The sequence below is a fragment of the Kogia breviceps genome, chromosome 8 (assembly GCF_026419965.1).
Source record: "Kogia breviceps isolate mKogBre1 chromosome 8, mKogBre1 haplotype 1, whole genome shotgun sequence".
Classification (NCBI taxonomy): domain Eukaryota; kingdom Metazoa; phylum Chordata; class Mammalia; order Artiodactyla; family Physeteridae; genus Kogia; species Kogia breviceps.
Window position 1 is genome coordinate 51947620 of NC_081317.1, and position 72089 is coordinate 52019708.

Here is a 72089-nt window from a genome sequence, read left to right on the forward strand (position 1 = left end):
TATGTAAATAAAGGGTACTGCTAAGTAAATAAATTATCTAGTGCTAATAATGAATCTGAAGACCACAGCCATTAAGTGACCTAAGAAGGGTCACACACTCATCAGTACAGTGCCAGGACAAAGTATTTTAATACTGTAGTTAAAAACAGTCTCTGGGGCTTCCCTGGTGGCGCAGTGGTTGAGAGTCCGCCTGCCGATGCAGGGGACACGGGTTCGTGCCCCGGTCCGGGAGGATCCCACATGCCGCGGAGCGGCTGGGCCCGTGAGCCATGGCCGCTGAGCCTGTGCGTCCGGAGCCTGTGCCCCGCAATGGGAGAGGCCACAACAGTGAGAGGCCCGCGTACCACAAAAAAAAAAAAAAAAAAAAAAAAAACAGTCTCTGGAGCCAGCCCAAGTTCAAGTCCCAGTTTTCCTACCTGCTACCTGCATCACCTTGGGCAGGTCACTTTTCTGTGTTTCAATATTCTTATCCATTAATTAATATTCTTATCTTAATATTAAGATAATAATAGTACTTTTCTCACAGGGTTGTTGTGACAGCTTAAAAAGAATACATGTAGCAGTGCCTGGCACATATTAACTAATCAACAAATACTACCACCCCCAAATTGGGAAGTTCTGGTTCTTCCAAAAAAATTTTAAGTAAAATAAATGTCAACAATGACATTTAAAAACTAGATCCAGAAAAGCAACCCAAACTTTAAAAAAACAAAATTAAACATTTATTTGGTAGACTTTACAAGGTGATCAGAATATTTGCAGATGTCTTTTCAGGTCAAGCTACCTGTCTTCTTCAACCATGTTGATGAGTCATATTTCCCTTTTCCTATAGAGGAAGGATACAAAACAAACAAAACTATTTCAAACAACAACCCCAATTGCTGAAGAGTCACTTTAATTGGAGTTTGAAAAGAATGCCAACATCCAGCTGCCCTTGACATTTGTGGAAGAAGTTTTGTGCAATGGGAAGAGCACCAGATTCCCCTTTCCAGTCCAGGCTCTGCCACCTGACCAGCTACAGTAAGTTTCTCAACCTCTGAGTTGCCATCTGTAAAATGGGGGTAATAAACAGAGACCACCTTATTATAAATATTATAGATTCTCTTGATGCAAATTAGCAACATCCCCACCCCACACAGTAGGTGCTTAAGACATATTTGTTTAAATAATAAATAAGATACAAATTAAAGATTTTAGGATTTATTGTGTCCAGTCCCTAACTGACACCACTGTATCCCTACTCCCACCCAATTAGTACCTAATCTGAAAATCACAGATCTAGGCCCAGCCATTGATGGCCTCCAAGAGTCAAATGCCTGTAATTGCTGGCTCCTTAATAAATAGATTAAAATGATGACAGTAGTATAGATAAAGAACGTCTCCCCAGTTCATCATTTGTTTTTCAAGTAATAGAGTACCTTTGCACTGTCTGGAAGTTCTGCAAGTGATTTCAACCCCTAATTGAAACCAAGTGGTCAAAGGACCTTAGAAATCATACTTCCTACACTCAATAGACATCATTTCCAAAAATGAGAGAGGAAAAATCCACATGGCCTTGGTATTCATTCCATGTGTCTCTTGAAGCACCGTAAGAAACGAATGGGAATGTTTTGTGATTTGGGAATTGGATGGGGGTTTGGACAGGTGTGGCCCCTCACAGCTACTCACACCTTTCAGGAGAAAACTTGCTGAACAGAACTCTGCTTAGAAACTTTAAGGAACACCACAATTCAGACTACTTTCTCTGATCACGTCACAGCCAAAGATCAGATGGAGACTGTTCTTCAGGGTTGCACATGTTTGCTGGCACAGCACTCCCGCTGCATCAGAACCTCACCTGACACTGACTCATTATTGTATGAAATGTCAAGGCCTAATAGTGTTGGTCATATTTAACTTGCAACTTGCAGCCAAGTATTCCAAGCCCTTTCAGAAATGGTGCACCAACTTACTTCCCCACTATACCCTGAAATATGTGTATGATCTTAGCCACCACAGACTCCTGAATTCTCTTGCCACCATGAATTTACTCCTGTCTCTTCTGATGGCTCTCCTCCCCCATTACAACCAGCATTTGTATCAAACCTAATGCAGACGCTGGGAGGCTCTTCTTTTTGGTCTCTCAATAAATATTTATTCAACTCAGTTTAGTCACACTTAGAGATAACAGGCAGCAACAATTACCACATTTACTAAAAGCATCTGAAGACTCATTGCCTAGGGTCAGGGTGATAGGGGGTTGTTTCCTTACAGATAATTTTCTCAAATGTACTGCATGCAGCTTCAATACAGGTACAGTGTCTTATTCAAGCTTTATAAAAAATTCAACAATCTGTCATAGCAGCTTAAGGCTACAAGGCAGAAAATCTGAATCAGTAACAAAATCCTCCTGAAGTAATAGGTGGTTCACAGACATCAAAGAAAGAGTCAAACCTGTCATGAAGTATGTATTGGACAAAAATAGCATAGAACCAGCTCTTGATTCTTGATATTTCAAACGGTATGTCCTCTCATCTTCCATGTGGATTCCCTGTCTTATTAGTTTGTGTACACTCTGTGCCTGCAAAGTGCTAGAAACATAAATACATAGTTTGGGTTTTTTTGGTTACAGAAACAAAAATGAATTAATACAGGGTTTCAAGAGAGCAAGAAAGAAACTGAAAAAGGAAGCAAAAAAAAAAAAAAGACAAAACCTGTGGCTAATCAACATTCATTCCATAAATATAAGCACTTTGGTATCATTTTTGTGTGTATTAACATCTTAAATCTAAAAACGAGCCTACGAAGCTCAATTCTGTGTCCAACCTGGACAAAGCTAAACTCTTATCTGTCCTCTGCACCTGTAACTGCTTGACTTATAAATAGTTTGCCCTTTTACTTTGCTTCACGGTCAGCTGCACAGCAGAAGGAATGTCTGAGATCACATTGCTGTTGTGACTAATCTCTACAAAGAATAGTGCAGGAGATGAAAGGGAAACCACCTCCAAAGCCCTCAAAACCAGAAGCAGGGAGCCCACCAGCCAAAAGTGGAGAGTCACAATGCAGGGATGTCATGATGTGACTTGCTGAAAAAAAGAAAGAAAACAAAACAAAGAAAAACACGGAAAAGGATTTGGCCAATATGGAACAGAGATAGTACAAGAAAATAAAATAATTGGCCAGTTTCTGAGAATTTTTGCACTTTGAAGACAGATAGTACAATATCTTAGTATAAAGTTTAAAATACACTGCCCCAATCAGTCAACTCATTAATACGTTACACAGCCTCAAAAATTATCATTATGAATTTTATATGGTAACATAAAAATTCATCTATTTGTTCTTCTGATGAATATTTATTGACCTTCTTCTATGTGCTGGCTCTGCTTCAGATACTGGGTGTACATGAAAAGGCAAAACAGCTAAACATCTCTTCCATACTGGACCTAACATTCTAGTATAATGCACATAATATAATGCTACGTCAAAATCCAGGGCAGCAAAAAGGAAAGACTATGAACTTCGTGGCCTGGCAGCTACAGTTTTAAATCTCAGTTCTGCCACTGACTTGCTGTATTAATGTAGCAGTTTAGCCTCTCTCGCTGATTCTCTTTTCTACATTTATAACGAAGGGGAACATAAGAGCTATCTCATAGTATTATTGTAAAGATTAATAAAAAGCCAGTCAGAACCAGATCTGACAATACAGTGTTCTAGGTGTCCAAAGAAATCCTCTCAGTAGAGAATATCTCACACACACATACACACATGCACACACACACACGTGTGCACACAGCCTTATAAAGTAATTTTTAAAAAACTAATGCATTGCTGAGTATGGGAAAAAGTCAAGGAAATCCTCAGAGGCCAGAAACAATGAGAAAACACATATGCAGAGAGGGAAGCAGGTGCTTGAGACAGCATTTGTCTTGTGGGCATCTGCCAACCCACAGTGGACCCCCAATCAGAGAACCAGTAAGGTGGGGAAAAAAACCTAAATCCAGGATTCTCAGAAGATCACACCTTCAAAAGGGCATTAGCTATTTCCTGTCTTACCCTTAAATCTGGGTGAAAAAATTTATATCTACCCAGAAAGTTACTAGCCAGAATCCTGCGCTCACACAGATTTAGGACCTTCTGGTCAAAATACCGTTTGGACCTTAAAAACAAAAGTAAAGCTGATGATTTAATTTACAAGATTCCTGGGTTGGTGCTACCCCTCCTCAGTCCTCCCCCTCTACCCACACGTGACAGAAGTAAATATAAATTCTTTCTAGAGGAAAGCACATTAAACTCAGTCCTCAAAGAATTCCCACAAATAAGATGTCAAGGCACATGGTGATTACACACAATAAAACCAGCCACTATAAATGAAGTTCAGTAGAAATAATAAATTTTAACAAGTAGTCAAAATATTAAATGTGTGATAAACATTTTAAAGAAATAAAATACAAAAATATATAAAAGGAAATGAGACTTAAATTACCAGGCAGATTTTTAAAAAATAAAATTCCTAGAAATGAAAAATATAATCATTGAAATTAGAAACGCACTGGGGGAAGTGGCCAGGCAACACATGGGGGCATGTTTATTTCTGTAGGGTTGTATCATTGATCCATGCTTTTTTAATTGTGATTTTTTTAACAGCTTTAGTAAGGTGTAATTGATATACAAAGAACTGCACATGTTTAATGTTATACAATTTGATGAGTTTGGAGATATGCAACACCCATGACATCATCACCACAATCAAGGGAACAGACATATCCAACACCTCCTAAAATTTTCTTCTGTGCTTCTATACTCTTCTTTTTTCTTCTGTGGTGAGAACTCTTTTTTTTTTTTTTTTTTAACATCTTCATTGGAGTATAATTCCTTTACAATGGTGTGTTAGTTTCTGCTTTATAACAAAGTGAATCAGTTATACATATACATATGTTCCCATATCTCTTCCCTCTTGCGTCTCCCTCCCTCCTACCTTCCCTATCCCACCCCTCTAGATGGTCACAGACCACCTAGCTGATCTCCCTGTGCCATGCGGCTGCTTCCCACTAGCTATCCACCCTACGTTTGGTAGTGTATATATGTCCATGCCACTCTTAATATGAGATCTACCCTCTTAACAAATTTTGAAGGGCACAATACTGTGCTGTTAACTATAGGTGCTATTTTGTACCACAGGTCTTTAGAACTTATACATCTTTCATAACTGAAACTTGCTACACATTGAACAGTAACTGCCCATTTTCCCCGCCCCCAGCCCCTGGAAACCACTATTGTATTTTCTGCTTCTATGAGCTTGACTATTAGATTCCTCATATAAGTGGAATCATGTAATATTTGTCCTTCTGTGACTAGCTGACTTCAGTCAGCATAATGTCCTCCAGATTCATCCATGTTGTCACAGATGGCAAGCTTTCTCCTTTTTTTAAGACTGAATAATATCTATTGTATGTATTTACCATATTTTCTTTATTCATTTATCTGTTGATAGACACGTTGGTTGTTTCCATATCTTGGCTATTCTGAATAATGCTGAAGTGATCATAGAACTGTGATCCATACTTTTTCCATTGAGATATAAAATATAATGATTCCTTAGAGCAGGGATTCTTCAGTGGGGTCCATAACTCATAGAATTCAGGGAGTTTGTGAACTTGAATAGGAAAAATTTACATATTATTTTCATTAACTAGGATCTAGCATTGCTTTCAGTTTTGAGTGTAAACAACAAATCATGGTAGTGATAATAATAACTGACTTTTTACCAATATAAATCTCAGATATTTTTATGTCACACAATAATTATTGCAGATATCACAAAATATTGTTTGTATTCATCTCATCAGAATCATATTACTCATTGTAATAGACCTATATACTTCCCTGTTACTTAATGCATTAATTTTAAAGAGTGTATCTATTACTATATCACAATATTTATATTTTTGATAACTGTATTTTAATATAATTGACTTCTTTTGTAGTCTTTTGTGTTTTATCCTATCTGTTTAAAAAATTCATTATTTAGAGAAGTCCCTAGGCTTCATCTGACAGCCAAAGGTGCCAGTGGCACAAGCAAGGTTAGAAAAATACGGCAAAAACAAACTCAGGGAAAAAATGTTATGACCATCTGCAAATTTAAATTAAAATGAGCTCCCTTTTTTTTTTTTTTTTTTTTTTTTTTTTGCGGTACGCGGGCCTCTCACTGTTGTGGCCTCTCCCTTTACGGAGCACAGGCTCCAGACGTGCAGGCCCAGCGGCCATGGCTCACGAGCCCAACCGCTCCACGGCATGTGGGTTCTTCCTGGACCGGGGCACGAACCCGCGTCCCCTGCATCGGCAGGCGGACTCGCAACCACTGCGCCACCAGGGAAGCCCCCTTTGTATTTTTTAACTCTAAAATTGGCCCTTAAATTTAGCCCTTTGACAAATTTTACTAAGTATATTTTTGTTTTGGCTTTCAAGTTTTTTTCTTTTAATTAATTTATTTATTATTTTTGGCTGCATTGGGTCCTTTTTGCTGCATGCAGGCTTTCTCTAGTTGCGTTGAGCGGGGGCTACTCTTCCTTGCGGTGCACAGGCTTCTCATTGAGGTGGCTTCTTTTGTTGTGGAGCATGGGCTCTAGGTGTGCAGGCTTCAGTAGCTGTGGCTCGTGGGCTTAGCTGCCCTGCGGCATGTGGGATCTTCCCAGACCAGGGCTCGAAACCGTGTCCTCTGCATTGGCAGGCAGATTCTCAACCACTGCGCCGCCACCAGGGAAGTCCCCTGACTTCCAAGTTTTAATGTAAATGTTTGTCACAATTTTAATAGTGAAAGAGGAAAGGAGTGAAGAAAGAAGAAGTGAAAGATTTGTTTTGCAATTTATCAAGCTATACGCTCTTACCTCCTATCTTACTGAAAAAGAAAAAAGAATATTTGAATGTCTCTACTTTCTCTTAGTCATTTTCAAATCACTCAACTGAGAATTTATACTGGAAATTAAACATATATATTTTCAACCTCTTAAGGAAGTAAATTATTTGTATTTACTACCTGACATTTAAAATATAATTTAGTTTTCAGATGGTTCTACACAGGAGTCTGAGTTTGGTTATTCTATAATTTTACAAGGCTGCTTTATCTCATTCCATCTTAGATCCTTCATAAAATACAGAAATAAAATTCAAATATTTCCTCTTCACACTGATACTTTACTCACTTCAACTCCCTCTCTGGACCTTTTCTGTGGCATTCTATCTTAGTTCTTGGAGTTCTCTCTGTGTCTCAGGTTCATTAAACTCAACTGACCCACCACGCCCCAACCAGAACTTCAAAAGAAGCTATGAACAGCAGCACTTGTTCTAGCTGGAAGATCATCCTGAGTCCCTCCCTGTTTACTCTTGAAATGTTTGGGCCTCCTTTCATCTCCAGTTCTCAGATTCTGGCACAACAACCCAGCTCTGACGTCAGCATCTAACCCTCTGGATCCCAGGCTGTCACTGACATTTTTATGTCATGCCATTCTGACTCTGTAACTCTGCTCACACATCTAATCCTGTCTAGGATGAGCCTTCACATTCCCAGAGGACAGGAATTTGAACATCCACTGCCTCTTTTCATGTAGCCCAACCAGATCTAGAAGGATCTATACCATTAGCCACAGTTGAAACAGGACTTTTAAATGACTCCCTGTATAATATCATTGGTCCTCTCCTGAAACTCAAATAAAATCAACCCTCTTGTTACACTTTCAAACCTATTTCGGCAAAATGACATATCCAGTACAACAGAAAAGTGGCCTCTTCTGAAAGTTTTCTTAGGGGATAGAGAAATACAGTGCCACCTCACAACCCAGAGAAAAACTTCTAAAAGTGTTTTTTACACATCTCTCTCCCCCAGATCCCCACATCATACAGCAGTAGCCCCCTCTCTCTCTCTCTAAATCTCTGTCTCATTGCTGCTCTCTAAATTCCATGAAACCATAAAAAAGAATAAGAAAGATCTCTATGAATTCATGTGAAGCAATTTCCTAAAGATATTGTGAAGTGACTAACAATACAATGCGTAAGAGCATATATAGTATGCTACATTTTGTATAACGAAAGACAAGGAAGTAAGAAATCATACACTTACCTGCATATCTTTACAAAAAGAAACAAGAAAGGAGAAACCTGAAAATAAATGAAGTTGGTTACCTACAAGGGGTGAGGGGAACAGAGTGGAAGGGACATGCAAGGCAGTGACATTTCCCTGTGAATTTCTATTTTTTTAGTTTTGACTTGAAATTATGTTAATGTTTTACATACTCAAAGAATGAACATACATATTTTAAAAAGGATAATTAGAAAAAAATTAAAACTGAAAGTAAACTGGAACAAATGAACTCAATCTTATTTCAAAAGAAAAACATAACATAGGGATGGGATGGCAAGGAAAGAACTACTCCAAGTAAGTTATGATCACAGTGTTTGACTCTCAGTCTTAGACAAGGCATAAAGCAAAGGATGGAGAACAGTAAACACATTTTTGAAATCTTTTTTAAAAAAAATTTTTGGAGTTTAGTTGATTTACAATGTTGTGTTAGTTTCAGGTGTACAGCAAAGTGAACTCTTTTTAATAGGTTTGTTTTTAATGGTATGGGCAAAGAAATTCTGAAATTATATATGTTATAGGACTTATGGCAAGTAAAGAAATGTATCAAGATTGTTAGGAGCCATGGTTTTCTCACTGTTGAAGAAGGGACAAACTAACATAGAATAGAGAAGGCAAAACCCTGTGAGAATGGATCTGAATTGGTAGTATCAGCATGGACTTAAGATTTCTAATATATATATTTGTATATGCATGTATATGTGTCTGTATACATATTTATATATGTGTATATACATATAGCATGGGCATATATGCCTATATATTTGCATATATGTCTTAGTCATATTCACAGAAAGGCTTAAAGGCAAAGTTATCATAGTATCAATGAACACCTCCAGGGCCCAGATGTTAGTCTCTAACACCATTCCCCACTAAAGAGAACCAGGAATTCTAGTTTCCTTGACACCAGACTTCACTCAGCTGCGCAAACTAAAACTTTTTAATTAACTTTAAAAAAATGAACAGTTATTATTAATTATTAAAAATCTCCAAATGCTACATTCTTTTGAAAGGTATATAAGGACCCTCAACCTTAAATATTTTTAAATCAAATAAAATTCCTAGAGCACTTTGGCAAATAACTTGTTAAAATCTTTAAAGAACCCTATTTCATAATTCAAAACAGAAATGAGCTTTTGATATGAATTTACTGGGATTGGGGATAACAGAAATTTCAATATGCTTAGAGACATACTACCCTGTCTATATCTATGTCACCAAGAAATTATCTAGGAAATTAACTTGTAAATTGAGTAGTCTTAATGTAGAAAACACATCTATCTTTTGCTTCGACAGACTTTTCCTAGATTAGGTAGAAGTTATTCAGGAAGATCTCAGATCTGTTGGTTAAATCAGAGTTTTGTCATTAATGCTTTTCCTGACCTCCTTGAGAAAACTAAGTGAACATTTTTTTTAATCCAAGAAAGTTGACCCTATAAGGAGGTTCCAGTTGTATACCCTTTGTTCACCCCAGGCAACCTCCTGTTTTGCATCCTATCTCACTTAAGTTTTTGGCACCAGACTTACAGTTTTCTTTGTCAAAAATAATTAGCAGCCTTAGTAGACCAGTACATTTTGATGAGTGGCTTCTTGTAAAGGAAACAAGAACATGGTCTTAGCCTGATCTTCTTGTAATGAGCTATGGCCATGGGTTCCTTCCTGGGACCTAGGTTCAGATGGTATCAGCAAGGAGCCCTGTGAACCTCCACTAACCCATCAGCAAATGACTCAACCTGCTTCCTATTGATAAGGTCAATGAAGAAACGAGTGGCCAAAGCTGCAAGAGGGAAAAACAAAACCCTCCATTTGGGAGCCAAGGCACCATCCTAGGCAGTTAAACCTATATTCAGCCTAGGATCTGACTATAATCAGCTTGCCAACAGTTCAACAAGCATGGGTGTCCTGAGAACTCAAAACAGGAAAGAGACCTGGATATCATTCAGGTCCTAGTTCATTCTTCAGAGATCAAAAGTGAGGTTGCTCAAATGAATTGCTCAAGAGAAAACAGTGGCACACCTAGGCCTAAAACCCTAATCTTTGGTCTAGATTCTAGAATTTTCTCTGAAATGGAATTTGTGTGGTGATGATTTTTTACGTAAGCTGCTTTAATCAGCTAATGGAAATAATGCACACAAGTTTTGAAATGTATATAAAGAAATTGTTGAAGTAAATTTCCCAATTGATGAAAATCATTACAGATGAAAAAATTATGTGTTGTAAAGAAAACGAAAAAAATTCAAAGCATAGCATGTTAGCGTTGAAAGAACAGTGGAGGGTTATCTGCCTCAGAGATTTTACAAGGGGTTTTTTGTTGTTGGGTTTTTTGAGGTTAGTTTTTGAGGGGAGGGTGGAGGATAGAAGTGTTCTCTTGTTATATTTTGGTTTTGTTTGTTTAGATTGTTTTTCAACAGCGGCCCCTGAGGTACCTTTTCATTCCTAGGAACTCAATCACAGTTTGAAAACCCCCATCTATTTTGGTCCCCTTGTTTTACTTAAAGGGAACTGAAGGCCAGACACAGGGTCGCTCAGTAAGAAGCAAAGACGTTTACTTAATGAAGTAAAGAAATAAAAAGACGTTCTCAATCCATTATTACTATGCTGCAAAGGGAGGCCAGGGAAGGACGAGAAAGGGGAGGAAGTCGGGGAAGGGGGTCCATCCCCGCGCTCCGCGCCCGGGGCCCAGCCCTTGGCGGGGCGTCCGACCGGAGCTTGGCGTAGACACGCAGCCACCGAGCAGCAGAGACCGGCGACGCCGAGGAGCTCCGCGGCCTCCAGGAGATGCAGAGGTGGCCTCTAGGCCCGATATCCGCTCCGTGGTTCGGATGGGAGGAGCGCAGCTCATTCGTGTAGCAAGCATCTGTAGAGTGAATGCAATACTGCAGGACATTGCAAAAGCAATGGAAGATCTGGTCCCTGAGGGGGTGGAGTTTATAGTGGAGTCAGGGTGTGTGTGTGTGTGTGTGTGTGTGTGTGTGTGTGTGTGTGTCCTCAGAAGCAAATGCTTGGGAGAATGTGGGGGTGGAGTTTATAGTGGAGTCAGGGTGTGTGTGTGTGTGTGTGTGTGTGTGTGTGTGTGTGTGTGTGTGTGTGTGTGTGTGTGTGTGTCCTCAGAAGCAAATGCTTGGGAGAATGTTGCTGAGATGTCCCAGAACTGGCTGGTGTATATAGAAATCCTTCTGGATTGACAAGATGCAGTACAATCTTCAAAGGTGTTTTGTAAGAAGTGTCTGTACATTACTAGGGTTTGAGAAATAACAGCTCAGCTGCCTCACAGTTGTTTCGGAAGAATGATTTCAAATCCCTTGGATCCGAATGTTAATCCTAATCCTAGGGACCATGAGCTAATGGGATGTTCTAACTTGGGAAGTGACTATGTCTGCATTAGTTAAGTTACATGAAAGAATTTTCAACTGGAGGGGTCAGTTAAAGAAACTGTCAGGCCCAGTGCTCTTTTTTCCAAAAGTTAAATATTTAAACCAGTCAAAGCAAACATTCGTTTATCTTAGAGTTAATACTTTCCCAGGTATATTAATGACTCATTAATCGTTTATTTCATACAACAAATTTTTATTGACTAACGTGTTCAAAACAATGTAAGAGATACAAAATAAGACTACAAAAGGGTCTTCTAACAGTTTGCTAGGGAAGGATAGTACTAAACAGCCCATTCACTTGTAAATCAATGCACCATTATGTGCCAAAGTGGACATAAAAGTTAGTATGTGATAAAGTTACTATCAGAAAATCAGTAAGGAAAGGAAAAGTTATTTTTTATATGCTATAGAGATGAAACAAGTCCTGTCAGTGCCTCCCGTTACACCATACTCCTAAAATTAATTCAGAAGGAATAAGGAATTAAACGTTTTTAAAAATCATAAATCAAAACAAAGCAAATTTAAGTATATATTTATTATTTTAAAATGGGAAGGACTTTCTAAGTAAAATCTTTGAAAGAAACAACAATGAAAAATATTGATAAGCTTGACTGTAAAAGTGTAAAACTTCGCTGCAAAAAACAGATGAAATTAGGGCTTCCCTGGTAGCGCAGTGGTCGAGAGTCTGCCTGCCGATGCAGGGGACACAGGCTCGTGCCCTGGTCCGGGAAGATCCCACATGCCGCGGAGCAGCTAGGCCCCTGAGCCATGGCCGCTGAGCCTGCATGTCCAGAGCCTGTGCTCTGCAACGGGAGAGGCCACAACAGAGAGAGGCCCGCGTACTACCCCCGCAAAAAAGATGAAATTGGAAGAAAAAAACAGAAAAATATTTAACATAAGGTACACAAAAAGGTTATATTTTTACTATAGACAAAGTTTTTACAAATCAATAAGATGAACCCTGAAATAGAAATTTGGTCCAAAAACATGATAGGCAGAGTTACAATTGTAGATAGAAACATTTGAAAAAGTATTTTCCAAAAAATACTGAAAAATAATTCATTCTCACAAAAAGTTAAAGGAAAGATGCAATATTTCAGACATTTTATTTTAAAAGTTATATGTTAATTTTTTATACTAATGAAGTTGAATTAAAATAAGTACTCATTTTCTGGAAATTGAATTGGAAAACAGTTTCTGGGGGATAACTGGGTAACAGATGCTAAAAACCTTACAAACATTCATACTCTTGAACACTATTTCTTGAACACTATTTAGGAACACTATTTCCTAAAATAGTAATCCTATTTTAGGAAATCGATTTAAATAAATTTTATAAATATTAAAAAGTAGAACTTTTAAATTGACCTTCTAAAACAATATGCAATTAAAACTAAACATTTTGCAACTTAATCCCAGAGACAATAATTATTTTTACTATAATAGATCACAAGTCTGTCCTCATCACCATCATCTTTATCATTCTCAAAATATCATTAGTATACATGTTTCTTCAAAAGTCTTTTATATTTTCCAATAATTTCTCACATTTTTGCTTAATTATAATAAGTGAGATATGTTGTTTAAAAATATATGAGAGGGGCTTCCCTGGTGGCACAGTGTTTGAGAGTCCGCCTGCCGATGCAGGGGACACGGGTTCGTGCCCCAGTCCAGGAGGATCCCACATGCCGCGGAGCGGCTGGGCCCGTGAGCCATGGTCGCTGAGCCTGCGCGTCCGGAGCCTGTGCTCCGCAACGGGAGAGGCCACAACAGTGAGAGGCCCGCGTACCGCAAAAAAAATAATAATAAATAAATTAAAATATATATATATATATATGAGAAGTAAATTTGAATATGGATTGAATATTAAAAATTATTGTTAATTTTGTAAGTTGAGATATGACATGGTTGGTACATAAAACATACTCTTTCAATTAGCAATGCATAATGAATATTTATGGATGAAATGAGACAATGTCTGGAATTTGCTTAAATACTCTCACCCCATGCCCCCAAAAAGTGAGAGTCTAAACAAAACAAGATTGGAAAAATATTGATAATTCTTGAAGCTGGATATAGGTTCATGAGAATTTATTACACTTTTTCTCTTCTTTTGTGCATGCTTTAGATTTTTCACAATAAAAATTTTTTTAAATGTCAGTGGAATGGTTTTAGCAGCTAGTAATAAATATATTTTACAGAGGGAAAAACACTGTCCTAGAGAAATCATACAGAATGACACCTTCTAAGGCAGCAGAGCTTTTTCTCAGTACTGGTTTTTTTGTTTTTGTTTTTTTTGTGGTACGCAGGCCTCTCACTGCTGTGGCCTCTCCCGTTGCGGAGCACAGGCTCCAGACGCACAGGCCCAGTGGCCACGGCCCACGGGCCCAGCCGCTCCGCGGCACGTGGGATCCTCCCAGACCGGGGCACGAACCCGCGTCCCCTGCATCGGCAGGCGGACTCTCAACCACTGCGCCACCAGGGAAGCCCTGTTTATCTTCTTAAAATGTAAAATATCTCTAGCTTTTTAGTTATCTCCCTTCCTTTGGACCCCCTCACACATTATTTTCCTTTTTAGTAAGTGTGTGTTATTAGTACTCTGGTACATGAGTACTAGAAGTGGGTCAAGAAGCATGGTGAAAATCATTTTTTAAATCTCAATAAATCTTAATGCTGCTTATCATGTTTTTAGACTTTTACATATAAATATATAAATGTATGTATATATTTTATATTATATATTTTCAAAGTATATAACATTTAGATATTAAAAGCATATTTTATGTAATATAAACATGTATTTATTAAATTTTTATAGATTTATTCTGAAAGTTATATTCTTTATTAAATAAGTTGATATTCCCATCAGTTATAGATAGAAATAAAAATTCATTCGTACAACAGTCAATGTCAATATGCAAAAAAGTACCATCCGAAAACTACTCCTACCATGCTATTTCCTGTAATATGTTTCTTGTTGCCAGAGTTGGGGACAAAGTTTGAGAGAGCCATTAAGATGGAATGGAATGATACTTCTCTTGTGTTATTTCAATTTTTATCTTTTCTTCCATCATAGATTTGAGACAGGAGGCAGCATAGAAATATATTATTATAAAAGATGAAACCTCTTGCTCAGGAAAATCATCACTTCCAAAGTGATAATGAGATTTCTGCTTACATATGGCAAGCCTTGTTTCGGAGTCAGTCTTAAGTTAGTTAGTCTATTTTAGTGGCGGATTTGCCATGCATGATCTGCAAATACAATGGGATTTGAGGCCATCAGGTTTGTTTGATTTTTCCATATCCTGTGATTCTTACTCAGCTCTGAAGTCTTGACTCTATGACCCAGCCTTCTCCATCCTTCCCTGTACCTCCATAGGCCTTGACATTTATAAATTCCCTCCTTACTGTTTGTATTTTCAATTTTCCCCAACAGACCTTGATTTAGTGTGCTTTCAGTTATTTCCCTCTGCCTTCACCTTGTTCCAATAAATCCTACACCACCACCACCCTGAGTCTTTCTAGCATCCCTACTTTCAGGCCCCTCCCCCAGCCACTCTAACCACAACCCAATAGAGATCAACATGGGTATCTAATGCTCCCAAAGCTACAGAGTTGTGATATCTCATCTACCAGCTCTAAACAAGTGATTCTCACAATAACGCCACTTTGACAAAGACTTATAAAATAAATGCTGATAATATGTGTTTTCTGCGGTGTTTTTACCATCACCTTGGGCAGAAGGAAAGGATATGGGCTTCATTTACAGTTGTGTGGACAATGAAGCACTTTTAGAATTTAGTGCATTTCAAAAGTATGACTTTCCTCTTACCCACAAAGTTCAGATATTGCTTCTTGGTAATAAGGAAAATGAGTAAAACTTAAATCTGAAGCTAAAACCAAAAGTTTCATTTGAGTCTATAATTTCTAACATTGCCATAACCAAATATCACACTAGAAAAGTTGATCAGATTTTTTTTAAAGTTTAATTTGAATTTTATTTTTTCCCCGAGTTTGCATTCAAACATTGTGTAACTTAAAATACTTTTCAGCTACTCACTCTTCCATGAAGTGTGTTCTCCTTGTGGCCTAATGACTCTGTTCAATTCAGTAAACATTTACTAGGCATCAATTATGTTCAAAATACTGGAAATGTAAATGTGTCATAATAATCATAGCTAACAGTTCTTGACTACTTACTCTGTTCTAAGCACAACAATTGTCATGTATTATTTCATTTAATCCTCACAGCAACACTATGCGGCAGAGGAGCTGTTATTTTCAACTGCCAAACTAAAAATTACCTCTAAAATTACAAAACCTTAGACATACAAATTTAGACGTATTCTAAAGTGTTATTATCAAAAAATATATTTATTAAACTGACAAATGACATGTGAAACACAAATAGGCAAATATGTAATCTTAGAGGCAAATGTGTAGAAGACTACAGCCCACTTCTCAGAGTTTGAATTCATGAACTGTCCTTGCCATTGATGTCATACTATAGGCATTTCATTGTTTGTTAGCATTTCTTCCAGGAGTTTGGAAAGGTGTGAGGATAGAGAAGAAAGGAGAGAATAGAATTCAAACTTTTTCCACAGCTACACCCTGGTGAGAAGTTCGTTAAGGGACAATTGGAAATGACAGATTCAACTGAGATTTTGAATTCCCATAGTCTCCGAGATCCAGATTTACCTATCAAATTTGGAAATTGAACTACAAAGCAGTCACATTTTTTGACCACTTATAAAAGCTAAAGGCTTTTTGTGCATTATCCCATTTAGTAATCACAACTATGGAACACAGTATTCATATTCCTATTTTATAGATAAGGAAACCAAGATTCACAAAGCTAACGTAATGTGTGCAAGTTATCAAAGTTGTGGTCTTAGAGGAGGGTAGCAGAGAAGCCTCAAGTAAAGACTGAGTTTTGAAATCAGGTAGATGTGGCTTCAAACTGGAGCTCTGATATATTCCTGCTGTGTAACCTTGGACCAGTTCCTTACCTTGTCTGAACTCTGCTTCTTTAACTATCAATATAAGGAACTATAGTACCTATTACATAGACTTGCTGTAATAATTAAATGAGGTAACATATGTAACAGTAGATTCTCAATAAATGATAGCTCTTCAAATTCCTACCCACTGTGATTAATGTAATAAGGGAAAATCCAGGTCTGCCTCAACTGGGCCAAGAATCTCCCTCAAATGGCAATCACTATGCCCTAGAGGAAAATGTAGAGAATGACAGAGTGAAATTTATAATGAGGAAAGGATAAAGGTATGGGCAGAATAACGAGGGCCAGAGAAAGCTGTTCATATTAAATGATACCATATCAGGAATTCTTTGGTTTTAAACAACATAAACCACAATTTTAAAGGAGTTTATTGGCAAGATATGGGATGAAGTAGCTCACAAAATCAAAGGAAACTTGATAACTAACTCCTTGCAGGATAAAGAAGGCAAGGAAGGTATGACCTGTCATCGAGGCCGGTTGGATAATCTCTTCAGGACATGACCATGGGAATGAAGCCTCCAACCATTTTCTTTCCTTAAGACACTCTCTAAGATTCAAAATCCTAACAGACAGTGTCAGTTAACCTATCTTGTGTTACTACTGGCCCCCTTGGTTAAAAGAGTCCAATCACCTTGCATGACAGTCTTGTATACCTCAAATGACAGGTCATAATTGGGAGGCATGATTCACCAGGGGAAGTTGGATTCCTGTAAGAGAAGGAGTAAGGAAGGCTGAGTTGGCAAAAACAACAGGGTCCATGACAAATTATATGTGGGTGATGGGAGAAAAGGTGTAGGAGGAAACACAATTCTGGGCAAACCTCTTTTATACCATTGATCAAAATGCTTTACAAGTGTTCCTTTGTCTCAGTCCCCCATGACATTATGAACTCCTTGAGGGTAAGGGATTGCTTTGAATATTTGTCCTCAGTACTTGTCACATAGGGGGTTCTCCTGCAAATCTTAGACTCACAAAAAGTTTCCATTTCACTGCACAATAGTGTTGTAATGGGACCATTATGGGTTAGGTCTCATTAACAAAGGAAGAATATTCATTTACATGAATCCTGCATATAAAAGTCAGGATTAGATGATGAATCAAATTAGTTAAAGTTCAGTTTTCAGCCTTTAGAATTTGTGAGTAATTGTAGGTGAGGGAGGGGAAAAGATCTTAAAATTGTAGTAAACGATAGTAATAACCTTTATTGCCTACTTTGATATGCACAGCAATAACTTTATTCCTGGCTAGTTGGTTTTTTTAAAAAAGTCAAAATCTCGTTTAAAAAACAGATAAGATGCAGACAGAAATATCCTGGCCTTTCACATCCATCCCTGACAGGGCAATAACATAATTTATCCAACACCACACTCCAACAGCCTGAAACTTGGAATTGTTTTCTCACAGGAGCATGTGTATATATCAATTTACCCATTCCTCTTGTCAGGTTCCCTTAGGATATATTTCAAAGGCTCAGAGATACAGTCTAAAACCTTGGGATGTACTCTAAAACCTGGGCCTTAAAAACCCCATGGCTCACATGGGACTCAAACTCATGTTCATTAGCCTTGGACACTAGCAACTGATAACATCCTTGGTGATGTTTGTTTTTTGTTGTTTTCTTTTTGCGGTACGCGGGCCTCTCACTGTTGTGGCCTCTCCCGTTGTGGAGCACAGGCCCCGGACGCGCAGGCTCAGCGGCCATGGCTCACTGGCCCAGCCGCTCCGCGGCACGTGGGATCCTCCCGGATCGGGGCACGAACCTGTGTCCCCTGCATCGGCAGGCGGGCTCTCAACCACTGCGCCACCAGGGAAGCCCGGTGATATTTGTTTTGTTAAAACCTAATGTAAATAAGTTTTAGAGTCAGAGTTTAAAAGAAAATTTATGGAAGATTATTAGAAATTGTTATGACTATTTTTATTTCAAATAATCACAAAGTGACCTTTAAATTTTATGTAACTAAGTAATGAGTCGATTTTTCTAAGAAACTAGAACTTTTTGGTCAACTGTAGATGATACGTAATGAACTTGGGACTATATCTATGTTTCTCTGTTGTTGGTGTATTTATCACCATGGCTCCAAAATGTACAGGGAAAGACTTTTTTTTTTTTTTTTTTTTTTTTTTTTTGTGGTATGCGGGCCTCACTGTTGTGGCCTCTCCCGTTGTGGAGCACAGGCTCCGGACGCTCAGGCTCAGCGGCCATGCCTCACGGGCCCAGCGGCTCCGCGGCATGTGGGATCTTCCCGGACCAGGGCACGAACCCGTGTCCCCTGCATCAGCAGGCGGATTCTCAACCACTGCGCCACCAGGGAAGCCCGGGAAAGACTTTTAAACCAAGAAAGTAGGAAGGAAACTCTCCCTTTAATGTCATCAAATAAAATCGTTAAAAACCTTCCAGAACCTATCCCAACATCCTTTTTCATCTTCTGCAAACATAATCATTGGGATCTTGTAAATATTTCCTCCTAAGAAGAAAATATTGTTCATTAGAAGTAGAGACATTCATTTTAAGGTGGAAAATTCCAGTTAACTAACAAAACATCAATTAGGTTGCCACAATGTCAATAATGAAGCTAAAGGGCATTAGACGTATCACAAAGTTGTCAATAAAAGGATTGTGTGATATTAGGACAAAAAGGGAAGTGTTCAAATAGTGGTACTTATCACCTTGGATTTCTAGGGGGCTATAAAATGCTCCTTCTACCTTATGCCTCCCTTTCCAAGTGTGAAGCAGATAAGGAGAGTGTTCCTCTCTCTTACTGATTGCAGGCCTAAAGCAAAATGGCCAACTGACTTTCCTGGGCTAATAAATTCACCTCTAAACTAAGGGTAACATTGTAAGTCTTTACTATCTGCAATGGTTAATTTTATGTGTCAACCTGGCCCAGCTTTTTGGCCGAACACTGGCCTAAATGTTGCTGTGAAGCTGCTTTTTTTTTTTTTTTTTTTTTTTTTTTTTTTTTTTTTGCGGTATGCGGGCCTCTCACTGTTGTGGCCTCTCCCGTTGCGGAGCACAGGCTCCGGACGCACAGGCCTGGTGGCCATGGCTCACGGGCTCAGTTGCTCCGCGGCATGTGGGATCTTCCCGGACCAGGGCACGAACCCGTGTCTCCTGCATCGGCAGGCGGATTCTCAACCACTGCGCCACCAGGGAAGCCCGAAGCTGCTTTTTTAGGTGTGATTAATGTTTAATCAATAGACCTTGAGTAAAGCAGATTACCCTCCTTATGTGAGTGAGTTTCATCCAATCAGCTGAGGGCCTTAAGAGCAAGGACTGAGGTTTCCTGAACAGAAAGGACTTCTCCTGGAGACAGCAACATAGAAACCCTGCCTGAATCTCCAGACTGCTACTCTGTGGAATTCAGACTCAAGGATGTAACATCAACTCTTATCTCAGTTTCCAGCCTGCTGGCTTGCCCCTCACAACCATAAGAGCCAACCCATTCATATATAAATAGATATAAATTTAAATATATAAATTATATATATATAAAATCCTAATATGAAATATATACTATTTATATATATATCCTATTGGTCTGTTTCTCTGGAGAACCCTGACTAATATACTATCTTGGTGTGTTTCCAAAGTTTTAATGAATGGAAAACAAGTGACTCTTTTTAATTTAAATAGCTAAAGTAGAGGAATTTTTCTGATTTCATATTTTATAAATCTATAAATAGCACTACATTTTCTCTCACTTCCTTGTTTAAAACCCACAAATGGCTTCCCAACCCCCACAAGGCCCTGTGTTTTCTGCCCCAGACAGAAGATTCATCTAACAAGGTTACCAGCATCAAGCATTTACACAAATCACTTCCTACTCTTGGGCTTGAACAGTTAGTGGAAAAGAGGATGCCCCAGTCTGTTCCCTTGTGAACACAGGATTAAAACAGCTGGGAATAGATGCTCTTAATAGTTTCAGAAGAGTATCTAAGTGGATTGTTCTATTCCTTACCTGATATTTCTGCCCAGACAACTGGGGCCTACACACCAAATCAGATTACTTTCTGCGCTGAGAACTGCTGGCTGCCTAGTGAGAAGGTTTTAGCCATTGGTGCTCATTTCTCCAAACTCCCTTTCCATAACACGATCTGTTTCTACAGTACGATATTCCCGTAAGTGTGATGCAATACATACTGTCCTGTTTTCCTAGGATACACACCATGATCACTTTGATGCTATTTGAAAAACACCCTGGTACCTATAAATAAATAGAAAAGACATCTTGGTCTCATTAGCAACACATTATCTCTTAGGTTACTGCCACAGAGGGTATAGTACATTTACTTTGGATCTATTGTTATGTTCTTCAGTTTGAATGGAAAATGTTTCCTGATACAGTCCCTGTAATCTGAGAATAATGTTCCCATTTGGGATCTAGTGCTCCCTGTGTTCTGCTTAGGTCGTCCTATTCCTGAATAATTTGGTCATGTGGTTTTTCCCTATGTCTGAGTTATATAACACCCTGTCCTAAACCTGTCTAATAATCCTCTGTTGTCAACATGTTTGGAAGAACTTAGGTTATTCCATTCCCACCCCTCACCAAGCATAGTACAATGTTTACCCGCTGAGACAGATACTAATAAAATGTCCCATAACAAAGCAAAAATCTGTAGAAATTTCCCAACAAAAGATTAGTCCTAAAATGAACATGTGGAAAGTTGAAGCTACATAAAAGTCCATCAGGGTGGTTGTACCACAATACCTCAGGGCCACAACACACAGACACAAACACACACACACACACACACACAACACACACAAGGGACACTGACCACCACCACCACTACCATCACAACAATGATGAGGAAAAGGGACAAGGAAAAGGGGATAAACCTCACAAAATTCTAATCAATTATAATCACAGGAGGAAACCTTGACCTAATTAAGTAAAATCTGGATTGTGCGACTGTATTAAATATATCAACGGAAGGAAGAAGAACTATATAAGACCTAGAAAAAGAGAAGTTAAAAGTAAGAAGTGGTCAGTGTATCTCACGCATCATCCAAGGGGGAAATGCCTTGAACTGTGGGCTTGGAAATTCCATTCCTTTAGGCAGATAATAAAGATAATAGTTTACACCATATAGTTCCTAGTCTGTGGCAGAAAAAGTTCTAAGAACTCTGCATTTACTAACTCATTTGATATGCATAGCAGCCTATAAATGGGAACTATTATTATCCATATTTTCAGATAAGTAAACTGAGGCACAAAACTTTCATTTATATCACTTGCCCAAAGCCAGGAGTGGAGCTGGACTTGAATCTAGATAGCCTGACACCCGAATCTACTCCTAATATTAGAATATAGTAAAAAGGGAAAAAACTGCTTCCCTTTCTCTTTGGGAAGAGAGAAGAGCAAACTAGCATTGTTGAGTACCTGCTAATCGCTGAGGATTGTGCCAAGAGTTTTACATACATTGTGCTGGAAACAACCCTATGAGTCAAACCATCTGATCCCCATTTTACAGAGGTAGAACCTAGGCCTCAGGGAGGTCCCTGTAGAATCAAGTACTTTCTTGGAGATCATTGAGAACTTGTCAAAATCAAAGCTAGTGTGTTTGTCCCCTTTCATTCATCTTGAAACTAAGCAACAAAGTTTGTATGTTAAACAGGCCTTGACAAGGAATGCAATCTTGAGATTGTGGTCCATTTGTTCATCTGATATGGACTAATGGACCAGTTGATAAAACACACACATACACACACACACACACACACACACACACACACACCATGTGAAAGAAACAAAAACAGGAAATTCAGTTTGGCTGTCTTCTGAACTGATCAAGTTGAGTTGAGCATGACAGTTTAATAGACCTCATTCTATTATGTGAGTCAACAGAGAGTGTTATGTTTAATAGAAAAAGAAGTCTCCAAGTCTACAGAACTGAGCACATTTAGAATCTCTACAATTGTTTGGTTAGCACCATAAAGACTCATTTAGATGTAGGAGAGAAGATCCAAAGTTACAATAGAAGTCAAAGCTGGAACTAAGATCACCATCCACAGTTCTCTTTGAGTATGACTTATCCAGAGACGTTTCCTTTTAATAAATTTACATTTTCTTTTAATGATAAAAGTAATGTATTTCATAGGAAGGTCTATGGAAAATAAATATAGAAATTTAAAGACCCTAAAACTCACTGTCCTATGGTAATCATGTCTGAGGCTGAGACAGGACTTTACAATGCGTGTATTGTAGATAATATTTGGATCACACCATATGCACATTTCTGTGTCTTTTTTCACTTAATATTTTATCTGAAATATTTTTCTATGTTATTAAACATTCTTTTAAATTTAAAGGCTGCACAATATTTATAGCACAAATATACCACAGGGTATCTTCTACCGCTGGACATTTATGTTGTTTCCAGATTGCACAATTATAAATCAATGAATAGAAGTAGCAAGAGCATTAACACATTACTCTGAAAATTGATAAATAAGGGAAAGAATCAAGCACGTATCATGCCTTTCCTGCATGAATTATTTTAGGGTAACCAGATTGTTGAAGAGGAAAGGTTTTTCTTTATAGAAAATTTCCAGTTTAATTAATGCAAAGAATTAGCAGAATTAGAAAAATACCATTTTGTAAATTCTAAAGAACATTGGGGTACATGTATCTTTACAAAACAAACTAGTGGTTACCAAAGGGGAGAGGGAAGGGGGAGGGACAAACTAGTGGTATGGGATTAAGACACAAACTACTATATATAAAATAGACGAGCAACAAGGATATATTGTATAGCAGGGAATTATAGCCATTATCTTATATTAATTTTTAATAGTGTATAATCTATAAAATACTGAATTACTATGCCGTCTACCTGAAACTAATATTGTAAATCAACTATACGTCAATTTAATAAAATCTAATGAAATAATGAATGTAGACAATTAGCATTAATGAATGTTATAACTAGCAATTATGTAAAAAGTCAAAAGGGAACTTGATAAAAAGGCTCACCAGAAACTACAAATTGATCTTAGCATCAGTAAAAGTGGGTCAACCAGAAATTTTGTGCATGATACAGCAGGAAGTACAAAACACCACACATACAGTACTCTTGCCAAAAAATAAAAATGAGCCTGACTCTAATCAGCCTCACCCTAAGTACAAGTTTACAGGAAATAAGAGGGCTAGAAAAAAAAATGAATGAAACCATGAAGCAAACATCAGCTAAATCTAGAACGTGGGACATTCTACATGACAGATGACCTAGTCTATTTCTCAAATAAATAAAGGGGAAAGAGGAAGGGGGGAACTGTTATACATTAGAAGAAACTTAAAAGACATAATATCAACATCTGCATTGTGCAGACCTCTTTTGGATTCTAATGTGAACAAAACAATTATGAGAAAAACATTCTTGAGACAATGAAGAAATTTGAACATAAACCCATTCAATTCTCTTAGACTTAATAACAGCCTTTGGATACTTCTTAAAGCTTTTATCATACTGAAGTATTTACAGAGCAAATAAGATGCCTTGGATTTGCTTTAAAATACTCCTGGAGAAAGAGAAAGAGAAAGAGACAGGGACAGAGACAGAGAGCAGAAACAGATGAAACAAGACTAGGAAAATATTACTAATTGTTGAAGCTAGATAATGGTACATAGAGATTCATTGTAATATTTTCTCTACTTTTATATTGGTATAACATTTTCTGTAATAAAAATTTTCCTAGAATATTGTAGTAAAAATCTTTGTGTGTGTGTATCTTTGTTTGAAATTTTTACTAAAACCACAGACTATATTCCTAGAAAGAGAATTATGAGATCAAAGGCATGAACTTCTTTGAGGTTCCTAGAAAAAAAAAACTTAAGGGCTCTCCAGAAAGTCTGCACCGGTTTATTAACCCCACCAATATGTATGCATCCATCTCACCAGACCATCACCAAACTTGAATATATATTTTGAAACATTCATTCTATTTTGATAGGTAAGGGGTATCTTGTTTTAGTTAATGCTTTTCTTAAGAAATGGGTTGAAATCTTTTAATTAAAATTTGTCACTTATATTTCTTCTTCACTGCATTGTCTGGTTATATCCTTTGTCCATTTTTTTTATTGCAGTCAGTGATTTTTGTCTTTGATTTGTAAGGGCTTTTTTTTTTTTTTTTTTTTTTTTTTTCGGTACGCGGGCCTGTCACTGTCGTGGCCTCTCCCGTTGCGGAGCACAGGCTCCAGACGCGCAGGCTCAGCGGCCATGGCTCACGGGCCTAGCCGCTCCATGGCATGTGGGATCTTCCCAGACCGAGGCACGAACCGGTGTCCCCAGCATCAGCAGGCGGACTCACAACCACTGCGCCACCAGGGAAGCCCAGAAGTAAATTTTTATGTAATCAAATCTATAAACTTTTGTCTGTGTTTTCTTTCACTGTCTTTATGCTTAAAAATTATTCTCCTCTCCTAAGATGAGGTAGATTCATTTTCTTATAGTTTTTGTTAATGACTTTTTCTTTTTCTTTTTAATTTATCTAGATTTCACTGTGGTGTATGGCTTACGGGGTCAATTGGGATCTTACTTTATTATTTCCCAAATAATAAGCCAATCATTCCTTTTTTTCATTAAAAATTTTTTTTTCAGGTTTAGTATACCCTGACACATAATAAATCTCTTCATATAGTACTCTTGTATGTTCCTGGCTTTCTTGATAACATGGCTCCCTCTTACTGTTGAATTTTGTGCCTGTACCATATTATTATGATTTTGTACCTAGTGGAGAGACTTGTTAAACAAACTAGGATAGGAAATAAGAGAAACAAGGAGAGGGCAAGAGATTATTATAATGGGGACAGTAAATTTTTATCCGATATAGTGTATCATCTATATCATCCAGCATTTTATTAACATCTACACAAAGTCTATGTGCTCTAGAAAAGAGAGCAAAGATGATGAAGTCAGTGTACAGAGATTCAGAATCTGGTTTTATTTATCTATTGGCTGTGTGTTCTTGGACGAAGCCCTTAACTTCTCTGATCCTGTCTCCTCTGCTGCAAAATGAACATAACATCTATATCATGTAGGTGAGATATTCTTGTAAAATATAAAAAACAGTGTATTTTTTAAATTAAATGTTGATAATGCCCAGAATACTGTTTTTTTAAAAAAGTAACAATGATTTCATTGGGAAGTTGCTTAAGATATTTGACATGTCTTTTTCAATAATTTCTGCAGTAAAGATGTCCACTTTTAATACAGATGGAAATCATACAACATTCCAGCTATGCTGGTGAGTTAAAATAAAAAACACACACACAAAAGTTTTTGTTTAGCTTTTGGGAGCTCTGCATCATTAATGGAATTAAACATTTTGCAATTAATTTCAATTCTGTGTGGTCAATTTGACTGAAGTATGGGATAGACTAAAATCTAATTTCATTACTTTGTGCCTCTTTGGCAACTACCAACTTGGCTTCACCTGCATAATGAGGAATTCTAAGTAGAAGAGAAAAAAAATCCCCACTGCAGTTGTAAACAAATAAGGCACAGATATTGTGCTTTAAGTGATCCTTAAAAATACTTTCAACAAGTGAGCTCTCTTCTCCTCTCTGGTATCAGCAGCTGTGATCTGTGCCTTTAACAAGATGGAGGAGCGCACAACCCGTGCCTCAGTACAGCAAGGAGGGATGAAACAGCTGGGGCTTGGGGAAGCAGCCAGGCTTCCATCAGTAATTTGGAGTGCTTGCCCTCCATCCTCCTGCGTTAACAACTTTGCGGCTATGTACAGCTGACAGCCCTGCTCTCATAATCATCGATCCTCAGTTTTACCCACGCTGCCTTCTCTTCTCTTCTGCCCAGCCAGGGGCCGATTCCTAGCTGGCTTCCCAAACTTCTGTCCTCACTTGGTGTGCCTGGCTTCCTCCCTTGTGTCAACAAGTTCCAGCATGTGGAACACGAGTAAGAGCAAGCTTTCAATAAATATACTTGGTGAGTAGAACGGAATTTCAAATAAATAGCAGAAAAAGTGCTACTAAAAAGGTGAAAAATGCCAGTCTTAAAATGGAATAATGCAGCCTAATGCAGCCACAGCCAGCAAATTTTATGATGGTTGAATTCTAGTGGAACATAGATTTTTTGACTGCTCATATTTGCATTTCTCTCAAATCAGAGAGAAGAGGTTCAAGTGAAAATAATATGTACTAAACTAAAGCAGATACAAATAACTTCTCAGCCCAGCTTGGCTTTTTTCACTTTTAGTAATGAAATATCCAGAGAGATTTATTAGTCTCAATATGAATGCAATTAAAAGGAGAGAATAATGGTGTAAAGGTTATATATCTTTAGGTGTGAACTATCTTGGATATCTATATATCATCCCATACTTTAATTCATTCAGTGTATGCCTTCTTGATCTAACTAGATTCATACTTACATGTGTAAGGTTTAGATGAATATAAACAAAATAGTCATGTGTATTCTACTCTAAAATCTCCAAGCATAGACCAGAGGCCCAAATTGACTATAGTACAAATAAATAAAACCATATTCTTTATTGTTTTTTTTACCATCTTTATTGGAGTATAATTGCTTTAGAGTGGTGTGTTAGTTTCTGCTGTATAACAAAGTGAATCAGCTATACATATACATATATCCCCATATCTCCTCCCTCTTGTGTCTCCCTCCCACGCTCCCTTTCCCACCCCTCTATGTGGTCACAAAGCACTGAGCTGATCTCCCTGTGCTATGCAGCTGCTTCCTACTAGCTATCGATTTTACATTTGGTAGTATATATAAGTCCATGCCACTCTCTCACTTCGTCGCAGCTTACCCTTCCCCCTCCCCATGTCCTCAAGTCCATTCTCTACATCTGTGTCTTCATTCCTGTTCTGCCCCTGGTTTCTTCAGAACCTTTTTTTTTCAGATTCCGTAAATATGTGTTAGCATACGATATTTGTTTTTCTCTTTCTGACTTACTTCACTCTGTATGACAGACTCTAGGTCCATCCACATCACTACAAATAATGCAGTTTCATTTCTTTTAATGGCTGAATAATATTCCATCGTGTATATGTGCCACATCTTCTTTATCCATTCATCTGTCAATGGACACTTAGGTTGCTTCCATGTCCTGGCTATTGTAAATAGAGCTGCAATGAACATTGTGGTACATGACTCTTTTTGAATTATGGTTTTCTCAGAGTATATACCCAGTAGTGGAATTGCTGGGTCATATGGTAGTTCTATTTTTAGTTTTTTAAGGAACCTCCATATTGTTCTCCATAGTGGCTGTATCAGTTTACATTCCCACCAACAGTGCAAGAGGGTTCCCTTTTCCCACATCCTCTCCAGCATTTATTGTTTGTAGACATTTTGATGATGGCCATTCTGACCAGTGTGAAATGATATCTCACTGTAGTTTTGATTTGCATTTCTCTAATGATTAATGATGTTGAACATTCTTTCATGTGTTTGTTGGCAATCTGTATATCTTCTTTGGAGAAATGTCTATTTAGGTGTTCTGCCCGTTTTTGGATTGGGTTGTTTGTTTTTTTGATATTGAGCTGCATGAGCTGATTGTAAATTTTGGAGATTGATCCTTTGTCAGTTTCTTCATTGCAAATATTTTCTCCCATTCTGAGGGTTGTCTTTTCATCTTGATTATGGTTCCTTTGCTGTGCAAGAGCTTTTAAGTTTCACTAGGTCCCATGTGTTTATTTTTGTTTTTATTTCCATTTCTCTAGGAGGTGGGTCAAAAAGGATCTTGCTGTGATTTATGTCAAAGAGTGTTCTGCCTATGTTTTCCTCTAAGAGTTTGATAGTGTCTGACGTTACATTTAGGTCTTTAATCCATTTTGAGTTTATTTTTGTGTATGGTGTTAGGAAGTGTTCTATTTTCATTCTTTTACATGTAGCTGTCCAGTTTTCCCAGCACCACTTATTGAAGAGGCTGTCTTTTCTCCATTATATATTCTTGCCTCCTTTATCAAAAATAAGGTGACCATATGTGTGTGGGTTTACCTCTGGGCTTTCTATCCTGTTCCATTGATCTATATTTCTGTTTTTGTGCCAGTACCATACTGTAGCTTTGTAGTATAGTCTGATGTCCAGGAGCCTGATTCCTCGAGCTCCATTTTTCTTTCTCAAGACTGCTTTGGCTCTTTGGGGTCTTTTGTATTTCCATACAAATTGTGAAATTTTTGGTTCTAGGTCTGTGAAAAATGCCATTGGTAGTTTGATAGGGATTGCATTGAATCTGTAGATTGCTTTAGGGAGTATAGTCTTTCACAATGTTGATTCTTCCAATCCAAGAACATGGTATATGTCTCCATTTGGTTGCATCACCTTTAATTTCTTTCATCAGTGTCTTATTGTTTTCTGAGTACAGGTCTTTTACCTCCTTAGGTAGGTTTATTCCTAGGTATTTTATTATTTTTGTTGCAATGCAAATGGGAGTGTTTCCTTAACTTCTCTTTCAGATTTTTCATCATCAGTGTACAGGAATGCAAATTTCTGTGCATTAATTTTGTATCCTGCTACTTTACCAAATTCATTGATTAGCTCTAGTAGTTTTCTGGTAGCATCTTTAGGATTCCCTATGAATAGTATCATGTCATCTGCAAACAGTGACAGCTTTACTTCTTCTTTCCCATTTGGAAAATGGGAAAGGTTGTGCTTTTCTAAGAATTTGTCCATTTCTTTAAGGTTGTCCATTTTATTGGCATATAGTTGCTTGTAGTAATCTCTCATGATCCTTTGTATTTCTGCAGTGTCAGTTGTTGCTTCTGCTTTTTCATTTCTAATTCTGTTGATTTGAGTCTGGCTAATGGTTTATCAGTTTAGTTTATCATCTCAACCAGCTTTTAGTTTTATTGATATTTGTTATTGTTTCCTTCATTTCTTTTTCATTTATTTCTGATCTGATCTTTATGATTTCTTTCCTTCTGCTAACTTTGGAGGTTTTTTGTTCGTCTTTCTCTAATTGCTTTTGGTGTAAGGTTAGGTTGTTTATTTGAGACGTTTCTTGTTTCTTGAGGTAGGATTGTATTGCTATAGTCTCCCCTCTTAGAACTGCTTTTGCTGCATCCCATAGGTTTTGGGTCATCATGTTTTCAATGTCATTTGTTTCTAGGTATTTTTTTATTTCCTCTTTGATTTCTTCAGTGATCTCTTGGTTATTAAGTAGTGTATTGTTTAGCCTCCATGTGTTTTTTTTTTATGTTTTTTTTCACTGTAATTGATTACTAATCTCACAGCGTTGTGGTTGGAAAAGATACTTGATACTATTTCAGTTTTCTTAAATTTACCAAGGCTTGATTTGTGACCCAAGATATGATCTATCCTGGAGAATGTTCCATGAGCACTTGAGAACAAAGTGTATTCTGGTGTTTTGGGATGGAATGTCCTATAAATATCATTGAAGTCCATTTTGTTTAATGTATCATTTAAAGCCTTTGTTTCCTTATTTACTTTTATTTTGGATGATCTGTCCATTGGTGAAAGTGGGGTGTTAAAGTCCCCTACTATGATTGTGTTACTGTTGATTCCCCCTTTTATGACTGTTAGTATTTGCCTTATGTATTGAGGTGCTCCTATGTTAGGTATGTAATTTACAATTGTTATACTTCTTGGATTGATCCCTTGATCATTATGTAGTGCCCTTCTTTGTCTCTTGTAATAATCTTTATTTTAAAGTCTATTTTATCTGATATGAGAATTGCTACTCTAGATTTCTTTTGATTTTCATTTGCATGGAATATCTTTTTCCATCCCCTCACTTTCAGTCTGTATGTGTCCCTAGGTCTGAAGTGGGTGTCTTGTAGACAGCATATATAGAGGTCTTGTTTTTGTATCCATTCAGCCAGTCTGTGTCTTTTGGTGGGAGCATTTAATCCATTTACATTTAAGGTAATTATCAATATGTATGTTCCTATTACCATTTTCTTAATTGTTTTGGGTTTGTTATTGTAGGTCTCTTCCTTCTCTTGTGTTTCCTGCCTAGAGAAGTTCCTTTAGCATTTGTTGTAAAGCTGGTTTGATGCTGCTGAATTCTCTTAGCTTTTGCTTGTCTGTAAAGGTTTTAATTTCTCTGTCAAATCTGAATGAGATCCTTGCTGTGGAGAGTAATCTTGGTTGTAGGCTTTTCCTTTTCATCACTTTAAATATGTCCTGCCACTTCCTTCTGGCTTGCAGAGTTTCTGCTGAAAGATCAGCTGTTAACCTTATGGGGATTCCCTTGTGTGTTATTTTTCCCTTGATGCTTTTAATATTTTTTCTTTGTATTTAATTTTTGATAGTTTGATTAATATGTGTCTTCACATATTCCTTCTTGGATTTATCCTGTATGGGACTCTCTGCGCTTCCTGGACTTGATTGACTATTTCCTTTCCCATATTAGGGAAGTTTTCAACTGTAATCTCTTCAAATATTTTCTCAGTCCCTTTCTTTTTCTCTTCTTCTTCTGGGACCCCTATAATTTGAATATTGGTGCATTTAATGTTGTCCCAGAGATCTCTATGACTGTCATCAATTCTTTTCATTCTTGTTTCTTTATTCTCCTCTATGATAGTTATTTCCACTATTTTATCTTCCAGTTCACTTATCCGTTCTTCTGCCTCAGTTATTCTGCTATTGATTCTTTCTAGAGAATTTTAAATTTCATTTATTGTGTAGTTCATCATTGTTTGTTTGCTCTTTAGTTCTTCTAGGTCATTGTTAAGCATTTCTTGTATTTTTCTCCATTCTGTTTCCAAGAGTTTGGATTATCTCTACTGTCATTATTCTGAATTCGTTTTCTGGTAGACAGCCTATTTCCTCTTCATTTGTTTGGTTTGATGGGTTTTTATCTTGCTCCTTCATCTGCTGTGTGTTTCTCTGTCTTCTCATTTTGCTTAACTTACTGTGTTTGAGGTCCCCTTTTCATAGGCTGCAGGTTTGTAGTTCCCATTGTTCTTGGTGTCTGCTCCCTGTGGCTAAGGTTGGTTCAGTGGGTTGTGTAGGCTTCCTGGTGGAGGGGACTGGTGCCTGTGTTCTGGAGGATGAGGCTGGATCTTGTCTTTCTGGTGGGAAGGACAGCATCTGGTGGTGTGTTTGGGGTTGTCTGTGACCTTATTATGATTTTAAGATGCCTCTCTGCTAATCGGTGGGGTTGTGTTCCTGTCTTGCTAGTTGTTTGGCATAGGGTGTCCAGCACTGTAGCTTGCTGGTTGTTGAGTGGAGCTGGGTCTTACTGTTGAGATGGAGATCTCTGGGAGATTTTCGCTGTTTGATATTATGTGGACCCGGGAGGTCTCTGGTGGACCAATGTCCTGAACTTGGCTCTCCCACCTCAGAGGCACAGGCCTGACACCCGGCCGGAGCACCAAGACCCTGTCAGCCACAAGGCTTATGTCTTTTTTTTTCTGTCTTCGATGGCAAATTATGTAGAAGGCAGTATATCTTCCATGTTCTTGAATATCGTCTTGTTGTGGCTTCGCCTTTGTCTTTTGATGTGGGGTATCTTTTTTCATGAGTTCCAGTGTCTTCCTTTCAATGATTGTTCAGCAGTTAGTTGTGGTTCTGGTGCTCTTGTAAGAGGTAGTGAGCACACACCTTTCTACTCCGCCATCTTGAATCAACCTCCCATATCCTATATTCTTATGCTTATGTCTTGAAATTAAAAGTCCTTCTTAATTATATTTTCATCTAATTTCTCAAACTCCTATTAAATGCTTATCATGTGATAAGCATAGCTAACATTTACCCATACATTTTCTCATTTAAATCATACAGTAACCCTGGGAAGTTGGTATTATCACTTTAAATTCACCAACAAACACAAAGCTTAGAGAGATAAGGCAGCTATAAAGAATAGAACTGAAATTTTAACTTAGATCTTCTGATTATAAGATTTTTCCACAGCTTAGTGTTCCTTTCCTAAACTTCTTGCTAAGTTCAGTTGGCAACTGTGGTTGTAAGGTATCATCACTACTACTAATAATAACAACAAACATACAAAGAGAAAGTATCATCATAGAATACACTTTATAAGATATTTTGTTCCCTCATATTTAAAATTGGGTCATGGATTTTCAAATAGAAAGTCTCCAAATCTAACCATTATCATCATCATGTGAAAGCAGAGTAAAGGCAAAAGCCCAGCAAAGGCAAAGGCCTAGACTCTAAAGATAAACAGACACAACAAAATCTTGCTCTGCCTTTATTCACTATCTCTGTTTCTCTGGGTACAGTCACTTCACCTCTCAGAACCTCAATCTCCTCATCTATCAAATGGAAAAAGTAATTTCTCTCACAGGCTATTGGCTCAAGGATTAGATTAAATAGCATATAAATTGCCCTAGTATATGCCCAGAAAATCTTAGCTGATATGGTAGACTTTCCATTTTCTAGGAGCAAGTTACCTGATTTGCAGGAAATCGTAGCTGATATGGTAGACTTTCCATTTTCTGGGAGCAAGTTACCTGATTTGCAAAATAAAGATAGATCAAGTTAAAAACTTACATTCACGCACATAATATATTATGTGTGTGCATGAATATGTGTGTCTGTGTGTGTAAATTAGAAGGCACATGGTAATTGTAGAATATGATGATAATTGCTGCCCCTGGGACCACATATGCAGTGCATTGACCTACAACTCCAGCCCCGCCAGTTGCAGCTTTGTCTGCTCAGCCTCCACCACAACTCCTTCCCTTCCTTCAGTCTTGCTATCTCCCCACCCCACTGTGCTCTCTCTACCAATTCTGGTTAAGGCTACTGCTCTATTTTATAATAGCAGCTGGCTAGCCTGTCCAGTTATACAGCCATGGAGGTGATTAGGGCCCAAGTCCCCTCTGCATTCAACAATAGTTAATTTGCACACATGATACAGAGCTAATATAACTACGTTTACAGATTATTTGGGATTATTTGTGCCCTTCCAACACCTTGCCCCACTCCAAGCCTCCATACACAAATACACTTTTCTCTCAGTTAATTTATATTTGACTCATATCATTCTACACCTTGCCTTCCAAGTGGCTTTTCAGCTTATGTCTCTAGACCTTTAATGACAAGGAAATAACTTCCTCTTGAAGATGCGTCCTATTTAGATAACTCTGAAAATTTCCTTTCTCATGCTAAGACAAACTCTCCTTTTTGGATATTATTAATCTGAGCTTTTCTTCCCTTTAATGATCCTTAAAAAAAACTCTCACCCAATCCCTTTTCCATGAAGTCACCTCTTCAGATAAGATTCTATATAAATCAGGTTGTACCACAAAGGCATTATGCTAAGTAAAAGGTGTCAGTCTCAAAAGGGATCCCATACTGCATGGGATCACATACAGTATGATCCCATTTATATGACATTCTGAAAAAGAGCAAAACCATAGGGACAGAAAGCACATCAGTGGTAGCCAGGGGCTAGGATCTGGGGGAGGGTGGGGAGTGGCACTAGTGTCTGACTAGAAAGAGACAGCATAAGGGAATTCTTTGGGATGTTGAAATTACTCTGTATCCTATTGTGTTGGTGTGTTAGTGATTATAATAATCTATGCATGTATTAAAACTCATAGAACTGTACACCAGAAAGAGGTGAATATGACTACATGTAAATTTTGAAGAATTACATATATTGGTCTCTTACTATGTGCCAAGTGCTTGTCATGATTCTTTCATTTTAATCTTCAAAATAACCCCACAAGATAGGTCATATTTTTATTGTCCCTGTTTTACAAATAAATAAACGGAGGCACAGAGAGGTTAACTAACTTGCCAAGGTCACAAAATTTGATAGAGACAGAGCTTGGATTTTAACCCAAGCAGTCTGACTCCAGAACTGAATAGCTTCACCACTGTCCTATTCTGGCTCTGCAAAGAGAGTGTATATCCTCTATCATATATCCTCTATCAATGAAACTACATGACCTCTTTGACAAGTACAACATCAGCTAGAACTACATAAACACAATTAGCTTGCAAGTGGAGCAAAGCATGTGCCACCAAGACAAGTGTATTTCTTGGCCACAAAAAGTCTTAATTGCTGTTTTAATAACTAATATTTAAACTTTGCAATTTCCAGTTTCCTTTGAAAGAAAATGCCTTTTTATTAACACACTAAATAAATTTAAAATCAACTTTATAATGCCTGTGGACACTGGTATGAAAATCTTTAAGTGTCGCTTAAGAAATTCTGATTCTGATGCAAAGAAAATAGAATATATCAATAGGGATCTCAAATAAATTGTTTAAAAATTCAAAAATCTTATTCCACTCCTTCTCCCTCCCCACTTCCCCAAAACTAAATCCTTCCGGATATTTTTTGGAACTAAAACCTCTTAGTAATGAGAGAAACGGATAAATACACCCACGTCTGGTGCCTTGTGGTCATTCTTACACATTCATTTAGGTCTTTCAGTGCCTGCAGTCTATATCCCCGCAAACTTCATTCCATACACTTTGCAAAACTAAAGCTATCCACTGCAGAGGTGATGTATGGCAAGCCTCATAATTCAGAAGCAGCAGCAGCTGGAAAGAGAAAACAAACAGAAGAAATTATGATGGCTTTTAAAAACTGAGTTACAAAGAATGCCTAAATTTGGTAAGCACAATCTTGAGATAATAAATGTTGCTCGGTTTTGATGCAGAGAGTTGGTTAAAGAAAATTTGCTTCTGGATTTTTAATGTTCAGTTCTTGTTCATGATGGATTTAATCATTTCAGTATTATGCCCAAGACAGATTACATACACATTCATGTACACATTCTCTATCTCCAGGTAAGAATGATCTGAGGTCTATGTGACATCTCTGCCTTAGATCCACTTTCCCTGAAATATTCAAGAGTTTAATGGAGCTATCCTCAGCCCACTATCATCATCCTCCAAACATCTTTAGCCCAAACCCCCTTAATATACAGAGGCAGTTCTTCTAATAAATTCAACTATACCTTATTAACCTACAATTAAATTTCATGCAGAGTAACATCAAAAAGGAACCAAACAGAGATCAGGGCAACACAGGACACATTATTTGAATTATCTGGTTGTCTTCTACAAAATTCCTTTAGCCATATTTATCTTTCAGGGCTACCATTAGAATCAAATAAGATGATGCTGACCTAACAAAGTTCTTGCCATATAACTAGACAAGTGGTAGTTATAATTATGATCAAGGAAAGAAATCCTGCAGATGGAACAGTGTTCCTCTATGGCCATTTGCAGCTTTATTTCACAATATTTCCTGAGGCAAATTTCTCTACTCCTTGCCTCAATATCAGGTTTGATCTTGTTATAAACTCATGGGCTCTTCAGTGTTAATTACTAGTTATGAACATACCTCCTATGGAATACAGTGGTTTTGGGGTTATGAAATTAGGCTTGCTAGAGAAATGTTTAAGAGATGTGACATGACTTTGCAACTTGATGCAGCTAAGCAGAGAGATTGCACAATCTTAATTCACAGGCACAAACACACACACCCACACACCCAGGAAGTGCGGGGGGTCTTGTGGAAATCAGTAGCTTATCTATTATGTGCACTCCAGAGCTGTAAACAAGACCATGTGAGGACTCAGCTAGAATGCTTCCTCTGAGTCAGTATTAAACAAACTTCCGAAATGTTAGAGAAGGAAGTAAAGCCACTGTACCTTAAAGACACCCAGGACAGAGAGCTGGGGATGTAGGAGTTGTGTTCGACATTGTCAGAGACTGACTCAATAATTAAAGTAAGTTTTGTAATAAAAACAAAATGCTGATAATAATCAATAGCTAGTATGAATTAGAATAGGTTGTAATCTCCATATGGAGTGTCCTATCAGAATTTACATGACTTAATATGTGGAATGGCAAAAATTTTTTAAACCTTTGGTGTTTTATTCCACAAGAATGATAGCATAATTTTCTATTTGGTAATGATAATATTAGTGTAATTGTCTCAGTATAATTTTGGTTCAGAATGAATCAGAGGCAAAGATCTCATCAATGGTGAAAATAAAAACCACCAGAAAAGCAAAGATTTTTTACAAACAGCATAGTCTGATACAGTGGAAGAGACACAGATGTTGAAATCAGAAATATTTTGACTCTGCATTTGCAAGTTTTGTGATCTTGGGCAAGTTACATCTCCTTATTGAGATTCCATCTTCTCATCTATAAGATCATGACATTCATGAGGTTCTTATTAAGATCAAATTAGATATTAGCTGAGTAAGCACTTTGACATATATGAAGAGCTCTACGAATATGAGAAATTATGATTCACTGCTTTAACCTGTAAATGCCCTCAGGTCAACAAAACAGAGTTAGAAAGAAATCAAGTTTAGAATACCCTGGAATTGTTTTTGCTTGAGGTAGATAATGAATACAGCTTACATCCCTTTTGACCCATAATACGTTTTGGTTTTTAGGAAGGAAAAGAGGGATGTCACCTATAACTGGAAATCTGCAGTTATAGCTGAATACAGAGAACACAGCTCTTACATATAATTTTATTTGAGTCTTACAAGACTGAATATAGAAATCACAAATCACAAAATAAGAGGAAATAGTTAAAGCACTTTAATCCTTACCAATGTCCACAAAGTAGGATGTTTCATTAAGTGCTGTCTGGGTGCTCAGACAGTAAAGAACATTACCATTTCCGGCAACCCAAGGCTTGACCTCACACTTGGACTTCTGAAGGTGAACTTCCAGAGAGGAAATTAAATACAGAGAACCTCTTCCAGTTTGGAATACTAGTTCTGCCAAAAACGCTAAAAGAAACATGCAGATCTAAGTTAATTTTTAAATTTTTTACCCTAAAAATTATTAAAGCCACCAGAAAGGTCAATGTTTTTAAAAAAATTTATTTAGACTAGGAAGTGAAATCAAAATCAAATATCCAAAATGTTTTTTTCTCCTTAGCTTTGTCCCTATAAAAATAGGCTCTAAAGTAAGATAGTTTCCTTCTTCCCTCCCTGCAATATTTTTACTTAAACCCTAAACTCCAGGCCTTAAAAATGAAAATATTCAACTGAAAGGAAAAGGAAGAACTATAACCATCATAATTTACATATATGATATATATAAATCAAATTAAACATGAAATTTATTCACCCCATTTTTATTTCACAAGCTACGCAGGATCATTCAAGCCTACTTTCTTCTCTAAGGTGTGTGTACCTTCTGGGTTCAGTGGATGCTCTGAAAGGTCAAATAGAGTCCATCCTTTGAGCAGATGAGATGCTGTTCTATTTTTAAAAAACCTCTAGAGAAGGAAATTCCACAAGCTTCCCCAGTTACACATTCCAGTGTCTATCAAATCTCACTGTCTGAAAATTTTTCCTTTTCTCTTATCTAAATCCCTCATGCTGTAACCTAAGCCTGTTGCCTCCTGTCTGGTCCCTAACGGAGATGGTCATCATCCTTCACAGATCAACCTCCTCACACAAGGCTCTTCTTTAATTCTGTAAGCCAGAAACCACTTGATTTCTAACTCTCTTTATCACAGCTCTTTAATCATTGTCATTACTCACCTATCATTTTCTTCCTCCAACCTTGTATTCACTTCACAAAGCCTTTAAAAGTAATTTTTTAAAAAGCAAAAGAAATGAAAATTATTCATTAACTTTACTACACTAAAACTGTCTATTTTACTTTTTTGTTCTTGTCCCTATGTATATATACATACATCATTGTAACCATAATGTGTAATTTTATTGTATTTATTCCAAGTTTTTAAATTACTCCTTTAGTTTCACAATCCAGAACATGCCTAGAATGAGCTAGCTTATCATTACAACTTTAATGATGTTGGTTTAAAGTTTATGATTTGAAGAATTTCCTTCTTCATTCAATAGAATTAAATGATTACTAAGAATTGAAGCACTCTGCTAGGTTCTAAGGAGTCAAAACAGTTAACATTCAGTCCTTGCCCACAAGCAGGTCATAATAATACAGACAGCAAATTAATTAGAAAGAAGAAGATCCTATGTGTATTATTCCTGCATCTACCTATACTATATATATCTATATAAATTTATAGGGTCAATTGAGAGAGCTGGACCTCAGGGGAGGGCTGACCCTGCAGAAGGCAGGATGGGGGAGTCACCTGGCAAGTGATCTGAAGGAGCAGGAGCTGTGGGTAAATTGCCACAGCTTTCACTGTCTACCATCTTCCACCATCTAGGCCAGAGCAACTAGGAGAGAATACTTAGTACTATCCAGAGTTTAACTGGGCCTCTATAGAAGGACGTTTGGTGAAAGACTGAACTCAGTGGCACGGTAGTGCCCAAATCTTTTCTGAATTATAAGAGCTTTGGTTACCAGAATGAAAGGGAAAGTTTGTGCAGCTGAAAAAAAAAAAGATGGTTAATAAGGGTCAGATGATCTGGGATAAGTCTGACTTGAGGATTCACTTAATAATTGATGAAACAATCTAATATCAAGAGAACAAAAACCTGAAGGAAAAACCGGTTGCAGTATAGTATCCTTGAACAATCACTCTTCAGGTCCTCAGTTTCTTCATCTGTAAAAGTAGATGTTGTTTATGGTATATTCCATGATTTATATTCCAGGAAATAACATATATTAAAAACAATGCATTGTATTTCCAGAAACCAAATATACAATTACTTCTTTAAAGAAAAAAATATTGGGACTTCCCTAGTGGCGCAGTTGTTAAGAGTCTGCCAGCCAATGCAGGGGACACGGGTTTGAGCCCTGGTCTGGGAAGGTTCCACATGCCGCAGAGCACCTAAGCCTGTGCACAACAAATACTGAGCCTGTGCTCTAGAGCCCGCAAGCCACAACTACTGAGCTCCCGTGCTACAACTACTGAAGCCCACGTGCCTAAAGCCTGTGCTCCACAACAAGAGAAGCTACTGCAATGAGAAGCCGTGCACCACAACGAAGAGTAGCCCCAGCTCGCGGCAACTAGAGAAAGCCTGCGCAGCAACAAAGACCCAACGCAGCCAAAAGAAATAATTAAAAAATAAAATAAAAATTTAAAATAAAGTATAAGAAGTAGAAAAATATAAATAGATGCCCATTTTCACCATATCCTAGGCTTAGATTTAAAATGAAACATAGACTATGCTCTCAAGAAGTTTAGTTCTTCAAGAAGTTTTAAAAATAGAATCCTCATTTTAAAATATTAAGGGAACTTACAACTTAATAGATTCTGATTACAGAACAGAAGAGTTCAATCATTCATCCATGCAACAAACAGATATTGATCATTACCTGTACCAGGCTCTGTGTCAGATACTAGCAATACTTTAGAGAACAAAATTCAAGGTCCCAGAAAGAAATAGATGGCATACTTGAAACAGAAAATTAGAGTTTAATGAAGGGTCTATTTGTAAAGGATGTGGACAGCATTAGGGGAAACAAGCATCCTGAGTCTAGCAACGGCTAGAAAGAGAAGGCAAGTAGCCAAAATGTATCATCTATAGGCCTAAATCATCAGAGAGAGGAAATAGTGATGAATCCAAGAGCTGTAGGAGAGGACTGCCTGAAAAGCTATGACCTTCGGTAGAAAAACACAGCTACCACTAAGCCTTTCCTCCTGCCCTCTGATCTCTGCTTAAATGAACTCAATTGGAAGCTGGAGGACAGGAGAGCCCAGCTGATACAGCTATTAGATGTCAGCCTCCCAGGACACAGAACAGGATGAAGAATACACAGTACATCCCTGCTTGTAAAAAGCATGTTGTCTGCTGGCAGAGAGATATTAAATAACCAAATAAAATAATTTGAGATAATCACAAGTGATCTGAACAATTTAAAGCAAGGATGTGACTGAGGAGGTGAAGGCCCCTCTAAGGGGATGATATTTTTCCTAAGAATTTAAAGACAAGAAGGAGCCAACTGTAAAGATTAGGAGGGGAACAGTCTAGGCAGGGGGAATAGCAAATGTCAAGGTCCTCTGATAGAGGGACTCTTGAAGAGTTTGAGAATTGAGGAAAAGGCCAAGTACTTCTGAAGCACGTTAAGGCAGAGAAAAGAGTAAAAATGAGGTCAGAGTAGTAGGTAGTGCCCATATCTTGTGATATGTCAAGGAGGTCGAGGAGGTCATGGCAAGATGTTTGGGCTTTATTTTTAGTGCAGTGGGCAGCTATTGAATGATTATGTGCAGGGGAGCAACATCATCTTGTTTACATGTTCCAAAGGTCACTTAGGCAATCGATTGAAAACTGATGTTTAAGGGCGCAAGAATAGAAGCAGGAAAACCAGTTACTAGGGTATTTCAGATGTCCATTGAAAGTTGATGGTGATTTGGACTAAGATGGTAACATGGGAATTAAAGAGAAGATAATGTACTTTCAGAGGGATTTGAAGTGGAGGATGAAAAAAAAGAAGAAAAAAGGATGACTCCAGATTTTTTCCACTCATGCATAATGCACATTTTGCAAGTTATATAAATAATTTGCATTTCCCTAAACATACAATATTCATGCCTACTTCTCTGCCTGCAAATTTGTAGTTTTCTTTTTCAGGAATGTTCCTCCTCTTCTGGTCCATGTATATAATCTAGATAATTCATTGTTCAAGAGTTAGGTCTAGGACTACTTGACTCAAGGAGCTGTCCCTAATACCCTAGACTGAGTTGGCCTTTCCTCTTCAAAGCTTCCCACAAGGGAATTCCCTGGCAGTCCTGTGCTAGGACTCCACACTTCCACTGCAAGGGACATGGGTTCGATCCCTGGTTGGGGAAGTTCCACTTGCCACAAGGTGCAGCCAGAAGAAAACACACACACACACAGACGCACACACACACACACACAAAGCAGGTGTACCAGTTATTAAGATACTGTTTCTCAGATCTGCTTTGTGATGCATTGCAAAGCTTCCCACAGAAACTTCTGCATGCAGCACTTATCACCTTCCTGTTGACTTTCTCTGCCACTATGGAGAAATCCAGAGATTTCTCATAGATATGAGAAATGTTTTATCCATCTTTTAAACCTGTGTGCTCATTATGACTTCTGACACCTGAGTGACTTATTAAATGAATGAAATAATGAACTATAAAAAGAGAGTTTGGTGGAAAATGAGGTCACTTCAAACTGGAGAGATAAGGATAACTTTTATGGAGGAGTTGACATTTGAGTTAGATATTGAAACACAGTCAGGATTTGGACATGCAAATATAGGAGAAATGCTGTTCTAAAGAATTGTATGAGCAAAGGAGCATAGTGAACCAGAATGTTTGAAAACCAGTTCAGTTTGGCTGGAATATGGGGTCTGCTGTGGGGAAAATTTTTTAAATAGCGTGCATCTGTTAGACTAACAGTCTAATGAATCTTTTTATTCTACAGACAAGGAAGAGCCACTGAAGTTTTTTAAAGAAATATGTGACAAGGTAAGAGCTTTATAATAGTAGAGTCTAGTTCTAGAAATAGCTGAATACCTGTATTAACCATCCCACAGATAACAATTATGAACTTTGAAGCAGTATAAAAAACAATTATATGAAGATACTTGAGAACAGCCAAAAGGAGTCCAAGATGGAAGTGGCTCAACCCTTGAATGAAGGCAATTGCATTGGGTGAGATTTACTTTTGTAAAGCTTTTCTTCAGAGGACATTTCTTACTCCATGTGGTGCAGGGTGGCTGAAGTTCATAAAGAAATGAATCTTTCTGACTTGAGGAGTCAGAGAAGGAATTCAGGGATGCCAAAGTGACTGGATATTGAAGAGAAAGCCCTGAAAGGGGGAAACCACATAGAAAGCCCCAGAATCTCCTATAAAATCTTTTCAAATCCTTGGCTAACCACTTAACTGTGCACACATGGAGGAGACTCCAAGTAGCCCAGCAGAGAGCAACTGTTGAAAGGCTAAACAATTGATTTCAGCTAATGCTGTGCTTCCACAGCAAGATCAACATTCTTATCGACCTTTGTAACAGACCCCAAAATCTCTACAACAAATTATCTTCAATGCTTTGTATGTAATTTAAAATTACTAGAAACTAGGAAAAAAGTAAAATATGACCTATAGTCAAGACACAAAGTAGTCAAGACAAAGCAAACTCTGAAATGACCCAGATGTCATAATTAGCAGAAAAGGACTTTACAGCAGCTATCATAAATATGGTCAAAGACTTAAGAGAAATTATGACTGTAAAGAGTGAACAGATGTGGAGTATCAACAGGAAAACAAAAGCTATTTAAAAAAGAACAAAATGAAAGCTCTAGAACTACTACATATAATATCTGGAGTGAAAAATTCCTGAATGAACTTAAAAACAGATTATAGATTTTTGGGGGGTGGGGAGCAGTGCAAAGAAATTTAAGGTCGATTTTCTAAAAGAAAAAAATATTGAAAAAATTTAACAGTGCCTTCATGACTATGGAATAATATCAAGAGGTCTACATCCATATAATTGAACTCCTCCATGGAGAGGACAAAGAGAATGAGGGAGAAAATATTTGAAGACATGATGGCCTAAAATTTACAAATGCATTTAATATATTAACCTACATATCCAAAAATCTCAATGAGCCTTAAGCAGGATAAATATAAAGGAAATTATACCTAAGCACATCACAATCAAACTACTGAAATCCAAACATAAATGGAAAATCTTGAAAGCACCTAAAGTGAAAAGAACACATTACATACAGAAGAAGAATGCTGCAACTAATGCCTGGCTTCTCGTCAGACACAATGGAGACAAACACAGTAGAAGATATATAAGCATGGAAATTTTTTTTCAAAGGCAAAAACAAAAAAACCTATCAAACCAGCATTATATAATCAGTAAAAATATCCTTTGAAAATGGACTTTTTGAGATGAATGGAAATAAAGAAAAGTTATTACCCAGTAAGTCTGCCCTAAAAGAAGTTATTCACGTTGAAAAAAATTATATCAGATGGAAACTCATAGTTAAAGAGTGAATAGCAATAGAAATGTTAAATATGGGTAAATATAAAAACTATCTGTTTTCTTTCTTCTTCCTTTAGTTTATTTAAAAGAGAACTGAAAAATTTAAAGCCTTCCAAGGAGAAGTTTCAGCACGTGAAGATAATAAAGAAAAATCTCAGGAGGACGGCTGTATACCAGATGTAGAGATAAAAACAGACATGGAGAAAAACTTCCAAACAATCTTTTTTATTTTTTTGGGGGGGTGGGGTACGCGGGCCTCTCACCGCCGCGGCCCCTCCCGCTGCGGAGCACAGGCTCTGGACGTGCAGGCTCAGTGGCCACTGCCCACGGGCCCAGCCGCTCCGCGGCACGCGGGACCCTCCCGGACCGGGACACGAACCCGCGCCCCCCGCATCGGCAGGCGGACTCCCAACCACCGCGCCACCAGGGAAGCCCCAAACAATCTATTTTTAACCATTTTCTAGACTACTCAATGGACCCTTTCAATTGGCAGCTTAAGTCCTTGTGGAAATTCTATTCAATTCTTTGCTGATGGTTCCTCCCCTTTACTTCTCCATTTATTTCTTTGGCATATAACAGAGAAGCAGCCAGGAGAAGCAGCATAAAATAGGGTAGAAAATAGAGGATAGAGCCATAATGGGGTTTAAGGACCTTTTTTTAGCTTGAGTTTTCTCAAAGGTAGTGCCTCAGGCAAAAACTTGTAAATAGGGAGCAGGAGTGAGGGACTGGGAAGAGTGAGGAATAGTGGACAAGCAAATACAGATTCATTATTAAAATCACTATTGCAGGCAACTGGCCCTCAATCCTGCCTGGAATCTTCTAAAGAGAATGTAGAATACATTTTGGAATTGTTTACCTGAAGATTGATGATTTTTATCTATAGCTCATATCCCTCATTAATTGAGATTTACTTTGGGGTAAATAAATTCCTATATACTTCCAGACTGAACATGCCTGCTCATACAGAGGGCTTCCCAGAGGCAATTATGGCATTGGAAAAACCTGAAGGCAAAAGTGCAAAACATCCAGTACTTGAAAAACGACATCAGCATGAGGTAAGCCAAACTATCACTACATGTGCACTGACATCAAAGACAAGGCTAAGAGGATGTTAGTCAGGAATCCAGAAGCAATTCATACATTCTATATCCTTTGTACCACTCAGATACACCTATGTCCTGTAATAAGTCCCATCTGCCTCTAGTCTTCAAGGTGATGGTCAGCCACAATCTCTACATGTGACTTAATAGATAAGGATTAATACAGTAAACTGCAGTCTTCACTGCTGAAACTGGTCTTGAAGTTATAAGACATAATTGTCTAGGTTTCTAGCCTAGTGGAATGATGTAGACCTTCATCTCTGAGCAGGCTGAACCATTGGCTATCTTGCTATAGTCAGGCCATGGTTGCTGAAATTGCCATTCACTATTATCAATGGGTGTGTGAAGACCAAGAAATGCTGATGATTGACCCACACCTTGCCAGAGCCTTTGCTGTCTCAAATTGCCCAAAGTTTCAGTTTCTGACATCTTCTCATCCTAATTCACCCCCAGTGAGAGTCTAGTACTATATGTCTTAGCTTTGATTCTACCAAAAAGCAAAGCTTCTATCAAGGAGATAATCCCAGAGTACAAGTGGGGGACCAGAGATAATGGGGGAAGGGGAAAAAGTCTAGAGAAAAGTACACTTTTCATATCACAGATTTGAGACACTCTGGCTTAATTCTGGTGTCTAAGGAACACCAGCTCAGAATGTCTCAGAGCTGTCTTCTAGAACACCTGAGGAAAACTTTTACCAATAGGTATTCATCCCTCAAGGATTGAGGATTTCCCTCAGAGTTAACTTTCATAAATTTGGGGGCTCCGTGTGTGAGCTTAACAAGTAGGATCCCATTCCCAGCTGTGGCACTGGAAAAGTCCTAGAGCAAAAAGTGAAAAACACATCATGTTCCTCTGAGATGAGATTCTGTTGAGATGAGTCAAATCCAGAATTACCATTGCATCCAGGATGGAATCAGAGGTGAGACTGAGAAGATGTGAGTTAGAGTGCCAAAGGCTCTGGTACAGCCTTAAGAACTTCTCAAGGAATTTGGACTGAATTTGGTAAAACATAGCAAATATCAAAGACTTTTAAGTAGAAGAGAGACACAATTATGTTTGTATTGCAGGAAGATTACACTGGAGATATTGAGGAGGATGCATTAGGCTGATGATGGGATGGTGAAGTATGGGAGACCATTTTGGAGACTTAACCTACAGCTGATTGTGCAGTGTCAGTGCAGGTGGGTGAAGGATAAAATTGATGAGCTATTTGAGATAATGAATCAGTGGGGAAAAGTTGAGAAAAATTCACATTGATAATTTGCTCAAAGATACTATTATATCAGTTTTTAGCCATTACCTGTCATTTAGTAGGGGATAGAGTTTATTGATGGAATCTGTGTGGTTTCAAATTTAGGTAAATGAATGGATCATGAGGCCAGTCATAGTATATGGATAGAAAAAAATAAACTCATGTGTTAACTGTGGTTATATCCAAGGAGGTGGCTAGAGGAGGAATTGATACGATTTTGCACTTTCATTTTCTAAATTATTATCTTTGTGGCATTTTTATCTTTCAAAACAAGATGATAGGAAATTTGGGGTGATGATTTCAAAATGTGCTATCTCAGAATCACATATACTCACTTTTCCTTATTAACATTTTTTTAAATTTTATTGAACTATAATTTATTTACAATGTTGTATTAATCTTATTAACATTTTTAATATGAGGACTACTTCAAGCCAGATACTTCACTGATAATCAAACTGTTGATTGGAATTCTGTGGAGCATTTCATAAGATGACTTAGCATGAGATTTCTGTGATATTTGTTTTGATATTTGCATTACCTAATTTCTGAGACTAAATCCCACATGTATCTTTACAGTAAATATAATATATAAGCAGTAGCTGCAGCAGAAAGTTAATGGTACAGAAGTTGCACTCATTTTGCTGAGAATAACAAATTTAAAGGAAGAGAAATATTTTATTATAAAGCCCACAACTTCTTTACATATATTGGTGGGATTCATTATACATAAACGTTTTTCATACCATTTGTTATCTGCAATCTAATATCAGCTTTTCTGCTCGATTAAGCCTTTATTATAAATATATGCACATACATATTTTATGACCTGAAGAAATTTGAAAATCTCTCACCTATACCACCTGCTCTCTTTATCACTGTGTCAATTTCATGACTGACAACCAGGAACAGGAAGTAAATCTATAGAAAATGCAGCAGAGTAAGAGTTAAAAATCAGTGGACAGACCAAATAACTTTGGAATGAGTGGAGTCTCTAAGACTTGAAGTGAAAGGTATTGCACATAAGCACTCTACTCTAGTTGATGAAGTTGTTTCCACAAGAATCCTAGCTTAACAATTCTGATACTGCTCTACATGTATGGTGGAATAAGGAGATGGTGGGAGCAAGGTTTCTCACTGTTGGAGTGGGAGCATACAGATTAGCAAGAGGAAGCTAAATGTACAAAGGGCAATGAATTAGAGTTGGAAACCTAAGTATGAACTTATATTTAGGTTACTTTTGATAGAGGTGCTTACATATAAGAAATATTTATATAGGTGTGTAAAATACAGCTTAGTAGACACACATACATTACCTTGCTCTGTCAGCTGAGAGGTCCTAGAAGCAACTACACCTAGTAGAACCATGCCTAGTGACCAGATCTTGGTTTCTAATAAAAGGAAATTAGTTAAAGGAATCAGGGCTCTTCAGAGAAATGGCTGATTCTAGTGCTGAGGTAGGAAATATGCAAGATAAGCCTGGAGCTTCTTGTAGTGCCAGAAATTAAGAAAGTTTTTTTTTTTTTTTAAATCAAAAAACACCTATATTGACAGGAGCATGTCAAAGAGATACAGGAGCCAACTGAAAGAGCTCCCAGTGGCCAAATCTGGAACAATTTGAGCAACAAAATAAATAACCAAAGTATAAAATAAATAGCCATGAGTACATACTGATGTAAAGAAATGATTGAATAAATAAATAAATGGGGAAGTAAAGTCTTCCATGAAGAAGAATTCCAAACAATTTATGTAAGTACTCCATCCTCAAAGAGGGGGAGAATAACTCCACATTCCTTTTTAATTATTTTTAAATCTTTTGAGATTTTTTTAAAATTTCACTTTTTTGAGGTATAATTGACATCTTAAACTGAGATATTTAAAGTGTACATCATGGTGATTTGATATATACATACACTGAGAAAGGATTCCCCCCATCTAGTTAATTAATACATCCAACACCTCAGGTATTTATCATTTTCTGGTTTTAGTGAGAACATTTAAGTTCTACTCTCTCAGCAAATTTCAGTTATACAATTTGGTACTACCAACCATAGTCACAATGTTTAACATTAGAGCCTCAAATCTTACTCATCTTATAGCTGAAAGTTTGTACCCTTTTACCAGTCTCTCTCTATGTCCCCATCCCCCAACCCCTGGCAACTATTTTTCTACTTTTGTGTTTCTGTGAATTTGATGTTTTTCCCCCATTCCTTTAGTGTGGACTGCACATAGTGACTTCTTTCCAAAGAGTACGGAAAGTGGGAAAAAAGCATAGCTTGACAATGAACAAACCTGACAAACACAACCCCAGCCAGATAATCAAGATCAACATCAACAGTGATATGTCATTTGATAGTATGTAACCTTGATATGATGTGATGAAAATGGTACTTTATTTCTGTGGTCTTCCTCCCAAATTCCGTAAACTCAGCCCAACCCTGAAAAATAACACCAGGCCAATTTTAATAGAAGGGCATTCTATAAAATATCTAATCAGTACTCCTTAAAAACTGTCAAAGTCAAAATCAATGAAAGTCTTGATTTGTCACAAGTCTTGTCACAACCAAGAAGAGCCAAAGATACATGACAACTAAATGTAATGTGTCATTCCAGATGAGATCCTGAAACAGAAAAAAATATATTAGGTAAAAGCTAAAGAAAGCAAATAAAATATAGACTTTAGTTAATAATAATGTACCAATATTTGTTCATTAATTGTAATAAACACACAATTCTAATGTAAGATATTAATACTGGAGAAACTGAGTGTGTGGTTTATGGGAACTCTTTGTACTATCATCTCAATTTTTCTGTAAGCCCAAAACTGTTCCCAAAAAAATCTATTTAAAAAAATCAGCAGATACTGAAAAGGCATTTGATAAATTTAAGTATAAATTCTTTTTCATTGAAATAATAATTTTTATTTAAAAAATAAGATACTTCCTAAACATGATATACTAGAGAAATTTAGAACTCAGACGCTTTGAAAGAACTCACAGAGCAAATTTTATGTAGATTAAATAGCTTACAAGTTTCAAAATAGTTCTCTCAAAAGGAAAAAATAAAAACTGAAAAAACATATTCAAAGTGAAAACAATAAACAAGGATTGGTATTCTAAACCGATATGGAGGCTTACAGATTTACTTTTTAAAGAATACCTCTGTTTCAAAATGGGCAAAAGCCATGAGAAGGCAATTGAGAAAAGAGGAAAAAAAAGTGCTTTAAAAACAGTGGGAAATTATTGGGTTGGCCAAAAGGTTCATTCGGTTTTTTCCATAAGATGGCTCTAGTAGCACTTAGTTGTCTTTAACTTCATTCAAAACAATTTTGTTAGATTGTATGTGACAGCTGTCATATCAGCGTGCATTTTTTAAAAAGACATCAAAATTGGTGAATTTTTGTGTAGCCATTTTAATATTGAAAATGGAAAGAAAAAAGCAACATTTTCGGCACGTTATGCTTTATTATTTCAAGAAAGGTAAAAACACAACCGAAATGCAAAAAAAGATTTGTGCAGCATATGAAGAAGGTGCTGTGACTGATCAAACATGTCAAAAGTGGTTTGCAAAGTTTCGTGCTGGAGATTTCTCACTGGACAATGCTCCACGGTCAGGTAGACCAGTTGAAGTTGATAGTGATCAAATAGAGACATTAATTGAGAACAGTCAACATTATACCACACGGGAGAGAGCCGACATACTCAGAATATCCAAATCAAGCACTGAAAATCATTTGCACCAGCTCGGTGTGTTCATCACTTTGATGTTTGGGTTCCACATAACTTAAGCAAAAAAACCCTTCTTGACCGTATTTCCACATGCGATCCTCTACTTAAACATAATGAAAATGTTCCCTTTGTAAAAACAAATTGTGATGGGCGATGAAAAGTGGATACTGTACAAAAATGTGGAATGAAAGAGATCATGGGGTAAGTGAAATGAGCCACCACCAACCACACCAAAGGCCGGTCTTCATCCAAAGAAGGTGATGTGTATATGGTGGGATTGGAACGGAATCCTCTATTATGAGCTCCTGGAAAACCAAACAATTAATTCCAACAAGTACAGCTCCCAGTTAGACCAACTGAAAGCAGCACTTGATGAAAAGTGTCCAGAATTAGTCGACAGAAAACGTATAATCTTCCATCAGGATAATTCAAGGCCTCATGTTTCTTTGATGACCAGGCAAAAGCTGTTACAGCTTGGCTGGGAAGTTCTGATTCATCCGCTATATTCACCAGACATTGCATGTTTGTATTTCCATTTATTTAGGTCTTTACAAAATTCTCTTAATGGAAAAAATTTCAATTCCCTGGAAGACTGTAAAAGGCACCTGGAACAGTTCTTTGCTCAAAAAGATAAAATGTTTTGGGAAGATGGAATTATGAAGTTGCCTGAAAAATGGCAGAAGGTAGTGGAACAAATGGGTGAATACATTGTTCAATGAAGTTCTTGGTGAAAATGAAGAATGTGTCTTTTATTTTTATTTAAAAACCAAAGGCACTTTTGGCCAACACAATATTTTGTCTCACTGCTACTCAAATAAATAAAAATTAAAGCATAAAAGAGATACAATACTATTCTGTCTATTAAATTCCAAAATTATATATGATCATATATAATATATTGAATATATGTATAGCAGGTTACAGACAAACAGTAGTCTCATCAGACAAATGCTGGGGAAAATGTCCATGGATACATAAACTTTTTGTATATGTTTACAAGAGCCTGAAAATGTTGTTCACATAGGACTCTAATAGTCTATCCTTGGAGTTGTTAAACTGTTTCTGGAAAGGGCTGGAGAGCAAATATTTTAGGCTTTGTGGGCCCCATAGGCTCTGTTGCAAATACTCAATTCTGCCCCTGTAGAGTGACAGCAGCCATAGACAATTCTGGAAGTTAATGAGAGTGTCTGTGTTCCACTAAAATAGACAGTGCACCAGATTTGGCCCATAGTTTGCCAACCCGTGGTCTTTCCTAAGGAATAACAAAAGTGAAAGAAAATGCATGAAGCAAAATTACGTGTACTTTATTTGTGAGAAAAATGTTAGCAGAAACAGGCATAAAATGTTAAACAGATCTTTCTCTGGATAGTGGAATAAGAACTTTTTCCCATCCTTATTCCTACACTTGCACTGCTTTATGTATCAAAAATAAGAAAAATCCTAAAGCACCTTCTTTGAATTTGTATTTTATCAGTAAGCTAAAGATTCCCAGACCAGTTTAAAATTTGAAAGTATTCTTTTCTGTTGTTTACATATATTCAAAAAAGAAATATTCTGGATAATATTCATCCAATTCTCCATAATAATGGGCTTCTTTTGACATTAAGAAGTTATATTTTTTAATATTACTTGCTTCTAATCAATTCAGACTATGATTCTGAATCTACTTCTAGTTATTCATGAAATGCTTCACTTCTTCCGGAGCTTCTGATACTTTATGGGGATCGCCTAAAGCCACAATATTGGAAAATGTTGCCTGTTTTTCTAAAGCACTTTTATTTTTAATTTATTTATTTTTGGCTGCGTTGGGTCTTCGTTGCTGCGTGCGGGCTTTCTCTAGTTGCAGCGAGCGGGGGCTACTCTTCGTTGCACTGCGCGGGCTTCTCATTGCAATGGCTTCTCTTGCTGCAGAGCACGGGCTCTAGGTGTGCGGGCTTCAGTAGTTGTGGCATGCAGGCTCAGTAGTTGTGGCTCGCGGGCTCTAGAGCGCAGGCTCAGTAGTTGTGTCACATGGGCTTAGTTGCTCTGCGGCATGTGGGATTTTCCCGGACCAGGGCTCAAACCCGTGTCTCCTGCATTGGCAGGCAGATTTGTAACCACTACGCCACCAGGGAAGCCCCTAAAGCACTTTTTAATGATTCATGTTCTAATAGCCTCTGTTTAAGTGACAAAAGAACCACTGTTGTTAGGAGGGATGTACAGTGCATTACACAAGTTTACCCTGGCAAGCCACAGGCCCTGATCTGCAGTTCTGTGTCAGCACTTTGCAGTCCCACTAATATGGATACAGATGGGTGTGTGAGCTGCTCCAGGCTTCTCATGGGGCCAATGAAAACATGGAAAACAAAGGCCTTTATAAGCTCAGTTCTGACCACAGTCCCTACAGTATTGCTAAAACCACATTTTTCTCTTTGCTTTCCATATACAGAATACCTCTCACCTGAGAGAAATCCAATTTCATTCACAGCCTAGGACCTAAGTTTGTTGTTCTAGTGAAAGTCATTGCTCCCTTCGGAAAAGGGAACATGAAGCCTTTTTCAGCCTTTCTCTACAAACTTGCAAAACAACTCACTAGCTCTCTGAACACACAGAAAGCAGACCATGGACAGCTAGTTAGCCTAGAGCAAAGGCATACAGTTGGGTTGACACTACATAAATTTAGTAAAATGAAAAATGAAACCATTATCTGAGACCATTGGAGCGAGAGAAAGATGTGCTTGCTCAGCTCCACCAGCAGCTTGAAGAGCCCCACCCTGGCCACCACCAAGGTCGTCATCTCCTGTCCTTTCCCCCGTTCATTATTCTCTCTCAGAAGTACATGTGTGCTATTATAAGAGTTTGTGACTAGATTAGGTTTGGGTTGACTTGTTTTTGTCAGCGTCCCTCACTAGAAATAGGCTCTTTGTGAAGGCAAACACCATAGTCTGGGTTTTATTGTTGTTGTTGTTGTCATTGTATTCTGTTTTCCATTTTAAATCTATGATAAATATATTATGAATGCATAGATGAATAGCAGGTTAATTTAGTGGAAACACTACATTACTATGGATTACTGGATTACTGACAATGTGTGTTCTATTTTGGCTGGACCAACTAGTTATTAATGTGGTTCCCACTGTGATAATGCTGTGTAACACCCAACCCAAATCTCAGTGACCTACATTAGAAAGCATTTGATTTGCTCACAAGTCTGCAAGTTTTCTGGGGATCTGCTCAACTTGCTTACAGTCAGGTTTGGGTCAGGTTGACTTCACATGTCTCTTCATGCTGATACCAGCAGCTACTTGGAGCATGTTTTCCCAGTAAATGGCAGAAGCACGGAGAGCATGTTGTTTTCTGAGCTTTTTTCGTCCTACTATTCATGTGCCTTTCAGGCTCACCCACATTATGCTCTGCCTCACACCAGCCTACGCAGAGTGACTCACCATCCTGCCCTACTGTCTTTTGTAGAGCAGTTTCATCATCCCAAGAAAAAACTCTGGCTATTACCACCACTCTTTTGGACTGCAGTGCTTTGTCCTGAGGTTGATTTTTAACCCCAGGCTCTTCAGAAACTCACTTGAACACCACGATCTGGTACCAGTGGTCTGCCTCATATGTCCATCTCTGCTTTAAGAAAGTTCCTTAGTAAACTCTTCACAATGTAACTCTGCTGCTTAGGCAGAATTTTCAGTCCCTCATAATCTATCTTCCAGTTTCCAACTATAAAAACAGTGTATTATCTCAAATCAATTCTTAGACTACTGGGCCCATCCCTTATTCTAACCAAAACTTTTCTCTTCTAACTGTATCATCTAGCTCTTGCCAAGTTCTCTATCCCCCATCTCACACCACTCTCTCCTTTGCTCACTATCCTCCAAAACCACTTCTTTTTGTTCCTTCAGTGTGCCAAGCCCTCTTATTTTTTAATCTCCAGGCCATTCCACTAGGTTCTTCTTCCAGTTCCTCAAATGTCTGCTCATTCTCAAATTTCACTCTCACTCTCCAATATCACTTTTTGGAGATGTTTTCTCTGGCCATCCTATCTAAAACAACTTCCTCCCATTCTCAGACTTATCATGCTCTTTATTTTCTTCTAGAGTCATTTATCCATTTCTATATTTACTGATTTATTGTGTGTCTCCTTTAAAAAGAGATAGTATGTCTGCCTAGTTCAGTAATAGTCTCTGCTGCTCATACAGTGTCTGATACATAATAAGTGTCTAATAAATATGAATAGAATAAAAAATAAAACTTTGGGCTCAGGCCTTCCAAAATCTTCAGAAGTTTGAACTCTAAGCAGGAAATGTATGAATACTTGACTTAGTTGCCTTTTAGTGCTGGAGTCCTAGGCCCCTGGTTCTGTGACCAGATTTTTTTGCCTGGGTTTAGAATACTGACATGGTATTCTAAAGTCTCTTACCTTGGGCATTCAACTCAGCTCCAAAGTTCTGGATTCCAGACTCTGTTTTCAAGAAACAGGGACCTAGAGTATCAACTGGTCTCTCTTGCTTTCCCTGAAATTGACCTCTTATGTGCTATTATAATAACTTCTGTTCCTACCTGCTTTAGATAACAAACACAGAATTGACCCCAAAGCTGCCAAAGTCCTCCTTGTCTGACTGAACTCCTGTCCTTATCATCTCTTATCCCTGTCTTTCCTCTCTAAATCTTCCTTTTTCTGTTTCGACCCTGATCATGGCATGACTGTGAGTATAAGGAAGAGGTTAATGTGACACATTTTTAAAAGCTAATCATTCCAACTCACAGTAGCCTCTCTATAAAGAGGCCTGTGAAAAACTCCTAGTACATTTGTCTCACTGGATACAATAAACCTCCACATCAGCAATTAGGATTGCTTGCCAACTCTAATATAGATAGGAGCTAAATCTGCAATGTTTTCAGCACTGGGTGCTTTTAAACAACTTTTAGATACAACTGAGACCATTTATAGCATTGACAGTGGGTATGTCTTGAAGACTCTCCTCCGTAAACCTAATTTTACCACCTTCCTTAAAATCCATTGTCCATAAAGCATTTAAGAAAAGCTACTGTGAGTTGCCTGGATATTTTCCAAGCTCTGGATACCATAGTTAGTCACATGGAATGTGGAATGGGCTAGACATCTTGGAATTGTTCTTCTTAAACTGGTGTAAGCTATTGACCCAATAGCTTTAATAATCATTATTTGTTTAACAAGTTCCTGTGAGGAAAGCTATGCAGTTGTCTTGTGAAGTAGCTTCTTAAAAGGCTTTTATTTTGTCTGGATATGATAAGGATCATTACATGGTATGTCTAACTGATGACTTAGTGCTCTTTCAGTGCATAGAAACTTCTATGGGAAAAAGAATTAGACAATAAGTACCAATGACTTAATACATGCCATGTTTCCAATTCAATTTGCTTTGATAAAAATCAAATAATCCCCAGGAACACAAATATTTATCTACAGTCATTGGACAGTCTGTTAAAATTGGCATTCTTGGTCCCTCCAAAACATTCATTTGTCCTTTATACGACCCACACATTGTCAAGAGGTTAATAATGTTGAAAAATTCCTGTGGTGTTCTCAGTTTTTGTGCTATCTGGCAGAGAAACATCAGAATCCTCAATTTTCTTTTCAACATAGCATGTTCTTTATTCACAATCAATGCTCCTCTGTCTTAATCAACAAAATAGGAAACAGATTTTAAAATTCTAAAAGCACTGTAAATTCATAGCATTTTTCCTTTGAAGTAAATGTTTTATAGGACTACAATGAAACATGAAAAGAATTCATATGATCAGAAGGCTTAACAATTAAGAGCATAATAATCAGTCCTCAGTGGAATAGTTCAAGATTTTAAGGGCAAACAGGTATTATTAAAGAGTTTGGTAAAGTGATTTTTAAATGTGCTAGTTTTTATAGAATATATTTCAAAATATGATTCAACCCTAAATACAATTATTTACCACATTTCCTAGGTACAAAAATTATTCTTCCCTACTTAGACATTGTCTTTAAGTATTAACATTTTACCTTGGTTCAGTTACCCTGGCACCAAGGTAAAATGTACCTGAAAAAAAAAAAGATAAGTTATCTACTTTAATAAAACCATACCAGATAAACCCTTTTATTGAATATGTCAAGTACATGTTAAATGATAAAATATCATAGGACTAACTATAGAGGACACCTTCATACTCTCATACCTAACGTGCTTTCAAACAAGACTTGAAAAAAAAAGGAAAATTTATAATTTTTTAGATATGGCAATTAAGATTAGTCACCAAAGTCAAAAGCATAGGTGTGTTTCATTTTCTTCAGTAAGTTTCAGTGCTTAGAAAAAAATTACCACAGGAAGAAAACGTCTCAGATCAGAACCTCAGGAAAGAAAGTTAGAACCCAATTCTAATCCATCAGGGAGATGGAAGCCTCTATAAACAGTATATTATATAGATTCCCATTAGTCTGTATGATAAGAATGTTGCTACTAAAAGGTAAAGCAATAGACCACCATTTCTCTTAAAGTGACTTGTAGCCTAGAGATGTTTCCATTGTGACCTGTCCCCAATTTCTTTCTTGGACCTTGAATCCCCTCCACCTTAATCTAGCTTACCCTGACCACCCTTCCTCTCTACCACTATTTTCCCATATCCTTTACCTCCTTCAAGTTGATCTTGCCCAGTGAGACCCCAACCAGCCTTGTTCATGTCTATCCCACGTAAGCACTACAGCTTCACTCTCATACACTGCTCCTCTACTCAAATATATTTTGCCTTGGATCTATATTCAGCAGTTACCATATGGGTGTGTGTGAGATCTGAGTTCTGAAGCTGTTCTGCCTGTGCTCAAATCCCAGCTCTGACCTAACTACTGTGAGGCAGGTTAACTAACCCCATTAAGCCTCAGGGCCCCCATCTTTAAAGTGAGGATTATAACAGAATTTACCTAATAGGGATATTGTGAGGACAAAATGAGATAATGTGAGTAAAGCACTCAACTCAGTGCTGGTAGAGAGCAAATACATAATAAATACTGGTTATTATTATATTTATTATTTCACCAACATAAAGGCAATTCTCTTCAGTTCAAAGGCCAAGTATTTTATATTATTTTGTATCATCCTGTAAGTATGGTGACTGGACTGTTTGAACTGAAATCTGGACAAATGATCCCGCAAATCGTGTGCATTTAAGCAGCAAAGGAATAGAAGCATTGAAATGAGAACAGTACCAGTTGATTTAGGGTGAGAAAATCACTGTATGTATAAGTCTTGTGCTTTGCTTTTTTAATAGATTGAGCCCTCAGATAAGAGCATGCCAGGTCTACACAAGACTGACTTGTTTGGGGTGGGATTCGGAATTTACAGCAAGTTGGGACAAGTTGTTTTCCTTCCAGCTTGGGATGCATAAGTATAGACACCTGTGTGGCATACTAGGCTACTGCTCTTAAAGAAAACCTTATCTTCACTTCCCACAATTTGTTGTGAGGACAATATCAGGAGAAAAACCTTCCCAGTACCAGGGTGGGAGAGACCAGCAGACAAAACAGTGGGGAAATAGACTTGCTATCGCTTGAAAACTGAATTTGGAGGGAAAATGTTGGTAGAACTGGAACCCCTGTTGACAAAGAAAATGGTCCAGAAGGGCTGTGGTGTCTAATGTCTTCAGTAATTGTGTGAAGACAGACTTGACACTGATTGTTTTGGAAAATCCAAGCTTAACTCTTAGAATCTCATCTATTTTAGTTGAAGCTTTGTCAATATTTGAAATATGTGTTTATAGTGTATAAGGACCAGGACCTTTTAAAACCCTGCCACTAAGGTAGCATGAGAGAGACAGAGAGACAGACAGGACAGAAAGAGAGACAGAGAGAGGCATGTAGCTGAAGGGAACAAGAAAACAGCTCCAACAGGGCCTGGCTGTAACAGCATGGCCTCCTGTGTTCTATAAAGGGAATTGCCAGATAGACACACCCCCTAGACAATTATAAGTACAGCAATACATTCCAAAGTTGAATACAAATGCTTTTTATTATCTTCTATCTTAGAATCCAGGCCTGTGTTCCCAAGCATTTTGGTGGATAATTGAAAAATAACAACATAACAAATTTCTTTCCTTTAGTCCCCATTTCCCTCAGGGCAGATGAACTATAGTACCCAAAGCAGACACTCCATATAGCCAAGGACAGTTGTGTCTCTCAGGTAATCCAATGGTCTTATCCTGATGGCTGTGCCCTTTTACTGTCCTTCCCAACCTTGAATGAAGCCAATACACATGCACTCATGGAAACAGAATGGCTCAGTATGGTCTTTTGTTTTCACATTCCTAATCTTCATAGTCTTCACACTCTTCTCCTGACTTTGCTTCATTTTCAAGGTGAAATATTCATATCCCTACTGTATCTTATTTAGATAGCTGAGTTATTGCTATCTCTCACATTGTGCTTTTTAAAATGTCACTGCTAGTAACCAGTTAAGACTTGGTATTGGAAGGAAAAATATCCATCCTGTACTGGGATGAGAACCAGGGGCTAAAAGGTAAAAGCATATAGTTTGTTATCTACTCACCACCAAATACAGACACACCATAATTTATGGCAGTATTATACAGAGCATAAAATTAGGGCAGACAATACTGGAGCCAGGGCTAGGTACCCAGTTTTTTCATTATGCTGCTTTCTCTACTTTAGTGCATGCTTGAAAATCTCCATCATAAAAAACTTCAAAAATTTATGAGATCAGTGGGACAGTCTCAGAAAGGGGAAAAAAGTGATCTGAACGATACCCTCTGATTTCAGATTACTCTAGGCAGCACTCCTATGCTTAGCAGAGCTCCTGTGTTCCTCCCTTCAACCTTGGGAAGCTCATGGGAGGAAGAAGGGTATTTATTTTCAGTGTGAGTTACTTCAGTGAGAGAGTGCCCAATTGTTTTGTTGAGGTGGTCCAGACATGAAAAGCTATATATTTGATTTTCAAACTAGATGGAGGCAAGGTAAAGTGTAAAGACTTTGGTGTTAGACAGACTAGAATAAAATCCTCCTATCCATACAATTTATGGGAAATTACTAATTTCTCAGACTTTTTATCCCTTGTAAAGTGGAATTCATATCAGCCTCACAAAGTTATTATATATAAAGTGCATACTAATACATCTGGCAAATAATAGATTCTTCATGTTTATTTCCTTCCTTCCTGCCATAGTTTCAGTTGCTTATCACATAACGTATTTAAGAAACACCAAAGACTTTCTAGATATAACTTTGAAAACATTTTCAGTTCTCCAAACACCAATAAGACCCAGGCATATCCAGTCACTGAACATTATTAATAGAATGGCTATTAATAGATGAGGAACCCATATCTTTAGAGAGATTCTTCACCAGATTGTGTGGTGTATTGGAAAGTACAATGAACTCTCTGTTAGGGACCTGAATTCTCATCTCCACTCTCTCATTAAGAAGTTGTTGCCTTGGAAAGGAACACCTAACCATCTCTTATCCTTAGAGAAGTTGTCAAAAGCATTTTTAAGTTCTCCATTTTCTAAAACATAAAGAATAATGGATGCAGAGACTGACTAAAATATGTGATATTAATAATTTGATATGTTACCATATTAAATAGAGATTACTTCGGTTCTCCTCAGATATGAAAACTTCCCTTATTAAAGTCTGACAAAGTAAAAGCACTATACAAATGTGAGTTTCCAACTCTGAATCAACGGCCTTGGCCAGAAGCCACTGCAAATTGTCATGTTGTGTGATTATTATTGCTTTTACTATGATGAAAGCAGCATCATGAATTTAATGCAATGCATTGAGCAGCTGAAAATTAACTAAAGTCCAGCACAGAGAATAATTAAGTTTGTGGGATCTCAGGTGTCAGTGACAGCAGGCCCCCGGCCTGGCCCTGCACCTTACCATAACCTTGGCAAGTCACTTCACATTTCAGAACCTAAGTTGCCTTGTCTCTGAGATAAGACATATCTATATTTAAAAGTTGTTAAATGAGAAAATGCAGATAAAATGTTCTTGGCATTTAGGAGATGCTAAAGAATCTATTTTCTTCATGAATTTCCACTTTTAGAAATATTATACCAGCTTCTTATCAATAACAATTTTTCTCAGAGTTAAAATTCAGACTTTTACTTTTCATGTTTATGCGTCACTCATCATTGTGTGCGTGTGTGGGTATGTGTGTGTAAGAGAGAGATAGAGAGATTACACATTTATATGGCTTTTAAAATGGCAAACTCTTACCAAAATAGCAAGAGGACAGTATTCAGTATGGCTGAGTAGTCATGGAGGCAGCATGGGACTCAAGAACAGCCTACAGAGATTTAAACATTAGGTAATTCTCAGTAGGAAACTTTCTTCCAACCAAAGCCACAGATGTCTCTAAAGCCCTTCCCAACACAGACCCAGCCACAGCCAACTTGTGCAGGCACATTGATCAAGACAATTTGCAAATCATCCTTGAATAACAGGATTCACACCTCCAGCATATCACATATCTAGATAATTCAAAACTAAGATAAGAAATAGCCTGTACAATACAATACATGTATGTACAGTTAAAGAGTCTATATTTGAGAAGATACATTTGGAACAGTGGCCAAAGGGGACAGAATTCTCTTAAGTGGAAAAATCAGCATTGATTAAAGAAAGTGACCCCTAAAACCTGGACAGTGCAGGATGTGACCCAGCACTCTGACACTGACACAGATCAGCAGGTGAATCAAAACCCAAATGACAGGAAGAAGCAAACAGAAGCCCTGAACCACCTAGACCAAGCATTCCTCCGACCACATTTATCATCATCCTAGTGGAGTAAAACAAAGGACAAGGTATTGTTAGTATCTAAAACAGTTTGTAGTGTATGCTAGCTTTGCTATACATAAATTAAATGTGCAAATAAATATATTTTTTCCATTATTTAGGTTGAGTATTTCTCAAAGATGGCCAGTAATTTTGTTAAGAAAAATCAGGCTACCACACAACATTTACAGAGAAACATGCCCGTGACAAAAGGTGAACAAGACAGGCATTAATCCTCTTCAAGGGCACCACCTCTTATGCATACACTACAAGTATTGATTCTGGATATTATAATTTTCAGGCCTCTCACCACAAGATGAGATTTAGAAGTTATGTAAGTAGACTATCTTTATTTAGGGGCTCAATATAATTGTTGGTGCTCCCAGAGCAGAACAGACACTAGGGCTTTATTGATTTAGGAAGAAAAGATTATGTTACTGTCTCCATGCGAAATTGAAAAATTGAATTATCTACCTTCACATTTCATCTGTCACATAAGTCTTCCTCAATGCTTAACTCCTTATTTTTCTTCTTCCTTTGTATCCTCACAGTTTCTTTCCCCAAAAGCTATTCATCTTTTCCTCACCTCATATCAACAAGGAAAGCATTTAACTGATGAGACTGGTTGCTCCAGTTTACTATGTGTTTTAAAGACAGACCATGGGATCCCCACAATGGAATCCGTGCCAGAAAGACAACTCCACACCCACCCCCACTGCCTCATCCCGGGAGTGAGAAAACCCAGACATTTATCTAGACCTGCCACTGCCCTTGCCTGAGAAAGCACGAACCGCCGAGACAAGAGAGGAAATGCTGCAGACAATAGCAGAAGCTGCACAGTCCACACACGCTCAACTTTTCACCACACCCATTGGTGGAATTTGTTACCAGTAAATATGCATTGCTCTAAGCACCATTATTTATTACAGATGAAAGAGAAAAATCACCTGCTTTTAAAGTCAGTGCAGCTCCAAATATGATACATACGAAAATTGGATAGTTTTGCTTCTCTGAACTAGAAACTAGAAAGGGTAGCACTTTTCTACCTACAGATGGCTTTTTTCCAAGTACCTTGAGCACAATTTCTGTCTTGAAACTCCAAGATGGACAATAATTTCAAATCATATTATAAAGTAATGAGGGGAGGGAACGTGATGGAAAGCCATGAAACACTGTTTGGAAATCTTAAAATCTCTAGAAATTACATGTTGTTACAAATGAAATTTTAGTGTTTGTGATTAACCTCAGTAAGCAACAAGAAATGTTTAACATCTAACCTAGGTAAAATAATATTGCAAAGAATAATGAAGAGTAAGGAAAAAGAACAACGTACCAGCCATACTCCACATCCTGAAGAGGTCTGCCCTGTCTTACCCTAGCCTGTCTCCCTGTTGGTGAAGTTGCTATAACTCTCAGAACTTCCGGAAATCTCTCAGGATCCTCTTCCTCCCTTCCATGGTATCTCTCAACACAGTCCGGTAGCCGTATATCTGTCTCTGTCTAGCTCCTGTCTAAAGATGAGCAGACCATTCAGTCTTCCCAGTTCTCAAACATAGTTCACCTCTGGAGTCTGTGGGGCTCCCCTGGTTTCATGCTTTGCAGCTGATGGACCAAACTAATGCTTCTCCCTATCACTCTGGAACCTGATCCATTGCCTTATGCCTTCAATTATTTGGAAGAAAGAGTCAAAACTTGACCTTCCTACTTATCCCTTACTTAACCTCTCTGAGCTTCAGTTTTCTCATCTATAAAATGGGATAGCCATCCAAATGGTTATTAGGTTTAGAAATGCTTCATATAAAACACTTAGAGCAAGGTTGAAAACATACTAGGTACTCTATAAGTAATGATAGTGATAACAAAAAATAATAATAATTATACTACATTGGAAGTAAACAATGACCTATTATGAAACAAATACTAACTCTTCAAACAAAAAGTTGTTCCCATATTACAAAATATGTATTGAGCCAATAAAATTTATAGGAGTCATAAAATTTTATGTCTGATTTTACAAATATCCCATGAGGTAATATGATCAGCATTTTCCAAATGAGGAAACTGAGGCATGAAAGGATTCAATAATTCACCCAAGGCTAACCAGTTGTAAGTCTTAACCCTTTTTTGAATCCAGTTCTCTCTGAGTCCATGCTCTTATTTCACCCTTCTATTCCCATTAGATTGAGAAAGTTACCTTTGTTTCAGTACTGGAGAAGTAGGCAAAAGCCTTCTGCTGTTGAAAGCCATCCCAATTTAGTTTGAAGTGCCCTAGAGAGAGTTTTCGTAGTTCAACCTCTCATTCAGTGAATCCACAATCTTTCCCCTCCAGAACTCACCTTTGTTAAAACCATGACAGGGTCACAATTGGTCTTTTGGCTCCTCCAGCCTCCCTTCCTCACTGTATATCTCTTCACCCTTTCTTTACCCAAGATCCTCAGTGGACCTATGCAGAACACTACACACCTTCAAAGTTTCCCCCCAAAACACAAAACTGTCCCCTAATTCTTCCTTTCCTCTAAAATGATCTCCCATCTTCCCTCATTAAAGCTCTCATAAACTCAGCATCTCTGTACTTTACCAGCTGGGAGAGAGGGAGGCAATTTAATGAAACCAATTCATCCTTAAGATTTGCTATGTGACAATGTCCCAGGCATACTTACTTTACTTTTAAAGAAAACATTTAGCCCCAAAAGGCTAATAATTGGTCAAGTGTCCAAAAATAAAAAAATTTTTGTTTGTGTTGTTTTTAAGTAAAAGAGATAAGACAGTGTGAAAGATTTAACACAAAATGTCATTCTTCTAGGCTCAATACTTCACCTTCAAATAAAAAGCTCTGACACTTCTTCACATTCTGGTTTGATTACTGTTTTCACTACTTCCCAGAACTCACACATTCCTCCCCACCAAACTATAACCAAAGAACAAGAATCAAAAGTTTATTTCACTACTTTTGAAAGAAGATAAAATCTTGTTCTCAACCACGCCTTAGTCAATACATTCCTTTGCTGTATATTTTATGTTTTAAATGTGTTTTTATTATTTTGAAAAGAATACATGCATGTGATAAAAAAATTAAACATACAAGAGAGTATACTGTAAAAAGTGATTTTCTCACCTATAATAGACCTCTCATCTTATTCCCCCAATGTAACTGCCATCACATTTTCTTATGTACCCTTCCAGATATTTATCATGAATATGTACATACATGTATATAGTTTTTCCCAAATTGAGAAACATAAACAGTTTTTTACTTGGCTTTTTTATTTAACAATATGTTTTATAGACCTGCATCTATAAACTATTTTGTATAGTTTTTGTTGTATATTATTCTATTCTTCATATATACCATACTTTATTGACTGGTTTCCCTATTGATGGACATTGGGTTTGTTCTTAATATTTTCTTATTACAAACAATACTGCAGTGAACATAGTTTGCATATATGTTTGTATATATTTGTGAACATATCTATAGGCTCAAATCATCATTGTTCAATAGAACAGTAAGTGCATTTTGAATTTTGATATTCTCAACTTATCCTCCCGAAGTTTTTCCAGTATACACTTCCTCCAGTGAGTGTATAACGTGACTGCTTTTTCGTACCTTCACCAACACAGTATTTACCATAGATCTTCCTTACCTCTGGGTGTGGAACTGTTGATCATGTGTTCAGTGTGAGGAGCAACAGTGACCATAAATGTATCTTAAACAAGTTGGAATATGAAGTGGATTTGGTTAGTTTTCATTTTATAAATATTTTAACAATTAGACATTTAAATATATTCTTCAAACTAGCATTTTGGAAAACCATTCTCTTATGCTAAGGATACTACCAATATTCTAACTATCGTTGCAGCTCTTCTTTGCTTATGGTCTTCATAGTCAGCACCACATTAATTTTTATGTCTTCAGTGGTAACAGTCAGTCTTTTAATGATAGATTTGATTTTTCTAATAGCCAGAGGCTTTCACAGCCAGTCCTCTGGGAAATAAAATTGGTTATCAAGCAAGATAAAACATTTTTGGTTAAAAATGAAGTATACCTTAAAATTGTGTGTGTGTGTGTGTGTGTGTGTGTGTGTGTGTGTGTGTATGTGACAGAGAGAGACAGAGATACAGAGAGACAGAGAAAGTGGGTCCAAAGGATGTTTCCAGTGAAGAGTTTAAATATATTTTATGCCAATATATGTGAAAAGTTTCCCAAGGTCACAGCTCTGAAGGACAATTTGCATTTGGATGCAGACATTGTGGTATGTTTGCTTTAAATGATTGATTATTTTATACCTACCACTCATAAAGCTGGTGATTGTAAAACGCCTCACTCTACTTTAGAGGCAGACCACACTTGTGATGTAAATAATGGTGTCAGGTTTTAACTCACCTAAGACCAATTCTGGTCCTAACACGCCTAGACTCCACTCTGTACACAAGTAGCCAGGACCTCTTCTATTCCCACATAACAAGTATGACTTCTAACTTACATAGAAAACTAAAAGAGAAAAGTATTCTTTTGTTTTAAAAGAATAATTATTGTTAAAGGATAAGAAGTTACTTAAAAAATAAAATAGCTTAAAAGATACAAATAAGCATAACATTTGTTGGTGGACATTTTTGTTTGTTATAAGAGCTTTAAAATTAAAAAGGCAGGCCACACTCTATCTTGACTCCACATCTGCAACTTGCCAGGATGACTCTACCCTGGCTGCTCTGTCCCCAAGAGCCCTGCTTTGTCATGATTCAGTTCCAACTGACTTAACTGTCCCCTTTGTCACTTTCCAGTTATACTCCCCAAATCTGCTATTTGCTGTTTTAAAAGCTCCTAATCTCCTACAGCATAGTATTGTATACCTACTACCTCTATGTTTTGTCTACTCATTCCCTTCTTAATCCCATAAAAGGTGGAATTGTGGTTTCCTAAAAAAAGACTAGACTTTAACTTAGAGATAGATTCAAATCTTGGCATTTAGTTGTGACCTTGGTAAATGTAATTAACCTTCCTAAGCTTTCCCAATTTAAAAAAAAATTTATTGTAGGTTGTTCTAAATTATTTAATATATGTTCATTAAATATGAAAAAAATGATTATACAAGGCAAGTGAGTTTGGTGTAGTTTTGTATGCTTATAATACGTATATGTTTTATAAAATGGGAACATAATACAATATTTATTGTTCTGCAGTTTGGTTTGTCTCCCTTTACAATGTTACCAGTAATCCAGCCTCTGTTTACACATCTGTCTACTGACATGATGGCAAAAGTAGTCCTTTTTGTCATTGTTGCTGTTATACTGTATTGTAGTTGATATTGGAAGGTCCTTCTCCATTTTGGTTTTAAATCTTCCACCCTCCACTTGCATACTTGCCCTACATCTGTCCTCTAGAACAGCACAGATCATCAAATCCCCTTGTCACATGACAACCATAAGACATTAAAAGTACGCCTTCATATCTCACTGACTCTTTTCTTCTACAACCTAAGCAGGCTTGGGTTTGGGGGATTTTTTTATCCATTTCTACTCTGACATTATTTCTGGGTCCTTGGTCATCCTAACAATAGCACATGCCAACTCTTTAGCTTCTCCCACCTCTTGAGGCCCCCTTCAGCCCCATCTCTCACCTGAAACCCTTACCTGCTCCATGCAAATTCATCTCTCTTCCCCAACTTCTACTGGACCTTACTCTGTTTTCGTTTCTGTCCTCAGCTAGACTGTAGAAGACGTGTCTTATAATTCTTTGGGAACAAACCTCCTACCCACTCTTCATCTCTGCCATCATCAGCCTCATAGGAGAGTAGCTCAAAGCTATCTTTAAATTAGTTTGGTTGGCTTTAGCAGCTATTTCCTCTTTTTATGTAACCAATACATTTTGTTCATTGTTTTACTCTTTAAAACATTCTCAAAAGTTAAGTAATAAATCAGAATGTGTTATGGAGTGAAAAAAGAATCAAACGGAATTCCCTGGTGGTACAGTGGTTAGGACTCTGGGCTTCCATTGCAAGGGGCACGGGTTCGATTCCTGGTCAAGGAACTAAGATCCCATAAGCAAAAAAAAAAAAAAAAAAAACATAAAAGAGAACTGTATTCATCATCTGAGACCATTTTTATTTTTAAGTGTGTATGTGTATAGCATAGTTGTCAAAATGATTACTCTGGAGTCAGACTGCTAAGGTTCAAATCCCAGCCACTTAACTGTGGGACCTCTCTGTGCTTCTGCTTCTTCATCTGTAAGATGGGACAATAGTAACTACCTCATAAGGTTGTTATGAAGATTACCAGTTACCAGAGTTACTGATGATACATGTAAAGAGTATAGATCAGAAGATGGAAAAACACAAGCACTATGTTTGCTACGATCAGAATGAGGATGATATATATGCTTGGGAAAATCACTTTTTATCTTTCTAGATCTCAATTTCCTAACCTGTAGAATGAGAAGGAAAAGGGATAAGTGCTGACAAATAGTGATAATAATACCATACAATCCTAGAACCCTCGACATCTTACAAAGCACTTCCATACACAGTAGTTCATTGGGAAACACTCCTTAGTATCTCCCATGCTCTCAGTGAACCTGATTTGCTAGAACAGCTGACCAATGTGCTGCAAAGTACAAATACTGACTCTGACCCCTGGCTGCCATTTAGCAGAAAGCTTCAAAGTTCCCAAATCACTTATGCCTCCTCCAGGGTCTGGCTTGCTATTGGCAAAATTATTTAGGCCTGTAAACCTGGGCTCCCAAATGGCACTAAGAGACTGGGAAGAAAGAGACAGGGAAAGAATAAAACAAAGACATTCATATTTTTTGAACACCTACGATCAGTATAATGTCAGTCTCACTGAGTCCTCACTACTACTTAAGGGAAAGGTTTTATTGCTCATATTTCTGAGATAATTTCCTCATAAAGTTCAATCCTAGTGCCAAGGTCCTATAGCAAACTTTCAACCAGTATTTGAATGAAAGTCTGACTGAGCCCAAAGCTTGAGCTCATGCCAAAGTTCATGCTGCCTCACTGAGACTTGAAATCTACTGGGATTGAGATATTAGTTATCATTTTAATTTTTCTTCTAAATCTCAAGCCCACTAAAAAGCTCTTCTTGATAAAGCTCCCAAGAACATGATGAGGTAAGGGAATTTATTTTATTATGAACAACTAGCCTGAAGATGGTGCTATCTTTCAATCATGACTGACCCAGTCTGGCACCCATCATGAAAGCTTCAGTGCAAAAATGGCACTGTATTTTGAAGGCACTCTGAGATACCTGTACCTTACAAATCCACCTGGTAATTGACCAAGACAGCTATTGAGCAATGATACTTCTTCCATATTTACAGTAGAACAGAGAACAAACACATCTGAAGAATGATCACTGTATAATAAATATTGTCAGCGAATAAACTCATGACACTTTTTTTGTCCTTGTTCTTCCTCGTTTATTTCCCACCAACATACTTCTTTGCTACCATGATTTGATGGGTGATAACCTGAGGGCATATGAGGGTGAAGTCAGGATAATATACACCTGCTGAAAAGTCTTGAGTCATTAGTTGGGATTTGCGGGCCTGTTCAAAAGAAGTAGCATAAAAATGAGGGAGCAATGAAGTCATGGTCTTGAAATCCCAGAGCCTTCATTGTGTTTGGCAAACCCTATTAACTTAAAATACTTGGCCTTGAGTAAGCAAAATTACAATTACATGTTAAGATACATCTACATTATCTTCATTGTCATTTTAACAGACAATTGCTATATTCCAGGCAGGGTGCATTATATATTTTGCACTTGGGCCTCACAATAATCCTATGAGGTAGGCACAATTATTTTGTCCATATTTAATGAGGAAACTGTGGCACAGAAATGTTATGTAACTTTCCCATTATCACAGAGTGAAACAATGGTAGCCTAAGGATTCATACCCCAGCAGCCTGACTCCAATGCCCACGCTTTCTCAAAGTAAGTTACTGATTAGGATGGTCACATATGCCCATAAACAGGAACTGTTTAGGTTAATAGTTTTCATGAGATTTCCCAATCCACTTAATTCTGTACTAAGCACTTGGTGTGAAGAAAATGAACACAACAATTTGTATATGCTGAGAAAGCCAAAGCCACTGTGACCGCATGAATTTCCTCAGTGAGGTCACTTACCTGTTGGATCACAGACCACTCTTGAGTTGAAATTACATTGATAAATTTAGTATGGTTGGAGCTACCTTGTGGTGAATATACTTAAGGGATTACATTATATTCTTACTACTGCTTTTCCTCTAAGTCTCTGACATGAGACATATAGCTGCTAGAAAGGAAAGATGAGGGGAAAACTGTCAGCCTATGGAACAGCTTGTCACTGATTTGTTTCAGTGCACACACCATCCCCTCCTCTTTTCTCCACAAAGGTCTTTCTTCCAGAAAGTTCCTCTTCCCAAAGCCAAGGACGGGTAAAGAATGAGGACAGAACAGCTGGTGCCTTGTTGTCTCAAGTGGCTTTTTGACATTGCTAAGATTTTTCAGATGGGTAATGCCCATTTAGCTTGTTATGCCCCTCATAGCAATAATCTTCTTTACGTACTTTCTGCCTGTTGAGAGGCAGTGGGGTGGGGTGAAGTAGCAAACATGCCATAATATGTCAGGCACTTCTCTCTGTCTATCTCTCTGTCTCTTTCTCTCTCTCTCTCTCTCTCTCTCTCTCTCTCTCTCTCTCTCTCTCTCTCTCTCTCTCTCTCTCTCTCTCCACCCTCCAGGGAGGGTGCTCCATCCCTGATTTTCAAGTTTAATGTGCCTCAGCCTATGTCAGACAAGGGATGACCCCATTCCAGGAGCTGATTGAAGGTGGCCATGAGATAACAACTGAAAGACAAAGGGGAAAGAACAGCTCATAATGAGCGAGCTAGGAGACCCCACTCCGGGCAGCTCTCCCCTGTGTTATAAATGTCTGCCAAGGAGCCATGATGAATGAAAGATGGCATAGCCCTAAGAGTCAGAAGGTCCGGATCTCACCCCTTGGTCTTGGGCAAACTCCTTCTCCTGTGAAGCCCCAGCTGTCTCTCTGTTATAAGGTGTCACCAGAGGATTGGGAGAAACTGATGAGATCTTATACAGGAAGAGATGCTCTCAGTCACTCTAGGGGCCTGTGTCAAATGCTAGTTGTGAGTTTATTTTTCAGAGTCTGGCCTTGTCTCACTCTAACCAGGAGCTTGTCCCTGATCCTTGAGCCTCTTCCCAAGACCAGGAGAAGTAAAGCTCTGTTACTGCCTTGGGTGTGACCCCAGTCAGGCTTATTAATAAACGACACTTCCTGTTTCTCTACAATGAGAAAAGAGGAGGGAAGCAAGGTCTGAGGAGAGTGGCAGTGGCCACACCAAGCAAGGACCTCAACAGGGACAGAAAGAACTCACTCAAGCTGAGTCAGTCCATGTTTTTTCCTGTTAAATGATTCACATACTAAGGCAAATCGGTCTGAGATGTGCAAACTCTACTCTGCCTTTCATGAGTTTCCAAATGAGTTGGTGATTTTTGTTTTTGTTTTTCCTATTTCACTTCTCTTTCCCTGGAAATATGATTGCAGTGTTTTCCATTTCAGGTTAAAGTTCACACCCCCCCTTATTTAATACCCTGGGGAGGAGGGGTGATCATATCAAAGAAACACTGTGCTGATACTCTTGACTTTGAATCTATTTAAGTGGCCGTTTTAGATGTTATTCAGATTCCTCAAACTTCCTTGTGATTTTTGACTCAAGTAGGTTAAATTATAAATAAACAAAATTTCCTAACATATTATATACAATGAAGTCTGAGCTCCTTAGAAATCAAGCTCTAGATATGTGAATTTTCCATGTATCTTAAAAGGCTTACTGTTGTAAACATCCTAGACTTTTTTCAATTGTTTTGAATGTGAATTCCTTTTGAAATGTACAGCATTTTTCTCCATAATAAAATTTAACTTTTTATTCATTATTAAAAGTCATCTTTACATCCTTTAAATATTGCTAGCTACCATTTCATACTCCTCTCACATTGAAGTGAGGTCAATTTTAGTTGAGACCCTTCTTCCATGTTCTGCTTAATCTTCATTCATATCCACAGCCATAATATCCTTTTTAGCCAAGTAATTCAGGAAGAGATGGTTTTACTATTTGGGTAATCTGGACAGTGATAACATTCCCCAGCTAAGAGCTTCCAGTAAATTCTCACTGTAGTTAGAATATTAGCCAAACTCTTTTCCATGACCTACAGAGCTCTGTGTGGCTGAGCCCCTGCCTGTCTCTACAATCAATCTCCCCTTCATCCACCATGGTCCACACACACCCTTCCTCTCTGTTCCTCCAAAGGGCCAAGTTGGCTCCAGTTCTCTGCCCTTGCCATTGCTACTTCCTGAAAGATTCTTCCCTCATTTTCATCTGACTGCCTCCTCTTGCTTAGTTTTGTCTAAGGTCAAATGTCACTTTCTCAGAGAAGCCATCACTGTGTCCCACACCAAGGAGGCTGGAATCCTTTCCTGCTTTATTTTCATCCCATCAGTTAAAGATATTGGAATGCTTTAACTTATTTTCTTATTTATTAGTTTTTATCAATATTTGTTCTCTGTCAGGTTTGTTATGTTCCATGAGAAGAAGCCCTTTATCTGGCTTGTTCACTGCTGTATCACAGTTTCCAGAACAGCTGCCAGCACATAGGAGGCACTCAATAAATACTATTGAAGGAATAAATTCTGGCTCATATCCACACCTACTTATAGCTCATTTCCATCTATCATGGAGTGTTCTGTCTGCCTTGAGTCTTGTTGCACATTGGGTAATCTGGACTGAATTATCAATTACAGTGATAGCCTCAGATGGCTGTCCAAACAGTAGGAAGCTGTTATTGTCCAATGTCATTTGATCCAATTTTGGAAAGAGACAAAAGAGCTAAGAGAATGTTGAGGACACACTCGTAAGTTCTTGGGGAGGTCTTTTCAAACTTTTCCAATAAGATATAACTAATAGCTTAGAATAGTGAATAATATTATGTAGAGGAAGATCTAAACAGGAGTTTAAAGTGGCTCCTAAGGACAATATATCTTTGAAGTCTCACAATTTATTTTTTAAATCCAGATGAATTTCACATTCTAATCCATTAGTATATATCTGGGTTTGATTTAATATAAAAGAAATTTCCCATCAAATTACTGGAAAAAAAAAAGTACCCTTCAAGAAGATGCGTCCTGCTTACACTGGAAAACAATCAAGAATCCCCAAGTACAAATGGTCCAAGCTGATAATCATCTATAGAAATGATTCTGGAGAAACACTGAAGGGAGCATAGTCCACACCTACCCCTTGCTGGCCCGCTCACTTGTCCCCACCTTTGTTCCAGAAAGCAAAACCTCTGGAACAAAGACACGTAAGTGAACTGGGAGTTCTAGGAGGTATGTTTTGAGAAGGAAGAAGGGATAAAAGTTCTATCTTTCTGCATCACTCTCTTTTCAGACATTTATCTTAAATCATTGCACTGCTCTCTTTCTTACCATGTCCTTGGTGAGATAAGAGGTTCAAGTCCCCCTCACTCTTGAGAGGAGAGACCCTAGAGTGACCATTTAACCCAGTTTTCTCAGGACCATCCTGGTTATGATGGTTGTCCTGGCAAGGTTAGTAGTGCTCCCTTTCATTTGTACAGTACACGGTCACTCTAAGGGACACCTTCCCTGCTCTTCCTTCCACTTAGAAGGAACCAAACTAAAGCAGTCATAGACAACACGATGCAAGTCTTTTTCCAGGCCAATGTCAGGCCACCAAGGAAAAGGAGTCCTTGTGACTCAGTTCAGTTGTCCCTTTTATCCATTAAGGAAATCCTGAAAGCATTTGGGGTCCAAACCCAGGTTCATAGTGACGAAATGTTTTTCTCTGATGTATTTGTGCAGTTAAGAATGTATAATCACTACTGGTTGCT